Source organism: Cynocephalus volans, chromosome 9 (assembly GCF_027409185.1).
Source record: "Cynocephalus volans isolate mCynVol1 chromosome 9, mCynVol1.pri, whole genome shotgun sequence".
Lineage (NCBI taxonomy): Eukaryota > Metazoa > Chordata > Mammalia > Dermoptera > Cynocephalidae > Cynocephalus > Cynocephalus volans.
In genome coordinates, this window is record NC_084468.1 from 43,535,953 (window position 1) to 43,589,629 (window position 53,677).

A 53,677-nucleotide genomic window follows, 5' to 3' on the forward strand; every position below is an offset into this window, starting at 1 on the left:
ATAGTAACTCACATCCTGTAATGTTATGAGTAACAATTATATAATGTTAGTAGCTAAATAGCAATGAAGTGCAATGGAGAGCAAGGTAATTAAAAGTTCATATGAGCATTCTATTTGATTTATGATATTTCAGAATGAAATTAAAAGCACCCTCACAGTTAAACTGCTATAGGAATGATAATTCAAACTACACTTACAAGGTATACCATTTTACATTCCCACCAGCACTGTATGAGCATTCCAACATCTTCACATCCTTGCCAACACTTGTTTTTGTCTTTTGTTTTTTAGAAATTTTTTATTGAATCAAAATTGATTATACATATTTTTGGCGTTCAACATTGAGATATGTTGATCAAATCAATATTACCAGCATATATATTGTTACGAATCGTAATTATTCTTTATGCCCCTTGTCCAATCTTTCCCCATCACCCTCTCCCTAAACCCCCCCATTACCCTAGATTTCTTCTCTCCTTCTGCAAGAATAATGGTTACTCTGTTGATCTGTTGCCTAGATGATCTGTCCAATGCTGAGAGGTGTGATCAGGTCCCCCAATATTATCATGGAGCAGATACTTCTTCTGTCACTCTGAAATGGGCTTTGTGGAGAGAGATATCCTCTTCTTTTCTTTATCTCTGCTGGTGACTCTCCTTCTGTCAATGCACTCCAGTGGCTGGTGGACCATCTACGTGGTGGTGGTGGTGGTGTCTAGCCACTTTTGCCACAGTCATGGTTATTGTGGTGGCTGTAGTGGGCCACCCACATGGAGGAGATGTTTTTGGCATGCTCCTTGGTGCTGGTGGTGTGCCTGTTTGTCTAGAGTGTCTGATCCCCGATCCATGCCTCAGGTCCCTGAGTGGGTCCCAAGGCACTGGCATGCTGTGCCTGGTTATGGGAGGGGGGTCCAGTCCCCTTGTCCATGCCCTGGGTCCCCGGGCAGGCCCCAAGGTGCTGGTGTGGTGTGACTGGATGTGGGAGTAGGGTCCAGTCCCTGGCTCCATACCTCAGGCTCCTGGGTGAGTCCCAAGGTGCTGGTGGTGTGAGTGGTTGTGGCTGAGGGGCCTGCCCCTGGCTCCATACCTCATATCCCCTGGTGGGCCCCAAGGCATTGGTGGTGTGCCTGAGCTGGAACTAATTTTTGTCCTTTGCTTACTTCTAACAGGGGGGAGCTTCCTGTGGGAACCAGTACTTGAGCTGTGTGGTTGAGCTAAATTGCTGCTTTGCTGCTGTTTCCCTAGGGAAGGCTTTTTGTGTAGCTCAGGGTTTAATGGTTGACCTTGTAGGTACTTCCAGCTCTCCAGAGACCCAGTGCACCTGGTTTGTATAGAAACTCTAATCTGGGCCAGAGTTTTTTCATCAAACTGCACCCCATGCAAGGCTGCATTCCTGACCAGTCTCCTCTGAGTGGTCCTGTGCTGACTGGGGGGTAGATCGGCTGCCCTTGCTGTGTCCTGGTGTTCTCCTGGTGAGCGCATCTTTCCCACCGCCCGTGCTCCAGACACTGCCCATGGGACAGGCCCTGTGCCAGTCCCTTGCATTGACTCACTGGCCTCTGAATGGCTCCCCTTTTTCAGCTGTTCTGGCTCCTTGCTCCTGCATGGGTCCATGGGAACCCTGTTAGTGGTCTTGCTGTCCTGGGGCCACCAAAGTCCTCTTCTCCCCTTCCACCTCCAAGTAACTCCACCTAAAGGACACAGCTGTGGCTTCTTCTGGCTCCTGCTCCATGTGCTCCAGCATTAAAGTGGCTGCAGCTGAAAAGCTCCGAGCAGTTTTTTCTTTCTCTCATTGTGGTTTCTCCTGCCTTCATGAGCTCCATAGGTTTTTCCTTCTCTTCTCCTGAGCTCCAGTGGCCCCAGCTTGGCTAATGTTACATTTTTATAGCTGCAAATTTGTTGATTTGTGGGAGAGACTGATGCTGTGGACCATCCATTCTGCCATCTTGACCAGAACCTGTCAACACTTGTTATTATCTGACTTTTTGATTATGGCCATCTAGTTAGCATAAAGTGGTTTATTGCGGTTTTGATTTCCTATTGAAATGATGTTTAACATCTTTTCCTGTGCTTATTGGCCATGTACATATCTTGTTGGGAGAAAGGTCTTTCAAATCCTTTGCCCATCTTTAAATTGGTTTATTTTTCTTTTTATTATTGAGTTGTATTAGTTTTAAATATATATATAAACTCTGGATACCAGTCCCTTACTAGATGTATAATTTTTTTTAATGGAGATGTAATTCACGTGCCATCAAACTCACCCTTTTAATATGTATAATTGAATGGCTTTAGTATATTTGGAGTTATGCATCTATGATCACAATGTAATTCCAGGACATTTCATTACCCACAAAAAGACAATCATTACCCATTAAGCAGTCACCTCCCATTCTCCACTCCCCTCAGCCCCCGGTAACCACCAATGCTCTTTCTGTCTTTATGGATTTATGTATTCTGGATGTTTTACATAGATGGAATCATAGAATATATGACTTTTGTGTTTGGCTTCTTTCACTTAGCATAGTGTTTTCAAGATTCATCCATGCTGTAACACGTGCCAGTACTTCATTCCTTTTTTTTTTTTTTTTTTTAAAGATGACCAGTAAGGGTATCTTAACCCTTGACTTGGTGTTGTCAGCACCACGCTCTCCCAAGTAAGCCACGGGCTGGCAGTATACTTCATTCCTTTTCATGGCTGAATAATATTCTGTTTGTATGGATAAACCACATTTTATTTATCCAGTCATTAGTTCCGAGAAGGATTTTGAGGCACACTCTGAGAGCAGCAGGGCAGAAAGCTGTGGCTGTGGATGTCAGCCAGGGTGCTGGGTGAGAGAGAGTTGCTGTGCTTCCCCAGTACCAGAAATTTTCCATTCTGCTAGTAGAAGAGTGGTTCATTCACAACTACTGCCCATTGTGATTCAAGATGTCTAACAGGTTGATAAAACTGTATACTTAAGGAAAAATGGTACTTAATAGCTAGAATGTTTTCTAAGAGGTTATCAGATATGGGCAGGATCCTGAGAAGAAATCTTCTGATCCCCACTCATTTTTTTTTGCTAAAAAAGCCATCAATGCTGCCAATAGCCTTTCTAAAATTACATTATTTCTTTTCACAAAACAGTACGGGGACTTCTGAACACTGGGCAACATTTTCAATAGACCAAAGGAGAATGCGGAGAAAGCCCTACTGCAAGCAGAGATGGAAGCAGATGTGCTGGGACAGATGTACAATTTTTCTCCCATTCTGTGCATTGTCTTTTCACTTTCTTGATAGAGTCCTTTGAAGCAAAGAGCTTTTAATCTTAACGAAGTCCAACAGATCCAACTTTATTCTTTTACATATAGATAGTTGATAGTTGTCTTAGAATTATTTGTTGAAAAGAGTCTTCTTCCCCTCGTGTACTAGTCTTGGCAAGTTTGTGAAAATCATTTGACCCTAAATCAGAGGGTTTGTTTCTGGACTCTCAATTCTATTCCATTGAGCTGTATGTCTATCTTTGCGACTGAAAGTAACAGTAATTAAGTAATTAGGAACTCTGTTCAAAACTGCTATGAACTTATAGCAATAATTGCTTTTAAGTGATTCTCATATTTTTTAGGCACTCATTGTTTGTTTAATTTCAGAGCACACTTTCCAGAAGTGATAAATGATAAGCTCTTCTAAAAAAAAAAATTAAAGTGAATGAAATTGCTTTGAGGAAGTTCTAAAAAGGCTCAAGACATCCTGGGGTATGACATTATTTGAGCAAGAAGTAACTAGCCTAGTTCACTCACTACATTCATAAGAACGCCTCCCTCCCACCTTCCACTTGGGGACGGGCACTCTCAAATGTCATTACTCATAAAGTTAGGGAGGGCAGAGTTTCCATTCGCATAAGGCGTTTTCTACCCCCCCCCCCGCCCAGCAATGTTGCCGTAGAATATTCTGCAGCCTCTAGAAATTTTGGCTACCCTTCCAGAACGCAATGAACAAAACGCGTTTTTACTATCAGAGCTGAGAAAGGGTAGCCCAGTCCAGTGACCCTCGCCCGAGGCGCAGGTCTCCAAACTGTCGCCCTGGTCCCAGAATGCCAATGGGGTCGAGGTCGCACCGCGAGGCTGCATAAGGCGCCCAAAGCTCCGGAGCCCGTGTCGCCGGCGCTCTCCCCAGCTCAGGCTGCCCCGTGTGGGTCTGCAGCCTCCCCCACCCCCTTCTCCTCGCGACGCACCCCCGTGGGCCTCGTTTCAACGAGGCGCCACCGGTCCGGAGTTGCACTTGTCCCCTTCTTCCTGGGGGCTGGCAGGGCTCCATCCCCCGGGCTGCTCTGCGAAAAGGCCAGGCAACCTGGTTTGGACCCGACGGCGGGGTCCGCGCCCCCGGCCTCCCGCGCCGGAGCGCGTGTCCCCTGCAGTCGCGTCGGCGGAGGCGGCCGGCTCGGGCTGCGGCCGAAGCTGCGCTGCGCAGGCGGCGCGGGGACGCGAGGCGCCCGCGGCGGCGCAGCGCGCACAGGTGGCGCCCGTCCCGGGTAGGCTGGGCTGGGTGTGGTGCGGAACCGGGCGGCCCGGCAGGCGCCACCCAGCCGGGGCTCGGCACGTGGGCCAGCGGGCTGGCGGCGGATTCGGCAAGGGGACGTGGGGCGCCGACGCAGGCCCGGGAAGACGCGGTGGCTCCGGCGCGCGTGGCTTTCCTAGAAAGTGCCGCTCCACGCCGCGGCGATGCCCTCCCTGTGGAGAGAAATCCTCCTGGAGACCCTCCTGGGTAAGCTGAGGCCGCCCTTGCCGCTCCCCGTGCCCTGCACGGAGCCGCCGCGCTCGGCCCGGTTGGCTGAGATCCGGGAGGCAGAAAAGCGCGCTCCGTGCCCAGAATGGAGATGCTTATCGTCCCCTAGAAACTTTTGCTACGGAAGGGAATAGAAGGACAGACCTACACTGAAGTTTCGAAGCCCAAGGTTCGACGAGGCGCTCGCGGGAGACGCTGCCTCCCGAGCTCCCACGCTGTCCTGAGTTTGCTCCCAACGGGTGCACAATCTCAGGCTGTCAGCCTTGAACCCGCCCCGATCCCTCCCTGCACACCCCCCTCCCCAGTGACCTTAAAGTTTAACTCAATACAATTGAGCACTGAACTTTAACTTTCGGAGAGAAAAGGGCACCCGTTTTCCCCGGAGGCTGTAGGTGAGCGCCAGTAGGTAGCTGCTGTCCTTGGCCCAGCACAAGTGGCCTTGGTGGCGGCTGCACACTTGAGCCTTGGAGGAAAGGGTTCGGACTCGAGTCTCGTGTGCTCACTTAGCAGCTTTGCAAGAAGTCCCAAGGACAATTTCTTGGTGTAATTCTGTCGGAGCTGTATGATTAAAATCAGAGGTCCCACACAAACGTGTGGGAAATTTCAAGAATCCCTCGGTTCGTTATGAAACAAGTATTCCTCCGGCCTGGGAGGGGCGCCTTCCGGAGAACTTGATTTTATGGGAGCCGGTAATTCTCAGGAGGGCCGCAGACTCTTTTTCTGACTCAGTTTGTACCTTATAAGTTGGGAGATGTAAAGCCACTGACATTCAGTAAGTACCTCGGGTGCTAGGTACTGCGCGGTACTTGATATCACTGAATCCTCCTAACAACTCTGTGAGGTGGTTAGAAGTCCTATTTTGCTGATTAAGAAAAGGAAGTCGAGAAGCAACTTAAGCAACTTGCGGGAAAGTTACCACACATAGTGGTTAGACCGGCTACGTTTGGAGCTAGGCTGCCTGGATTTAAGTTCACTCTACCTTTTGCTACTGTGTGATCTTAGACAATTATTTAACTCCGTGATTCTCAGGATTTTGTTTGTTGTTTTGTTCTTGTTTACTTTGTTTGCTTTTGCATTTGCAAGAGGGTAGTAGAAATAGTATCCACCTTATAGGACATGGGGTTGTATGAAGAATAGGAGAGCTGACCCACGCTAATAATTAGCACAGAGCCTAGCACATGGTAAGTGGCCATTAGCATTAATTATCATTATTACACAAGATGACACAGGCAGTTGTTGGCAGAGGTGCAACTGACTTCAAATTTGGGTATGCCACTATCCTGCACTGCCTTCTAAAAGTTGGGCTTAGAATGGTCTGTTCACAAGAAAATGATTGCTTAATCAAAGTGCTTTCGGATGTAGTCTGGGGTGGAGGAGAGAATCCTGCTGTTTGTTGCTCTTTTTGATTTTCATGGTATTTCTCATTATTAGGGGTTAATTTAGATAATGAAATTTTGTCAGTCAGGGTCCTGACAGGAAGCCAAATTCAACTCAGGTGGCCCAAGTGAATAGGACTTAATTAATAGAGGGATTACCTGCAGGGATAGGGACGTGGTTAAAGGAACAAACACGGGATGCTGGGATGCCAGGGGACTTGGAACAGCAGGAGGCAGGGGCAGGGAGGAATTCTGTTACTGGAACCCAGTTAAGGCCAAGAGTTATGAAAGAGGGCGGGCAGCAGGAGTGGGTGTGGTGGAGGGGCAGGGCTATTGTTAGGAACAAGGCCAAAGTCACACTTTCTCTCTCTTAACATTTTTTTGTAGGATATGTTTCTTGGTCTCTCTACCATGGCCTGGGACCGATGATCTATTACTTTCCTCTGCAAACACTAGAACTCACTGGGCTTGAAAGTTTTAGTATAGCGTTTCTTTCTCCGATATTCCTAACAATTACTCCTTTCTGGAAACTGGCTAACAAGAAGTGGATGTTAACCCTGCTGCGGATAATTACTGTTGGTAAGATTTTTAAGTGTTTCTGTAAGTTTTGTGTTTTTTGGGTTTTTTTAGTTAAGAATCACATGAAATTATGTAGCATGTTCTCTGAATGCTAAATGATCGAATTAAAAAAATCAAAGATTTCTTTTCTCCTTGCTGCTACCTTAGAAGAGTTTTAGTAAAATTGGAAGAGTAGACTGAGTCCGTGTTTTACATTTCTAATGTTTCTGCCAGACTGGAAAGTCCTAAAATCAATGAAATGAGGAGGGGAACGATACCTTGGAGAATAGGTCAACTCTTCAATATATTGTGTCTTCTTTCCAATTATAACACAAGACTTAGAAGCCATTCAAAAAAGATTGTTGAAAATACTGCATAAGAAATACGAAAATTATGCATGACAAACACCACAGTAAGAGTCAAACAACAAAGCAGAAAAAATATTTGCAACTTTCTTAGTCAAAGGGCTAATTTCCCTGATGTACAGTTTCTACAAACCAATAATACAAAGGACTTCAAAAAGTTCATGGAAAAATGGAATTAAATGATAAAAATAAAAAATATAAACTTTATTTATATAAGCTCCATCAAGGTCAAGACACTTTTGTAAGTGATGATACCGTTTAGTCTATCCCTAAGGAACTGAGTGTCCTGGGAATTTAACTATGTCAATGCAGTCTGTTTTACATAATTAACTTAAGAAAATTGGGTACCTTTTAAAGATTTCTTAAGATTAGAAAACAAAAAGAAATTAGAAGGAGACAAATCAGGACTGTAAGATGCATGTCTCATGATTTCCCATAGAAACTCTCCCAAAATTGCCCTTGTTTGATGAGAGGGGTGAGCAGGAGCATTGTCATGGTGGAGAACTCTCTGGTGAAGACTTCCTGGTGTTTTTCTGCTAAAGCTTTGGCTAACTTTCTCCAGACACTCTCATAATAAGCAGATGTTATTGTACTTTGGCCCTCCAGAAAGTTAATGAGCAAAAAGCCTTGAGCATCCCCAAACTGTTGCTATGACCTTTGCTGTTGACCAGTCTGCTTTTGCTTTGACTGGATCACTTCCACCTCTTGGTAGCCATGGCTTTGATCGTGTTTTGTCTTCAGGATCATACTGGTAAAGCCACGTTTTATGAAACAGTATGTTTCATCTCCTGTTACAATTCTTCAAAAACATCCTTCAAGATCTTGATCCCACTTGCTTAAAATTTCCATTGGAAGCTCTGCTCTTGTCTGTAGCTGATCTGAGTGCAACAGTTTTGGAACCCATTGAGTGGAAAATTTGCTCAACTGTAATTTTTCAGTCAGATCGTGCAAGCTGAACCAGTTGAGATGTCTGTGGTGTTGGCTATTGCTTCTGTTGTTAATCGTTGGGCCTCTTTAATCAGGGCACAGACAAGATTAACTTTTTCCTTGCAAATTGATGTGGATGGTCTGCTGCTGCAGGCTTCACCTTCAACATTGTCTCATCCCTTCTTAAAATGAGTTATCCATTTGTAAACTGCTGATTTCTTTGGGGCATTGTACCTATAAAGTTTTCATAAAGCATCAGCAATTTCACCATTCTTCCACCCAGGCTTTACCATAAATTTAATGTTTATTCTTGTTTCAATTTTAGCAGAATTCATGTTCTTATATGGGCTTTTTTCAAAGATGTCTTATCCTCCTTAGTGCCTCAAACTAGATCCTGTTCAGACATGTTATAACATCTTGGTACAAGTTTATTTTGGTGCAAAATTTTCTGTAATCCATACATAGAAGACGAGCCCTTCACGAAATGTTGTCCCAAGGCATTGAAAGACTATCAAATGATCATAAAATTTTCATCTCCAGAAATAATAGAAATGAAGCTGTCTACCCTGAACTGAGTAGATAGTAACTGACTTCAACTGCCGTTGGCTTACAGTATCCTTGTATGAATCACTGTGGCCTGAGTTTTGCAAGATTCATTTTTCTCTTCACGCTCCAGGTTGGCTTCTGGGAGAGTGATCTCAGCATTGCCACTTTTTCGTTGCCTTTGCTCAGTGCTGCCTCTGTGGGCTGTACTTACAGAGCCACCAGTTGAGCAGTTCCTGGGACAATTTTTCGTGACTGAAGTCCAGTTTTGGCCCAGTAACTTCTGGTGGCTACAAGGGCTGTGATATTAATTAAGTTGGGGTGGGTGTGGTATTTGAATCCAGGACTTCCTGTTGCTTCCTTTTACCTCTTTCCTCCAGGAGAACCTATCACCTTTAGCATAGGTAGAATTATAGTGGGGAAAGTAGAGTAGGCAGGGAACATCATCAGAGTTGAGGATGAAGAGGCCAGTCCTGCCAGACACTCTTCCAGGTGACCACTGAGCTTTGCTGATGCTAAACAAAGGCTGAAGTAAGCCATGATTTACCTTAAAATCCCCCTCAAATGCTTCTTAAGAACTTGACCCAACTTTATTTTTAAAGATTCCTAAGGTGTTCTTACATCACCATTGAGGTCTGAGTGTTATAGGCTCTCTCACCTCTGGCACCTCTGAGATTTTAGGTTAATTACTATGTAATTAACATAGTAATTACACAGTTATTAACTATGAAACTAGTTCATACTTCAATTGATTTAAGTTATATTTGACCATAAATATTTTGGCCCAGTAGGATGCCTATAATAAAAAGACAGAGAAAAAGAGTTGGCAAGGGTGTGGAGAGATTGGAACCTTCACATGATGCTGGTAGAAATGTAAGAAATGTAAAATGGTACAGCTACTTTGGAAGCAGTTTGGCAGTTCCTCAAAATATTAAACAAAGTTATCATATGAGCCAACAACTCCACTCCTTGATATATACCCAAGAAAAATGAAAACGTATGTTTACACAGAAACCTATATACAAATGTTCGTAGCGGCATTATTCATAAGAGTCAAAAAGTGGAAAAAACCTAAATGCCTATCAGCTGATGAATGGATAAACAAAATGCAGTATACCTATCAATGGAATTTTATTTAGCCATCAAAAGGAATGAAGTACTGATGCATGCTACAACATTGATCAACCTTGAAAACATTAGGCTAAGGGAAAGAAGCCAGTCATAAAAGGCTATATATTATATGATTCTATTGATATGAAATGCCCAGAACAAGAAAAAGCCATAGAGACAGAAAGTAGATTAGTAATTGCCAGGGGCTTGGGGGTGGGAGAGGGGTGGAGAGGAGGGAATGAGGAGTGACTGCTAATAGGTATGGAGTTTCTTTTGGGGGTGATGAAAATATTCTGGAATTTGATAGTGGTGATAGTTGCACAACCTTGTGAATATACTGAAAACCATTGAGTTATATACTTTGACATTTTGTGGTATGTGAATTATATTTCAATAAAAAGTTTTAAGAGGATATATGTATATATAAAATTATATATTAAGTCTATCTTCCTGAGTATAAAGATGGTATCACACACAACATTCATCAAATGCAGATCACCGAGAAACCAGTGCATGCCTGCCGGAAATGCTCAGCTCTCTTTAATTTGTTTGTAGGCAGCATAGCCTCCTTCCAGGCTCCAAATGCCACACTTCGACTGGTGGTCCTTGCACTTGGTGTGTCTTCCTCTCTGATAGTGCAAGCCGTGACTTGGTGGTCAGGAGGCAGTTTGCAAAGGTATGGTTCATATCTTATGCACCTATAGACAGACAGATATGATCAGCTACCAAAGGGAAACTTGGGGCCAGCAGTTCCAAGTTATAAATTTTACCTTCCATGTGGCCTTGTAGAGTCTCCTTTTTTTTTTTTTTTTTTCCTTTTCACAAAACCAGAACATGAATATTTGCCATCAATCTCAATAATGTTTTGAGAATTAAAGAATTACAAGTTGCCTAGATAATGGGCTATATAAGTCATTTATGTTACTGCAAATTACCAACGAGACCATTTCAGATACTCATTCATTCATTTCATCATGTGAAATTCATGATGAAACAGTACTTTGAATTCTCATAAAAAGTCTTTTAAAAATACTTTTTGCACTTACAGGTACCTCAGAATCTGGGGATTCATTTTAGGACAGATTCTTCTTCTTGTTCTCCGCATATGGTATACTTCACTAAACCCAATCTGGAGTTATCCAGTGTCCAACAGAGTGGTGTTGACATTAAGTGCCATAGCCACGCTGGATCGTATCAGCACAGGTAAGTGTATGCCCAGTGATTTTAGGGATTTTTTTTCTCTTGCAGAGTTTACCTTTCCTACGTGAACGTAGCACATCATGAAAAGATCTATAAAAATAGCTTTTCTGCACTATCTCTCTATTTCAGCTTTTTCTCCCTTTGAAATAGTAACTAGTGCAGCCAGTGGGCTGTTTTCTAAGCAGAAGGCACCTTTTCCTTGCTAGTACAGCAAAATAAATAAACCATCTCTGGCTTGCACCACTATGGCAGTGGGAGACTAGAACCTTGCCTCCTGCTGGCAGGTCATGTTAGCTCTGTCTTCCTCCCCCTTCCTCCACACCAGGCCCTCCAGGATGGGATTGTCCATCTTCCACCTCTACACCGGCCCCAGTACATCTCTAACACTATGGAAAGTTACTGTGATCTACGGCTGGGGGACTACATGGGGTTTTTTTTCCAGGGGTTGGAAGCTCCACATCTGAACCTTGAAAAGAAATGAAATCGCGCACATTCACACCTCCTTCCAAAGTACCTGTCCCTCTAGCTGATTTTGTCTGAGACACACATACCCAACTTGGAGGTTTGTTTTGTCTGCTAACTTGAGACTCTTCTTAAAAAGACGGGAGAAGTGTTACTGGATTCTAATTAACTTGCTCCTAGCTTTTTGTATAACTCGCAGCGAGTCACTGTTCTTTTGTAAAGGCAAGGAGAAATCTCACAGATTCATGGAAGTTTAGAGAGTATTGGCTCACCACGAACAAAGCGCTTGTGTCATTCCCTTCTGGCCTCTATTTTGGCATGAGACAGAGGTAATAAGAATAGGGAGAAATTATGCAAGTACCTTGGTCATGTGGTATTCATGTTAGTTAGAACATTTAGAACTTGGTCTCGCCCGTCCCCTGCAATCTAGTCCCCACTCCGGATCCGCGTGTTCTGCTCAGGCAGCACACCTCGCAGGTACAGCCTGATAAGGATCTGAACTGCAGCGTATTGTTTGCATTTCCTGACTTGAGTTTTCTTCTTTCTCGCCTCTATTTTAAATTTATGTGACCCAGTTGCTTGCTGTCTGTTTCTTCCGTCCTCTGTTTCTGCCCTGTGCCCCCATTTACAAAACTCATACTCTTCACCAGCTTTCTAAGGATATCTGAACATACTGGATGTTTTTTGTAGTTTTATTTGTAGATTCGTTTGGTCCTGGGGAAAACTCACCCTCCATAGTACACTGCAATTGACTCAGCAAATTCAGCTTAGGTACCTCTTTTTCCCAAAGACTCTCTGCTCAACCATCAGGCCCTGGCGTCTCTCCTGTCTCCCTCACCCTCTGCCACCCAGCCTCAGTCCCACCCCCAACCCCAGCTCCATAGCTTTCAGCTCAGCTCCTCCTTCCTCTGATTCCGTTATTGTCAAAATAGCTTTCTTCGCTTCCCCCTTGGGAAATAAGGCTGCCAGCCCCACAGGCAGACCCTATTCCTTCCTTCTCTCCCGCAGAGGGTCTCACAGTGTCGCAAAGCATCTGCCCAACCGGCTCTTTCTGTTCCTGCAAAGAAAGTCTGCTGGCATTTTCTCTGGTTGTTACATTTTTGTGCATGAAGTCATTGATATGATGAATTGAGACCTCTTGGCTAAACAGTACCATGAAGTATAATACAGTTAAGGAGCCACACTACCTAAGCTCAAATCCCATTTTCTTAGTTTCTCTTTACTAGCTGTGTGATCTCAGACAAGTTATTGATCTCTCTGGGCCAGTTTTCTAATCTGCACAGTGAGATTAGTAATAGAGCCTACCTCCTAAAGTTGTTGTGAAGATGAAATGAGTTAATATAAAGGGCTCGGGAGAGGGGTTGGTGTGCAGTAACTGCTCAGTCAATACAGTATTATCTCTCTGGGCACACAGAGCATTAGACGGGAGCTGTTGGGAGGAAGCAGCCTGGGGTACTAGGAATGTTCCACTCAACTTGGATTACATTTGTCCCCTGAACATATCATTTATTTTTTCTGCATATATTTTAGCCCTTAGTGTTAACTTCACATGAAGTAAATAACTCTGTTTTTTCACTTATCAAATTCCAAAATGCCTGTTCTTCCTTAAACCATTCCTTATCTGACCTGCCTGAAATCATCTCTCAGCACATTCTGCTTTGTATCATAGTTGCACGTCTCCTCTCCCCTTCTAAAGTAAGCTCCTTGAAGCCAGCTATCATTTCTTACTTGCTAAAAGTCTGGTAAATATAGAGGGCAGATTTCCATGTAACTGACCCTTTTCCATTTTTTATTATTCTAGATGGTGACTGCAGTAAACCTGAGGGAAAGAAGACTGGCGAGACAGCTCAGGGGATGGCCTCCAGACCTAACTGGCTGTTGGCAGGGGCTGCCTTTGGTAGCCTCATGTTCCTCACCCACTGGATTTTTGGAGAGGTCTCTCTTGTTTCCCGATGGGCAGTGAGTGGGCATCCCCACCCAGGGCCAGATCCTAACCCATTTGGGTGAGTTTGGGATCAGAATCAATCAAGAAGTTGGCTATGATGGTTGGAGGAAGACATACCTCCTTTGTTGGACAGCTGGATCTATGCTGCCCACATATTTCATATCCAGTCTTTCTAGATATCAGAAACATTGCATGAAATTATTGTGTACCTGGAGGTGAAGGAGCCTGAAGGGTATTTGCCCCTGTGCTGAAGGATGGCTGAAAAGTAGGTGAGGGAGGACCGAGGGCTGTGCATAGCTAAGTAAGAGGTTCCTGGAGCTTCTAGAGCTCCTGCATTTGTACTCAGAGGAATCCCCACATAGATGAGCATTTTCAATAGCAGGGAGGGTACAGCATTCCATGGCCATTTTCTCTCGATCCTACTGTTACAGTTATGGGAATTTAGTAGGAAGAGACCACAACGCCCTAAGGAGAGAGACCAGGTTGGCAGGCTGGGGCACAGATCTCTAGTCTCTGCAAAGGAGAGAAGCCCCAGGAGATCTCTGTGTCCCCTGGAACTTTGGGACTTGGTCCAACCATGAGGCACACAGGAAGTTAGCACTGTTTTTTAAAAATTTAATTTAATTTTATCAATATACATGTAGTTGATTTTCATGTCCCTTTACTGAATCCTCTCTCCTGCCTCCCTCTCCCCTCTTCATAAACATCATATTTGTTTGCTTGTCTTAACAAGTTCAAGGAATTGTGATTGTTGTTTCTTCTTCCCTGCCTCCCCCCATTTGTTTGTGCATTTATTTATTTATTTTTAGCTCCCACAAATAAGTGAGAACATGTGGTATTTCTCTTTCTGTGCCTGACTTATTTCACTTAATATAATTTTTTCTAAGTCCCTCCAAGTTGCTGTGAATGGTAGTATTTCATTCTTTTTTATAGCAGAGTAGTATTCCATTGTGTAGATATACCATAGTTTCCTTATCCACTCATCTGATGATGGACATTTGGGCTGGTTCCAACTCTTAGCTATTGTAAATAGTGCTGCAGTAAACATTGGTGTACAGGTATCCCTTCAACATGATGATTTCCATTCCTCTGGGTATATTCCCAGCAGTAGAATAGCTGGGTCATATGGTAGATCTATCTGTAATTGTTTGAGGAACCTCCAAACCATTTTCCATAAAGGCTGCACCATTTTGCAGTCCCACCAAGAGTGTAGGAGGGTTCCTTTTTTTTTTTTTTAAAGGATGACCAGTAAGGGGATCTTAACCCTTGACTTGGTGTTATCAACAGCACACTCTCCCAAGTGAGCCAACTGGCCATCCCTATATAGGGATCTGAACCAGTGGCCTTGGTGTTGTCAGCACCACACTCTTCCAAGTGAGCCACAGGCCGGCCCTAGGAGAGTTCCTTTTTCTCCACAACTTCGTCAGCATTTGTCATTCTTGGTCTTTTGGATTTTATCCATCCTAACTGGAGTGAGATGGTATCTCAGTGTGGTTAGTCTGTATTTGTCTATGTGCTTGGTCCTCATTAACCCTCTCTCTGCTCTTCCTGATCTCTCTTTTCTCCTGTGGCCATGTCCATACCTTCATGCAAAAGACTGGAGGAACCTTTAAAAGGGCTGCCTCATGTATCTTTTCTCTCTGGTAGTGATGAAATGCTCACAATTGGGGACATGCAGCTGCCTGCTGGATCTTTCCCCAGTAGGCATCTGGGCATATCCCACAGGCTTCTGAACCTCAGCTTATCCAAGTCTGGACTCAGTATTTCCCAGTCCCCAAAACATGTTCTCCTCCCTCATGCCCTGGTCTACTCCTTCTACCTGCCCCATCATCTAAACCTGAAGCCAGGAGTTATCCTAGAGTTCTGTGTCTTCCTCATTTTCTCTAACTCATGTCTACTGCTTCTCTCCAGTCCTCCCTTCCTGTCTACCCCCACCCACATCTGCCTGAGTTGGAGTCCTCACCATTTTTCATCTGAGCTATTGCTGTTGTCTCCTAACTGTGCCTGTTTAGTGTAGTTTTCTCCACGCTGCTGCAGAATGATCTGTCTAAAATGCAAATCTGATTCCATTGCTCCTTTGCTTAAAGCCTTTCAGCAGTTTTTTCTCCATACCAAGGGAAAATACCATCTCCCACCCCACCCCATATGAGACAGGATCTGGCCCCCTTACTTACCTTTCCAAATGTTCTCTGATCTTATCCCTGTGCTTCCCCTGGCTGAACCCACTTGCAGTTCTCTGGAAGTGCCAGACTGTTCCAGTGCTCCATTGCGTGAACATGCTGTTCCCTCTGCCTGGGCTTCCCTTTCTGCCTTGACATCCTGGCAAGCTCTTATCCATTCTTCAAAATCCAGCTCAAACATCTCTGTGAAGTCTTTTCTGATTTTGGAAGAGCAAAAGGAGAACTGGGCCAGGAACCTGAGGCTGGGCTTGAGGCTGGAGCCCTGGTGGCTGACAGCAGCTCACCATTCAGCTTTGGGTCACTCACGCTACATCCCTGGCCTTGTTCTCACCTGTAAAGTGAGGGCTTTGTTTTCTGACATTCTCTAATTCTCCATGTTGGAGTGAGTCAGGAAAGATAGAGCTGCAGCTCACGAGACCAGCACTTCCCAAACCCTGTTCTGTGGAACACTGATTGTCTTGAGATGTTAACGGTTACTCTGAGGGGGAAGAAAAAGGCTTCTAGATTAAATAGGTTTAGGAAATACTGCATTTCATATCCCTTTCATATTCACATTTGCGATTCACAATGCTCATTAGCATACTAGAGACTCTTGGAGGTTTCCCAAACTTATTTGAACAAGGCATTCTTCTTTAGAACACCTATTAACATCTCATAAAATAAGTGTTTCTCAGAACCTTGTTTGAGAAATATTGTGTTAGACCATCATTGCCCACCACCATCACAATAGGAATTGCTTTCCAAAATTCATTAATTCCACTTAAGGACATGGGTCGTAGATAAGTTTTGATAGGAGAAAGAGGGGAAAGAGAGGTTCTCAGGGTGCTGAAGGGCCCTTGGGTAACCAAAGGAGCAGAGCAGAGCATAGACCCTAGGAGGGCAAGGGTGGAGGGCAGATAGGGTCTTAGTCACAGGTTCCAGCTTCCCATCGGCCCACCCCAGCACTAGCAACCCCATTACTCTTACTTTTCTGTAGCACTTGCCACCTTCTGACACTTCTGCATTGTTTATTGATGGTGTTTATTGTATGTTTCCCACACTACAATGGAAGGGCTATGGTATCTTCATTCATTGATGTATCCCAAGCACCTAGAACAGAGCTTCGCACATAGTAGGCACTCATAAATATTTGTTGTTGAATTGAGGATAGAAAAACATCAACACCATCCTCCATAGTCTTTTCTCACATCTGGTCTTCCATGTTCCCAGGATAATCCTTAACCTCAGGAGGTTGGGGCAGGCAGTATAGTGGCCAAGAGCCTCCTGCCAGAGCCTGAGGACCATTGGCGGATTCTCAGTCCCATGTGGGCTATTGTGTGTGACTCCAGACAGGTTATGTAAGTGCTCTTTCTCCCAGTATTTTCCTCTGCAAAATGGGGATAATAATAGCATTGACTTTGCAGACCCACGAGGATTAAGTGAATCATAGTACAGGTAACAATCTTAAAACAGTGCCTCGTATGCAGTATATGCTATGTTTTTTAGCTTAATTTATATTACAGCAACTTAATTGAGTGTTGTATTGTAGCTATTATTACTGCTGAATTTCCCCCTAAAATCTAGTTAAATTCTCTTTTTCCTCCTCCTACAAGTTTTTGCTACAATAGCAAAAGAATGAAATAGTTTGTAGTTGTTTCTAAAAACACACAATTGTCAATTATTTATCAAACTGACACTGGTCTCAGGAAGGCAGAGGCTATATATAAAAGCAGTATTGACGTAGAGAAAAGAAAGAAAAAAGGCAAAATAAATAGAAACTGTTTCCAATAATTTTTTTCTTTTTGTCTTTGGCAGAGACATGACCAATATGCACTATAAGTTAATAACATGAAAAAACTCAATCACTATGTTTCTGTTGACATGAAAGACTGCTCATATCATTTATCAAAGTTTTCATTACTTCAGTGTTCTGAATGGGTAGGATATTGGTTCTCAATGGGCTCTCATTATCTCATAGGTTGTTTCACACTTATATTATCTCTTGGATGTACCTAGAGGTAGGAGGTATACTTCTATTTTATATTCAGGACAATGAAATATTAATAACGTCAAGTATATGGCATGTCATTTTTTACAGAGGTGCAGTTCTGTTGGGCTTGGCAAGTGGATTGATGCTTTCAGCTTGTTCATGGTTTCATGGGACTAGCTTCCTCTGGTGGGTTACAGGTATGTGCAATTTGCCTGTGTGCCATCACTGAGCTTGGTTATCCAGTTTACTTGCAAGCATGTGCAAATAGACTGGAAGTAGATGCTGCCATACAGACATGTGCTGTGGCCAGACAGACTGTTACAACTATAACCCAGATGCCACTAAAGTCACCGGTGACCACCTGCTCCAGGTTCCTGCTTCCTCCTATTTCAGTCTTCCTCCTCCTGTGGCTGGCATCTCATTCCCCTGGACTACACTGCCATAATATACCTCTTCTCAAAAATACTTATACAATGCACAGGTGTAAGTGGCAGATTTTACTGAGGATACAGAAGGTTACACTTTGCCATGTTGCTAGTTGCTAGACCTTTCTGTCTTCAAGATTCCTTGCTTTTCCATTTTTCAGAAATGCCTTCCTTTGGGATTCCATAAGGAAGCTCATTTTCCCTTTCTCTTTTACATGTAACACTTTAGCTCCCCATCCTTCTATCTAGCTTTGGAGTCTATGTTTGCTGGGTCAAAGACTGAACCATCTGTTCTTGGTCACACCCTTTAGGGTCCCAGAAATACTGGTGAAGGCTGTTGTGTTTCAGGCTGCCCTTTTTGAGCATGAGGGAGCATTGTACGTATCTCCTGTGACCTAACTATGCCACTCCTCCTTCCCCTTAAAACTCAGAAATGTTTATAGTCAGTTTTGCTGACTATAAGAAAAAAATCCCCCACTCTGTTACAGAGCAAGTGCTATCTTTGGTTTCTGTGAGGAGAGATGTCCTCATACATATTAATTAAGAAGGCGATCCAGAGTGTCGTGCTAGATGCTGCGTATGGGTTGTGAGACTGTGTATCAGTAATAGATGTGGGACGAATAGCACAAGTAAATTCCTGCACACCATCAGCTCTGTCACCCTTGCATGGACATGCATGTGTGATCCAAACAGCCTGCTAAATTAGTGAGGGTGGCCAGGGCCTCTTCCTTCTGGAGCTGTGTGAGCTAACCGTTGCAGCCATGTTGAGCTGTTTTTACTTGCTTGTGTATTTTCCAGTAGGCATTCCCTCTGGAGTCTGTGTGCATATAGAAGTTTTTTCTCATCAGAGAACTGCTTCAGGAGATTCCTGAGGGAAAGGGTCAGATAACTTTGTGGATGCAAAGTTTGCAATGAGCACATGCGAGTATAGCTTCTTAATCTGTATGCAATTTGGAACAGGAAAATGAAATGCACTGAAAGTTTGTTCAGCATTTATATCATACCTTTTCTAATAGAATATAAGCAAAATGCTTATTGGGCAGGTAATTAACAGCTTCATTTTATACATGGGAAAACTGAGGAAGACAAAAACACAGGCCGTTAAAGAACAGAAAAGCTGTGAACTTGTAGTCGTATATTTATTTCCCCTGATAAGTAAGGTCATATCCTTGAAAGTCAAACCTAATCTAGTATTGCGGTCTCTCTGAAGTATTAAATAGTGGTTTCAAAGACTCTAAGGGCAAGCAGATTTAAGGCTTTTAATAGGCAATTTGCAGTAGAGGAAAGCAGGGCCATAATTCGTGAGCTTTCTGATCTCCTGCTCACCTGAAATAAGTTGGAGCTCACACTTAATTATCTGGAGATGGTTCCCACTTTTCATTGTGATTCATCTCTGGACACCACATGATAAAGCGGAGTGTAGCAAAAGGAATCATGTTTTCCCACTGCACAGTTGAAGCTTACAGTCCCAACTGGGGACTCAGCATAAAGTTAATTATGGCAGGGACAGAAGAATTTCATAAAAGAAAAGATACAGGAGCTTTAAATCTTGATAGCAATTAAATTAGTAAAATCAGAGTTCTAGTGAAAGAAAAGGCATAGATGTAGTGAACTCATTGATAGGACTCCAGTGTACTATACAGTGTGCAAATAATGTTATCATGTGAAAAACTCGATCTACTGAAAACTAACATGTCGGTTATTATAAATGTTATTGAAATGCTATTAATTCTGCTTGATGTCTTAGATGTTGTAAAAATCTGGGGAGATTATTTGGAAGGGCTCAGTCTCCAACAAAAACAGTTAAGGTACAGTTAAGTGAAAAAGGCAAAGTGACTAACAGTTTGTGTCATATGCTACTACTTGTGTGCAAAAAGGAGAGCAACACACACATGTATTTCTTGGTATGCATAGAAAAGCTCTGGAAGGATGTACTAGCAAATGCTAACATTGGTTGCCTTCATTAACGGGAACTAGGAAGGTGGCAGGATCGGAAGTTCCCTCTTGTACCATTTCAATTTTGGGTTTTGAATTTATAACCTACTTAGAAATAAAATTTTAGTGTATTTAAAAATAAAGAACCTATTTGAAAATAGAAACTAAATTAAAAATAAAAGCAACAGCAGTCAAAGGAAATTTAAAGCTATGTTTACTTTCTCTCCAGATAATTAATTCTCTGTAGTAAGACAAAGGCAACAAAATCATTCTAACAACTTTAGATTAGCATGTCAAATTAGGACTCATTCTTTGAAAAATAGTGCTGTAAGCCAGTAATAATCACTAATAATTATTACTAATAATTAAATAAGTGTAACTTAAAATGCCATACAATTTTCATCATTAATTTGGTAAAGATTTTTAGAAAAATAATTTGGGGAGGATTTGAAAGATGTCGAGACTTTTGGCAAGTTTTCTGCAGGAAGTAAAGACTGGTATAACCTTCCAGGAAAGCAGCTGGACACAAATGATGACTTTAAAATGCTTATACCTCTTGACACAGTAGTTATACTGCTAGGAATCTGTTTTAAGGAAATAATTGGAGATGTGGTAAGAGATTTATTGATAAAGATGTGTATCACACTGTTATTTTAAAAGCTTGATATTGGAAGCTTCATAAAGGGTCAACAAGAAGAAAATAGTTGCTTATATTATATATTTATCCAGTGAAGTATTATATATACATAAAAATGTTTTAGAAAAAAATTAACATGAGAAAATATTCTTGATATATTTTTTTTTTTCGTGACCGGCGCTCAGCCAGGGAGTGCACCGGTCATTCCTATATAGGATCCGAACCCGCGGCGGGAGCGTCGCCGCGCTGCTAGCGCAGCACGCTACCGAGTGCGCCACGGGCTCAGCCCAGAAAATATTCTTGATATAATGTCACATAAAAACCTGTAGATAATCCTCAAGATGGGGTACAGTTCCATTTATGTCAAAATACTTCTATATGTACATGAGAAAAGACTTCAGAGAAATATACAGAAGTGTTGATCTTAGGTAATCCATAATTGCCTCTTTATGGTTCTGTATTTTTAAAATTGTGCAGCGAATAGACATTACAGTTGTTTTATTTCAAAATGAAAAATTACCATGGTAGGATCTAAGTATTTGAAGTTCTCACTGTGGAGTTAAACTCTGTGGGTTGTAGAGGACCTGGAATCAGTTCTCATGTCTAGCTGAGTGATGTTCATTTGTAAGTGGGGAGGAAGAGACAGTTGCCTGGCATTGCCCCGTGATGGTGCAGGTGGAACTTGTTAATGGATATGAGTCAAGGGGTGTTAAGAAGCCAGCTGGAACCATTTTCTGCTCCCGCTCCTTTTCTGGAGTTCTTGCCCCAAGCAGCGAAGAATCTGCTGTAGATACTCTTCCTTGAAGGGTGGGTTCCATTTGTACAACATGGACTGAAATGTTTCAAAAATGTTGTATTATCTATGGACAGATGTTATATTGATGGTTCCAAGATAGGGTGGACCCTGAAGTGCTGTTTCGAAGCTGATTTCACAGGAATTGAGAGAAAGGTTACATGACCTCAGTGTTGACTCAACAAACTAACATTTTACTAAGTGCCTGCTGTGGACCGGGCAGAAGGCACAGCTCCCAACACCTGGAACCGCAGGATTGCTAAACCAGCGAGCCTACTAACTACCTCAGCCATGTCTTCCTTTGGGGCTGTGTGGTCGGGAAAGTCAACATACATATTGTAGGACAAGGGGAAGCATTTAGATGGGCAGAAATTCCTTTAGAAAGTCCCTTAACAAAAACGTTCTAGAAACCACACTGACTCTGTTTTCTAATGTTCTGTATCTGGCTGGTTAAATTTAACAGACGTATTTTTGATATTATAGATTATTTCAGTTTTTACTGTAAAACTGCCTTCTTCCCTACCCCCTCCCCTCCTGAGAAATAGCACTGGACCGAGATTTATTAGACTCCAATTGTACCTCCAGCTGTGCCAGTAACTGGCTGTGTGTCCTTGAGCAAATCCCATTAACCTTGCTAGACCTTAGTGTTCTCATCTGTCTGGAGATTGGACAGTATACTGCTAAGGCCGCTTTTGGCCTTAAGTGGCTATAAATTGCTATAATAAAGCTTCTTGTAAGATTTACTGCTTTCCTGTCATGTTTGTTCTTTGTTTTTGATATTCTTCTTCCTCTCTCACAAACAGGAGCGACTTCAGCTGCAGGTCTCCTTTACCTGCCCACATGGGCAGCTGCTGTTTCTGGCTGTGTGCTCGCTGGCTTCACTACGTCCATGTGGCCTCAAGTGATTGGACACCTCATTAGCTCAGGGACAAGCCCTGGGAAAACCATGACCGTTGCCATGATATTTTATCTTCTAGAAATATTTTTCTGTGCCTGGTGCACGGCTTTTAAGTTTGTCCCAGGAGGTGTCTACGCTAGAGAAAGATCTGATGTGCTTTTGGGTGAGTACATTTAAAAGGTCTGGATTAAAGTAACTGTTCAAAAATATCCTTGAAGAATGATAACTAGGATTTAGCACTTTACACGACTGGTGGAAATAAATAGGATGATATTGCTTTCTTAGTAAAATAGACTCAATCAAAACAAAACAAAAACTAGAAAAAAACTGGAAGGATATCTAAATGATAAATTAAAAACAAATTTCTTAATTCATCTGTGCATTTCAATAATGTTTAATACTACAAAGGCCTTTTAAATGAATTAGTTGTGAAAATAGTTTAATCCATAATATTTTTACCAATAAAATATATGTATTATATATATGTATCTTTGTGTAAATGATAAATTCCAAAGTAGAGTAAACATATTTTCCATTTCAGTGCTTATGAACTCACCTACAAAAATTAAAATTTCATAAACTTAGCTCAGTTTAATATTTTAAAAATTGCCTTCTGGCAATAAGGAAATTATTGATGTATACCAGACATCAAAAATCAAATGTTGCCAATCATTTAGTTTAAATAAAACATGTTGTTGGGAAAATAGAATAGTTTGGTCAGGGTCCTTGCCTCGGTCCCGTTGGGTGTGGTTTTAGCACATCCATTGTAAGTAAATTGTGTGTGTTATGGAGTTATTGCACATGCTTACCAAAGTATCTTTAGTTTTTTGCCATTCTTGAGAGGGAGAGGGGTGGGGGAGAGGGGAGGGGGAGGGGGAGGGGGAGGGGGCATCTGCCTCAAGTGTCTGCTGGGCACAGCCATGCTTTCCAACCTATGGCTCCAGGTACCTAGTTCATAGGCCTGAGTGAAGGGGTCTGGTGACCCAGCCTGGTGTGCGAAGGGTTTGTGACCCAGTCTGTGAATGGGCTTGAGAGGTCTGGGAGCTCCAGACTCAGCCCTAGCTCAACCATCGGCTCAGTCGGTGCAGGATTACAGGCAGGTAAAAGAGCCCGACAACTGGTATGTTTGCCTAGCTTTACCATGGGCGTCATGAACAGGATAGAGAGCTAGACAATTGGCGCTGTGAGGATTCCAGGCCTTAGCCTACCCAGACACATGTCAAATACTTTCACAATAAAATCTTTGAAAAACAAGGAGACAAAACATGCTAATAGAGGACCCAGTTCTTTGTTTGTGCATTCATTTTCCCATTTGATTATTTATCCTGCCCGCCTGGAGTTTTAGTCAAATGTGGGAAACACCATGCATAAAATGGGACAAATTCTTATGAAATTACAATTGGGAATGACTGCTACACAGGAGAGGTGTAGGCTTCCACTCGGGTCTGTTGCAGTTGCCTTGGGCCTCTATATGCATCTGACTCCTCTGTACATGAACTTTTCTACCCCATGAGCTGGACATCTGTTAGGACAGGCTGGTTTGGAAGATATATTTTTAAATTACATAAAATATTTCAGAAAAATCTTTTGAGCATTTGATATTTCTGCTTAGTAGTCAAGCTTTCATCTAAATAGAGAAATACATTGCTGCATTTCCTCTGCTATAATCTTGGCTTTGCAGACTTTATATTTCTTCTGGTTTCCTCTAGGTGTGCGTATTCGGTCCTGCTCTATTTTCCTGTCCAGTGCCCTGCTCTTCTCTTATTCTAGCTTGCGTAGGGGTCTGCCATGTGAAGAAAATGAACGAAAGTAAGAACCGTTCTTTACATGTTTCCTTAGAATGTTATTATGAATGATGAGCTTTTTGGGTTCCTTCTCACTACTTGTAGGATTGCAGAAACAGTGCATTACTACAGCTTCATGCAACTAAGAACTTATTTTTTAGTAAGAGTGCGCATTATATAGACGAGGCCACAAAAACCAAGGAACGTTGATAATGTTCAAAGTAGCTTTTAATACAACTGATTTGAAAAGAATCTGTATTATATCAGAAATTAGTTGTAAACTTATTTTCTAGGTTTCTCCTGAAAATGGGACATTTAAGTTTTGTTGCTAGCCTTTCACCTAAGCTTAACTTTTACTTGACATTTCCTAATTTACATATCATGTCATATCTCTGTCTCTGTTCTTATTATGCATGATTTTAGAAATACATAAACTTTACCTGTAAGCTACTTTGTAGGGCATCCCAATTGATTTTATTTTTTAAAATTTCTTATTTTTATTTATTTTATTATTTTTTTACAATGGAACCAATTTCTCGCTAGGGCATCCCAATTTAGCTCAGCTTTATTGACTGGCCTGCGGGCACACTGTGAGTTCTGGCATGCATTCTCTGCGAGGACACTGTGCCCAGAGTTTCCCCATTCCAGGCCAGAATTGTTGCCACAAGCACTGTCATATTAAGAACTTCCATATACTCCATTGTATTCTTCAACTTGGTGCATGTGAGGGCCCTGCTGTGGAGAAGATTAAGTTGCTCTGGCAGCTCAGAAGGTTCCTTTCTCTTGTGCTCCACGGTCCCCTGCCCGATCAACAGTCAGTGATGAACACCGTCAGCAACCTAACAACTAGCAAACACTCAGGACATTCAAAGAAATTCCTGGTCAGGAAAAGGCGGGGGTCCGCTGATTTAGAGTATGATTCTGAGAACCCTACCTGATTTCTTATGATCGCCCCAGTTAGTGAAAGCACTGTTAGCAGTAATTGCTCAGGTGCTGAGATAAATTAACTCAGTAACTGAATTTTCAGGGCATGGTCATTTAAAAGTAATCTTGGCTCCTGGAATTTATCATTGGAAGGATTTTTGGATTAAACTGTGATATATTCTTTCTTTCTCTTTTAACAGGGACAATGATGGTAATTATTGGGCTAAATATGCTATTTGGTCCTAAGAAAAACTTTGACTTTCTTCTTCAAACAAAAAACAGTCCTAAGGTGCTTTTCAGAAAGAGTGAAACATACATGAAACTTTGTAAGTATAGTTTTCTTTTCTTTTTTAAAAACATTTATTATATAAATTTTTAAACATATGAAATTAAACAGTATAATGAATCCTCACATTCCCTTTGTTATCAAATTAGGCTCTTGGGTCCCAAAGTCATAGAAATGAACGATGCACCCAGCAGTAAAGCACTTTATTAAAAGAGAAGATAGATTTATGCATAAGGGGGATAGCTATAGGAAAGCTAGCACCCCGAGAGGAACTGTTCAGGGTCTTTTCAGGGCAAGGGGTTAAGGGATGCAGGCCAGCATCACCATCCTGCACCTCTGGAGGTGGTCCATACTGTCCTTCCTGGTTGTGGCATGGGCACATGCTTAGTTAGGGCTTTGGGCCTTGTGCCTGCTCAGTAGCTCTAAGATGGTGGTGGTGTTCATTATCCTCACCTGAGGAGGGTCATTGTAGTGGTCACCTTGAAGCTTTGTGCACTTGTGGGAATTCCTAAAGGCATCTTAAGGTTAATCTGTAACTTAATTTTTCCAATTACAGTAAACAAACCTTGGAGAGGGGTTTTGCAACTCAGTGAATATCTGTTCCCCTATTATCTCAGTTTATTTTATCAGGGCGGGCCATGGGGTAATCACGTTCCCTGGCAGCTTTCGTGAAGGAGGAGTGGAAAGGTAACAAAGTGTCCTCTGCAGGGAAAATGGAGTCAGTTTGGTTCACAGGCCTCACCTTCACCCAGTTTCAACAATTGTCAACATTTTGCCAATATTGCTAATAGCTATCTACCCTCCTTTTTTTTGTTTGTTTGTTTGTTAGGCACTTTAAAGCAAATCCCTTGAATGTTATTTCAACCATAAATGCTCTGGATTAGTTTTATTTCACTTCTAACATCGATAAGATGATTTAACAGATAGGATTTCCAAAATGTTCTAATAGTTGAGACTATTTACTCCATTTCTTTTGTTCTCCTTTTTTGGAAGATTAAATATGTTAATGTCTAGAATGTTGATGAACTAGTAACTCAAACATGAAATTATTCAGTATCTGACTCAATTAAAATGGACTGGATTAAATAAAAATATTTATTGAATGTATGCAAAGTGCAGATAGTATATTAGGTAGTTGTTATGTAGGATAGAAAGACATGTAAGCAATGGTCTCCGCCATCAAGAACTCAATACTTTAATAAAGGAGACAAAATATTATAGTGTAAAGAGAGAGAAAGCAGTTAAGAAGTTGTATAAATTTCCAAAGTATTTCTAAAGGAAATGCCACAAAGCAGTAAAACCATTATGTAAAAATCTTCATATATGTTCATCCTAATTTGAAATGATCATATTTAAATTTAGGGGAAATGAATTTTTTGTGTGTGTTCTTATGTTTTGGTACATACCTTGAAATGAGAATCTAGCAGTTTTTGTTTTTAATCTTGACAGTCTTTGTCTTTTATTTTATTTTATTTTTGGTTAAGAACCATAATTCTTTAATTCATTCATTAAATTGAGACATTTGGAACAGTTTAATTATAGAGTTCTTCAGACCGTTATGTGGTTTTTAAAAAATAAACTTTATATTTTAGAGCAGTTTTAGGTTCACAGAAAAATTGAGTGGAAGGTACAGAGATTTCCCATATAATCACCTCCACTATCAAAATCACTCACCAGAGTAATACATTTTTTTTTATGATCATTGAACCTCGTGAATGAGTCAGTATACATCGCTATCACCCGAAGTCCTTAGTTTACATTAGGGTTCACTCTTGGTGTTGTACATTCTATGGGTTTTGACAAATGTAAAATGACATGTATCCATCATTACAGTATCATACAGAATAATTTCACTGCCCTAATGTAGAGCTCGGGCTAATGTTGGAATCCTGCTAATGTCGCCTATTGTCGAGCTCTTTTATCTGCCCATAATCCCGCACCGACTGGGCCAATTGTCGAGCTAGGGCTGGGTCTGGTGCTTACAGACCCCTCAAGCCTGTTGTCCAGACTGGGTCACACAAACCCTTCATACGCCAGGCTGGGTCACCAGACCCCTCACACGCAGGTCTATGAGCTAGGTAACCAGCCAAAAAGGTCCTTGGAGCCATAGGTCCAAGAGCTTGTTGGTGCGCAACAGATGCCTGAGAGAGTCCACACCAGCCAGGTTATTTACACACACACAACTTATTTACAAAGAATGTGCTGCACCACCCCCAACTGGATTGAGGCAAGGGACCCTGATTAAACTATTCTATTTTCCCAACACCTAAACATCCCATGTGCTCCACCTATTCATCCCTCCCTCCTCCAAATGTCTGTCAACCACTGATCTTTTTACTGTTTCCATCATCTTGCCTTTTCCAGAATGTCAGTTTTTATCTTTTAACTTGAGAGATTAATCTATTTTTATAGCCATTTCTGATGTATTATAATTTTTTCCATCATCTTTGCTTTTTCATTTTCTACTTCCTCTAGGTATATTTTTTTCTTCTTGATTTCTTCTGCATTGATCAAGTTTTCTTTTTCTTTTTTTCTTATGTCCCTCCTCCCTACACCTTTTTCTAGTTTGGAAATTATACTTTCAATTCCTATTCTTTTAGTAGTTGCTTATTCTTCTCTCAGCACACTGAAGATAATATTCATCTGGCTTTTGGCTTTTATTTTTGCTGTTGAAAAGTCAGCTGTCAGTGTAATCATTGCTCCTTTGAAGGTAATCTTTCTTTTCTCTCTGGCACTTTTAATGATTTTTCTCTGTTTTAGTGTTCTGCAGTTTCACTATGATATATGTGGGTGTGGATTTTTCTTTCCCATCTTGCTTGGGAGTCTTTGGACTTTATGAACCTTAACAGTCATGTCTTTTATCAGTTCTGGAAAATTCTCAGCATCATTTCTGCAAATATTTCTTCTTTCCCATTTTTTCTCTTTGTTCCTTTTTGACAAATTAAATATGTGTTGGGCCTTCTTATTCTGTTGTCTATGTCTCTTACCCTCTTTCATATTTTCTACCTCTGTTTTTTGTGTTGCCCCTTGTACTAATTCTCCATTTACTTTGTCTGCTCTGCTGTTTATCTTGTCCATTGAGTTTCTAATTTCAATTATTATAATTATTATTTTTATTTCTAGAAGTCTATTTGATTTCTTTACAGATTTTTCTGATCACTGATTTTAGTTGTATGTTCCTTAGTCATACTTTTGAATACCCTCTTTTATGTTCCTGAGCATGTTACACATATTTATTTTATATTCTGATTCTGAAAGTTCCAATTCTGAAGCCTTTGTGGGCTTGATTCTGTAGGTGTTTTTTCCTGCCAGTTCCTGTTTATGAACACTTGTTTTCTTATATATTTTATGATTTATTTTGACTTTAGGCTCAGGGTCCTTGGAACATTTTTAGGGAAGATTCTTTGAAATCTGGGTTTAAGGTAGGGGTTATGTATACATGTCTGTTGGGAAAATAGAATAATTTGGTCAGGCCCCCTCGCCTCAGGTCTGGGTGGGTGTGGTGCAGCACATTCTTTGTAAACAAATTATGTGTGTGGGTGGAGTTAGTGCGCATGCACACCAATGTATCTTTTTAGTTTTGTTGCTTAGTGTGTGTCAGAGAGTTGTGTGGAGCAGCAGCCCTGAAGGCCCTGAATGGCTGGCTGGCAGAGAGCTTGCATCTAAAAATAGAGCATGTTTACTTTGCTGGCAGCTGCTCAGTTTTTCTTTGGACTTTGCTGGTAGCAGTTGAGTTTCTGAGTTTCTCTTTGGACTGCCTAGCTCCTAGATGTGTGTGTGCTGAATAAAGACTACTCTTTCTTCTACCAAGGCTCTAAGGACCTTTCTTCCGGTTACCTAGCTCATAGACCTGTATGTGAAGGGTCTGTGACCCAGTCTGGATAATGGGCTTGAGGGGTCTGTGAGCTCCAGACCCAGCCCTAGCTCTACAATGTCACACATGAAAATTAATCCAAGAATTAGAATTTCCTCTGTATACAAAATCTAATAGATTAAAATTTGGATTTGATCTATTGGCAAAGGCCAAAATAATTTTATAAAAATTATTATTATTATTATTGACAATTTTAAAAAATTGAAACATAATTGATTATACATATTTGTGGGGTACAGACTTGAATATCAATACCTGTGTACAATATGTGGTGATCAGATCAGGATAATTAGTATACTGGTGTTTACAAATGTCATCAACCTTTGTGATCCTTAACCAATTTCTTGATAACCTCCCCTCCCCCTTTCCCACCTCTAAGAACCACAGTTCTTTTCCCTTTTTTTCGAAAGTTCAACACATTATTGTGATTGCTGTTTCTTTATAAAAATTACTTTAAAAAAAACAAATTTAGTTTCTTTTAAACAATTATTTCTTCTTTCTGTTTAGTTTTGTGGCTGCTTGTTGGTGTGGGGTTGTTGGGATTAGGACTACGACATAAAACCTATGAGAGGAAATTAGGCAAAGGGGTAAGTAATTAAAAATTTTGAAATAGAATTTTATGTGATATATGTGTATACATAAAATTTTATACTTTACCATTTTGACTGAATGCTAGACCTGGATCTGATGACTTCAGGGCCCTGGATCCCATCTCCTTAACCCTTAGGGCACAGGCTGATAATATAGTGGGATTATTTTATGAAGTTGGGTTCTTGAGATGGGATAGATCTATATATTAGCAGCAAATTGCTCATGATTTTGTTGTATAGAGCTATTTTTTTCATTCGTGACTTGACATATCTAAACTATGAAATAAGGAACTCTTTTATAATGGACTTCCATGTACTCTATGGTAGATATTGCTGAAGACAGCAATGTGAGTTTCTTTGATTTAAGAAAAATATTACAGAATTCTTGACTTTGCAGATTATGGGTAGCTTCTGTATTGATGAGTCGTGGAATTTTTCTTGTCTCTTTGTCTCTCGCTATTACAGTTTTAAATGTTTTAGTGTCCCCTTCTCTTCTAGAAAGGTGGGCACAGCAAGAGTATGTCATTGCAATGCTGTGCTTTCTACACGCTCTGAAAAAAAGTTCAGTGTGTTTCATAATGCAGTCAGAGTTACGGTTTTGGCTAAAATAGAATTTGAGGGTTAACTCTGAATTCTAGCAATCTGTAGTACCTGGAAAATTTTTCATATTAAATAAAAAGCTATACTGCTGATGGAGACCATGTTTCTCTGGTTCATCTGTGTGCACCCAGCTCCTTACAGAGTGCTCGGCACATATTCAGAACTCCGTAACTATTTCTTAATAAGTAGATAATAGTAGACCATCATTATGTGGTCTCTTACTTGTGCTCCTTAATTGTTAGTCACTGTTATTGCAACATAATGTCCATCAGAAGAGGATACCTAATCTCAGCCAGGAGTTCTTTTTTAAAGGAGTTATTAGAATTGGATTTAATACTTGTTTGTTCATCCCTTCGTTCATTCATTGACTTAACAAATGTTTACTGAATGTCTGTTTATGTGCCTGGTGCTGGGGACACAGAGGTTAACAAGTTGGACAAGATCCCTGTCCTCCCAGAGTTTGCATTATTGTAGGGGAGAAGATGGTATTCAGAGGAGCAAATACAGAAAGACGTTCATTTGAGATCAGGCTATGAAAGAAATAGGACTATTGTATAGAGAATAACTTGTTAGAGAAGACTGCTCTGAAGAGGTTACATCTGAGATGAGACTTGAAAGTTGAGAAAAAGCAGTTGTTCAGAGAGCTAGGATTCAGGCTGAGGGAGAACTAAGCTTGGTGTGTCTGAGGAGCATCAGGGTGACCAGCGTGGCAGGAGCCCCTTGAAGAGTGGCAGGAGATGAAGTTGGAGAGGCTGGGGAGGGCCACATCTCAGAGGGCCCCAGACCATAGTGAGGAGTTCTGATGTTATTTTCCTTGCAATAGAAGCCACTGGAATGTGTTATGCAGGAGAGTGAAGAAAAATGACATACGTCAATTGGCTGTTCTGTGAAGAATGGATTGTAGGGGATTAGAGTGGATGCAAGGAGATACATTCTAAGGCATTTTCATTTGTCCAGAAGAGAGACGATGGTGCTTTTGACTGCTGTGGTGGCAGTGCAGTTGGAGAGATGTGGATAGACTTAGAATATATTTTGAAAGTAGAACTGATAGGATTGGCTGACAGGTTGGATGTTGCTGGGTGAAGAGAAGGAAAGAATCAAGGATGATTTCTATGTTTTTTTTTGAGCAACTGGATGGAAGGAGGTAGCATTAACTGAGATGAAAAGAATGAAGGAACAACAGGATTTGGGTGAAGGAATCCAGAATAAATTACAGATGTATAGTTGTGTGAAAAGGGAGAACTTGATGAATATAATCATGCTCCTTGAAATCTTTGTTGATGGTTCCATTTTCTTTTAATGACATTCACTAAACTGGGTAAGCTTGAGTAAAGATGAAACACCCAGCTCCCTGCTGGTACAACATGCACACTGACCTGTGTATGCAAAGTAGTGGTCCTCCCATGCAAAGACGTTGCTGCTAATCTTTCTTCTAACTGAACTTGTACAATCCAGTTTGAGTTGTGTTTTCAACCTGAAAGTGGTCATGGATTTGCTCTAATCCAGCCATTCTCTTTCACTGGAGCCCTGTTGTAGATCAGCAGGTATTCATTGGAAATGGATGCTTACGGTTGTGCAGTGCATTCTCTGACTGGCTCATGGACCCAAAAGATGAGCTCTTCAAGGGGGCTGTGCTCCTCCACCTTGGCCTTGCCAGGACAGTAGGGGTGTAACAACATTCATAACTAGGTGAGAATAGGCTGACCACTTTATAAATATGTTAAAGGTCTTTATGTATCCCTCTGTATATGATTCTTTACACCTGCAAGAGTAACCACTATCCTGTGTATGGTGTTTTTTAAAAACTAATGTTCCTGCGTTTCTTTATATTGTTACTACATGTGGTCACTAGACAATATTTTCTATGCTTTTAACTTTATCTAAATGACATCTGACATATATATTTTGCAACCTATTTTTTCAACTTAAAAACATCTTTTGAGATTCATCCACATGGAAATTTGTAGCCCTGATTCATTTATTAGGGCTGTGTAGTGTTCCACTGTCTGTATGTAACACCATTTTCCTATTGATGGACAGCTGGGTTGTTCCTAATTTTTTGCTATTATAAGCAATGCTTATTATAAATACTCATTTTTGAAACATTTCTCCTAACTTCCAAGCTTAAAGTAGATATTCACAGAAGATTGATTATGAGACTACCATATGGCAAATATCTACTTATTTTTATGAATTAAAAGTGGGCAACTGTTTAAGGAAATTATTTTGCCAAAATGTGAATTTTGAAACTGAGTCACCAAAATGGCCATTGTTCACAGTCATCCTAAATTACTATTAAAACAATTCCTCAGGCACCAGCCAGAGAGGTCTCTGCCGCCATCTGGCCTTTCAGGTTTGGATACGACAATGAAGGATGGTCTAGTCTAGAAAGATCAGCTCAACTGCTCCATCAGACACGTAAGTCTTGCTGGAGTGAGTTCCAGGTTTTGAGAAACTACTACTGGTACTTTTATTTTCAGCAAGGCCATAAGTGATAGGAGGAGGCTTTACTTTGGTGGGCAGCTGCGGGAGGACCAAGCTTCTGTAATCACATCTGTCTTTGCTGGAGAGCAATTAATTCAGCTGATTCTAAACAGCACCTCATACTGGGTAACTGCAGGGGATTCTTGTCACACTGCTGTTTTTGCAGATGCCCCTGCTGGTAGCTCCTGTCGCTTGGGGACCCACTGTTGGGGACCAGGAAACTACTGGGTTAAAAGGCAGAATGAGTCAGAACAAGGCTTATTTGTGAAGCAAATTGCTTTCAAGAGCCTGCGGGCCAATTTTATTTGCTTCCATGCTCTGGGGCACTCATCTTTATGAAGCATCCTTTAAAATAAGTGGGAGTTCGACTCAGATCAACTACATGGAGTATGGAGCAGGAGAAGTAAAGGGCTAAAATGTTCTGGTTATTCTTAATACTAAGCATGCCTCCTGAGAAACTTCTTAGTATCTGTCTGAACATAATGCCACTGGGAAGTTTCTTAGGCCCTTATTGAGTCCTGATTATAGTCCTCCAAGGTGTATCTGGCCAAAGTGGCCAACATCTAAAAAAGCTAATAAACTTACTTCTGTGCCAATAATGTGGAGCTATTTGCCCTGGAATAAAATGCTATTGTGTGTCATCCTATTGTTTCTGAACATAAATTGGGTATTTGAGAAAGGCATTAAGATTATTTGAAATTTGGGGAAAGACATTAAGAATATTTGAAAATTTAGAAAAGTTATGTTTTTATCCTTCCCAGTATTTCCTCAAGGAGCTCCATGTTTTAATTACATTCTAAACATGAGAAAATGTTGTTATAGCTCAGATTTAAACCACTTCCCTTTAGTGTCTCATTAAGAATTACTTTGTTTTTGGGCTTATGAGTAAAGGAAAACAGGTTAAGGATCGAGAATTGCTTTCTGTATTGCTGCAGTTAATTCCAGTGTGCTTTTTTTTTTTTTCCTGGACAGGTGCAGATTTCATAACAATTTTAGAGAGCGATGCTTCTAAGCCCTATATGGGGAACAATGACTTAACCATGTGGCTAGGGGAGAAGCTGGGTTTCTATACAGACTTTGGTCCAAGCACAAGGGATCACACTTGGGGGTGAGTCTACCTTGGGAACTAATCCTGAACATAGTCCTGAAAGACTAGGCAGCATAGGCTGGGAGTGGAGAGTTGAGGTTGTCCTGTCTTTGCTCTGTGAATATGCACCAGTGATGCTTCTTAGGGGATGTGTAGGTGCTGAAGATATGTATATTTCCTAATTTTAAAATGTTTTCCCTGTTTCTGGATATTTCCAGTTCTTCATCTTATAAACCATTCAGTGTAGGAGCTGAGGTTACAGCACCAAACAGGTCTAACCTGGATACTGACCTCAAGGGGCTTATTTTCTAGTGTGAAGAGACAAAGAAATTAATAAGACAATTTGAGATGGTGGTAAGTGCTATGTAGAAAACAAGGTACTGAGAGAGCGAGAGCGAGTGAGACTGGGTGGGCAGTGGCCCTGGGGGATGCTCCCATGGACAGGGTAGTCAGGAAGGTCTGTCTGAAGACATCATGATAAGTAGGACCCAGGATGACCCTTGGGAGGAGCTGAGGGAACACCAGGGGAAAGACTTGAGGTAGGATCAAGCTTGTTGTGCCTGGAGCATAGGAGACCAAGGAGGAACTGGTAAGAAATGAAGTCAAGATGGGGAGCCTGACTGTACAGGGCCCCATGTTACTCAGTTATGATGGGAAGACACTGGAGGATCCGATACAGGGGAGTGATCTGATTTGATTTACATTTTAAAAGATCATTCTGGCCATTCAAGAGTGGGAGCCGGGAGACAGGTATTGAGGTAGGTGCAATAGCACAGGCAAGAGATGACAGTGGGAACGGTGGAGACGGAGAAGAGGGCAAATTCAGGAACTAGTTTGGAATAGAGCTGACACGGCTTAGATGTCAGGGGTGGAGAAGTGAAGGATCAAGTTCAATGTCTAGGTTTTTGACCTGTGGACCCGATAAGGAGATGATGCCATTTAATGGGATGGGAACCACCAGGAGAGCAGCAGGTTTGTACTAAATTTGAGATGCCCCTGGACAATCAAGTGACGTCCAGCAGGCTTTGTGGATAGCCTGGAGGGCTGAGTAGGACTGCAGATATACCTTTGGGTGTACCTTCGGGTGTCATCACTGTAGGAGCCTGTCTGAAGGACTCCACAAGGGCAAAAGAGAGATAGCATGTGTAGCTAGGCAAGAGAAACCAGCTGAGGACTGAGCTCTGCTCATGCTTTTCATATGCACCTCTTTGACTTAGAGTGAGGTGGAATGCCCTTTCATATGTTTATTGGACAGTTTTTCATTTCTAATTTTGTAAATTGTTACTTTGTGTCCTCACAGGCAGGATTGTACATTCCTATATGTGTGGATTAATATTAGACTAGTTTATGCAAATGTGTTGTCAGAGTAACTATGCAAGTAAAATGGATTTTGTGTATTCCTAATGCTGCCCTTTTCATGTCTCTATAGCACTTATTAAAACCGAGTTGGTGGCGCTGTGCTTAGTGACACAGTGAGACATGCTAAATAGCAGAGATATACTAAACCGACAAGTAGACTGCCATATAAGTCTCCGCCACGTGACTGCTCTGAATGCCCCTCGGTGGGATGCTTGTGGTGTCACACATCTCTTTTTAATGTGTCTGCTTAGTCCCATCTGCATGATATGGGGAACTGGCAATGAAGCACATGTTTCTTTTCATTCCAACACAGGATCATGGTTTTGTCAAGATACCCAATTGTGAAGTCGGAACATCACCTTCTCCCGTCACCAGAGGGCGAGATCGCACCAGCCATAACACTGACTGTTAACATCTCGGACAAACTGGTGGATTTTGTTGTGACACACTTTGGGAATCACGAGTGGGTTTCTTTGGTCTATCTGATATTACACAAATGTCAAGAAATATTACTAACACATTACTTTGATTTCTATGAAGTAACCTTTCTTAGATTTTTTCTTTTTTTTACCTTCCAAAGTATTCCCCCCTGTGTTGCTAACTGCAAATATCAGACATAGAAACATTTGAGGTGCAGGCAGTCTTCAGTGATGGCATAATGATGGGCAGTGTTACCCCACAATTACTGAATTGTACAGTGATTCTCTGTGCAGGTGCTGTACTAAGTGCATTACTGTGTTTAATCTTCACTCTGTATAAGGTGAGTACTATGATAGCCTCATTCTACAGATAAAGAAACTAGGCTGAGAGTGGTTACATGACTTGTCTGACCAGGATCACACGACTAAGAAGTAGGCAGATCCAAAACAGAGCCTGCAAGTTCTTGGAATCACATGGAAAACCAGACTACAGAAATATGAATTCCCATTTCCTACAGGATTGCTGCTACAAATGGAAGTACTGTTGGGATTTGAGGGTACTAAATGACATTCCTTCTGCTCATGTTTTCACATACAACTGATAGGTAGGCAGAGGAATCTGGCAGATGGAGATCAAAGTATCACTTCGAATACTGATAAGCCTATTTGGACAACATGGCTAAAGTGCTCATATGGGCTTGCTAATATATTCCCTAACAATACACAAAACTGACTACCCCAAACAGTGGGCTTACCCAGCAGGTTCTCCCCTTGGTGGAAAGAATAGGACAAAAAACACCCTGTCTGCAAACTAGCAGATTCCAAGGAGAGGGAGAGGAAAGATTTAAGAAAAGCATATCCAGTTAATTCTCCCAAATTTAATTAATTTGAAAAGTCCTCCCAAAAAGTGATAGGTGGGGAGAGAGGCCAGTGATAGTTTATTAAGAAAGTCCCTCCACAAGGAAACGAAGAATGGGGAATGAGTTTTATCCTCAAAGAATACCATTCACAACCAGGCAAAATGTATATTAAATACATATATAATATATTATCTCATTGCATTGTAAAAGGAAAAAATATATAATTTATACTCTATTGTGCTAAACCATAATAATTTAAAAAGGAATGTAAAGAGCCATGTCTATAATGTGGGCATACAGGTCCTGACCACATTAGTGATACAAGAGGCCACAGAACTTTCAAATGACATACAAAATATTAGAAAAACAATATTGCTGTACTGTGAGTTTTATCTAAAAATAACTAATGTGTCTGCTACCCTTCCTGGTTACCTCACTTTTTCTCACAGTATTATTTTGATCTATGAAAGCATATTTGAATATTTTCTGAAATTAGTCAGAGCATAATATAAACAAATGATCCAAATATAATATGAGCCATTCACTCAGACTCTTATTTGCCTCCTTAGAAATAAGAAGGGTGTTTGGAGGATGAATGATATGGATAGTCCATATCTGTTTAAAAAGCTGTTTGAAGAATTGCCTTCTGTTTCTCCCAGTAATTTTCTTGTACAGGTTGAACACCCCTAGTCCAAAATCTGAAATCTGAAATGCTCTAGAGTCTGAAACTTTCTGAGCGCCAAAATGACACTCAAAGGAATTGCTCATTGGAGCATTTCAGATTTTGGATTAGGGATTCTTAACCTGTAGGTTTTCAGCAAATATTCCAAAACCAAAAAGTCCAAAATCTGATTCACTTCTGGTCCCAAGCATTTTGGTTAGGGGATACTCAACCTATAGCAAGTATAGGCATTCAAAAATCATTCTACTTTGACTACATTCGACTTCACGTTGCACTCAAATTCAGTTTATCTTTAAAGAATAGATACTTTCCTGTTTAAAGGTTGCAAGGTCTCAACCTAAGAAATGATTGAATCTACTCTTTCCTTTTTTTTCCTCTGCCCCCTTTAACTCCCTCCTATCTCTACCGAAATGTAAAGAATAGACTTGAAAGGAGAAGGAAAACTAAAAGACAGCCCTGGGAATGTACTTGGGAAAGAGGGAGGAAGAATTGCCTTTCCTAACTTTCTGTTAACGACATACTTAAAGCTCTCTGTTTAAGGCCATATCCTTTACTTGCTTTCTTACTCATTTGATTTAATAATAATGACAAAAATGTAGCGGTAGCAATATAGCTAACACTTATTGAAGATATGTAACTCTAGGGAGAGAAGCAGTGCAGTTGAATGGCTGATAGCATGGGATTCCAGAAGCTGGCATCAGACAGTCTGGTTTGAATCCTAATTCAGTCACTAGCTGTGTATCCTTCACCAAGTTATTTAACTACCTTGACACTTAGTTCCTTATCTGTAAGTCAGGGGCAGTGGTCCTACCTACTTCATAGGGTTCTTGTGAGAATTAAATGAGATACATTATCTTGTGCAATGTACATGAATATGTTTGTGCTCAATTAATACTGGCCATTACTAACCAAATCAGACAACTCTAAATGTAAGGTATATTGGGCAGTTTAGAATTCATTCACTGAACATGAGTCAAGCATCTGTCAAGTCCCAGGCACAGTGCTAGATACAATCTTTACCCTTAGGGGCCACCATTCTGGTGTCACTCCTCAGAAGCATTGCCTGTGAACACTGTAGCTCCCATGTGACATAGGAAAGTTAACACTTCAAATAATTTGTGAAGCCATCATTACATATGTTTGTTTGCCTTTATTTTCTGCCATACTAGATACAAAAAATCTTACTGTGAATAAATATTTAGAGGTTTCATTTTCCAGTGATTATGGCATACAAATGTGAAATCCTATTAGGAATGAATTACAGAATGCTTGTGCATGTTATTAGCTGATTCAACAAGATTTTTTAAATTACAGGCTACACAAATATCTCTTTTACAACCAATAAATAGGAAATAGCAGTATTTCTTAAACATCATAACAAAAATCAGTGCTATTTTAGGGAACTGAGTCACCAGTTAGTCACCATTGTTTTTTTAAATCTATAACATGCAACACATACAAAGAGGAAAGAACACAGAACCTATAGTCTGGAGACTTGTGTTCCAGTTTTGGTTCTGGGCAAGAAAATGGTGGTGAGTCCCAGTTCTCTTGTCTCTGAAAATGGGATAAAGTTCTCTTTTCCAGCTCATATTATAGGGTTATTGGGCTGATCAAACATTAACAGGTAAGAAAACATAAAACGTGCACACTTTCTCTCTTTTTCCCTTTCCTCATATAAATACATATACTTTTTATTTTTATTACTATCACTAGATAAGGTTTATCTCCTGAGAAAATGTAAAACCAAAGTTACAGATGATTTTCCAGTAATATATTGCTAAAATATATTTGAATGAAAATACTATCTGTGGTGCAGTGGCTTTGGAATTTTCTAGACATGGATTTGAACTCTAGTTGCATGTCAGAAGGAACGGAATTCACTGCAGACCTAATGAAAGGACGACTTATCAAGGTATCGGAAGAGTCCAAGGAACAAATAAGACATGGTGAGGCTCTCAGACACTAGGAACAGCCGGGAGTCGTTACCAGCCATAGGGCTGAAGGAACAGGCAGAGGACATAGTGTTCTCAGAGCCATGTGAGATCTGGAAGTAGGAAGAGGGGCCAGTTGGCAAGAAGAATGCAGCTACTGTGGAGGAGCTGGGGAAGAAAAACCCCAACTTCACTCTCCTCCCACCTTTTCATCTGCTGGTTCCTTCAATTGGCCAAACCTAACTGGAAATCAGCAGACTGGGGGAGCCCAGGAGATGACATCTGCAGGGGTCAGCCTCCCAGGGCATAGAGAAAGGCAGAGAATGGATCTGGGCAGAGGGATACAGAATGACCACAGGCATGTTACTTAACCTCATTTAAAAACTGAGCTACCAGGGCCGGTCTGTGGCTCACTCGGGAGAGTGTGGTGCTGATAACACCAAGGCCACGGGTTCGGATCCTATATAAGGATGGCCGGTTAGCTCACTTGGGAGAGCGTGGTGCTGACAACACCAAGTCAAGGGTTAAGATCCCCTTACCAGGCATCTTTATATAGGAAAACAAAAACAAACAAACAAAAAAACCCAGCTACCACCTGCCTTCAGTTATTATGAGAATTCAGCAAAAAAGGTGCTTAACAAACAGTCATTCTTTTTGCCCTTCTATTTCTTGAGACATTTTTTAACAGCACTCAGCTATCTACACATCTGAAGGTACTTCAAAAAATTCGTGGAAACGTAGAATTAAAAGACTGAATATTTCCATGCACTTTTTGAAGTACCCTTGTATTTATCTAACTTAGTTCTGTCTTCAGATCCTATGTCACTGAGGTTTCTCTAATCTTCTCAGTCCTCGGTGATCTCCCTCCATCTTCCTTTGCCATTTTTCCCCTTAACACTCATTTATTAGCTATCTTTCTATGTAAATGCCTTTGTTAGTCTAGGATCCATTCCTTGCTCTTATTCTCAGCTATGCATTGTGGGGAACCACATTTCCCAAAGTCCCTTGCCTTCTGGCCTCTGGGTAGGTTTACCAGTGGGAGGTATGAGTGCAACATTGGAAGGCGAGGAGTAAAGAAGCCAGGATGTTTCTCGTCCTCTCTGCTTTCCCTGGTGTCTGGCAGCAGCTGCGTCTCTTCTGTGGCTCCAGCTCCTTCCTGGATGGTCCCAGCTCCTTCTGGGCAGCCTCGTCCATAGCTCCATCTCCCACCAGTCCAGTGATGCCTTCTGGACTCTGGGAATGTCACCTCTTCTTGTCCCTCTAGTCCTAGAGGTGGTACTGCTTTCTCATTGCTGCTAAACTCTAGGTGCCTCACTAACCCCTGTTTGGCCTCCCATCACCTAGGTAACCATTTTCCTGGCTGGATCATGAAAAAATATGATGTTCTATTTTTCCCCAACAGACTGACTTTAAACCCACCCCCCGCCAAAGCTCGATGTACCTGCCTAATTATCTCAGTTGCATGTCTATAGTGCTTAGCATGATAAAAGCACCATGTTTGGCTAGTATTTGAGTAGGAGAGCCAAGCAGACTTTCAGAAAGTGTTCAAAGGAGCTGAGTAGGTTACATAAGCCTGGTGTGCTCTGTGAATGTCAGGATTCTTCTTATCATTCCTGGCTCTTTTTTGTGTGTGTGTCTACGAGTTCTTTAGCTGTAACACTAATGACCAGGTCTTACATTATTGATATAATTTCTTCTGATGAAAAGTTGAGCAAATGCTGTATTTAGAATAGATGTTTAAACCAGCTCAGCTCCAAACTATTTGCAGAGAAAGATCATGTTGTTCTTAGTCAAAAGTTTGTCAGCCTATTCAGTTGAAGCCTTATATCAATGTCTTGTTCATTTGTATAATGTTAAGATATTTGCTTAAGTAGGAATTATTCTGGGTTTGTACACTGAAAATATTCTTTAGGAACTAGGTACCTATGACTTTTTAAAAATTGTTTTGTAAATACAAAAAAGAGGTACATTTTTGCATTTTTTTTTTTTTTTAGAGATGACCTTGACAGGAAACTGCAGGCTATTGCTGTTTCAAAACTACTGAAAAATAGCTCTAATCAGGTGATATTTCTGGGATATATCACTTCAGCACCTGGTTCAAGAGATTATCTACAGCTCACTGGACATGGCAATGTGAAGGTAACACAATCTTAACAGGATTTATGATTTATTTAGTAAAATGATTATTTTTCTTTCATATTAAAAAAACCCAACCCAACCCAACAATTTAATATGTATTCTGGTTATCTACTGTTGCATAGAAAACCACCACAAAATATACTGGCTTAACACGACAGCAATCATCTGCTTGCTCACAAATGGGCAATTTGGACAGTGCTTAGTGGGGATAGTTCATCTCTGCTCCACACAGGGTCAAACTAGGTGGCTCAACTGGGGACTGGAGGATCTACTTTGTAGATGACTCACAGCTGGCAAGTTGGTGCCTTGGACTTGAGACCCTGGTTCTTCTCCATGGGCTACTTGGGCTTCCTCCATGCATGGTGACTGGATTCCAAGAGTGAGTGTCCCAAGAGAACCAGGAAAAGCCTGTATTGCCTTGTATGACCTAGACTTGTAAGTCTTACAGTGTCACTTCTGCCAACATTACAAGTCTGATCACATTCAACTGGAAGAAACGTAAACCCACCTGGCAATGGGAAAAATATCAAAGTCACATTATAAGAATACCTTATGGGGAGTGAGATATTATTGTAGCCATATTTAGAAAATTCGATCTGCCACATTATGAAAGTTATTTATGATGTTGAGAGTAAAGGATAAAATGAAATGCCACACAGAGAGAATGGCTGATCAGCCAGACAGAGCCTCACCAAATGATACTGAATTAGTCTTCACCTTTTCAGGTCTGAAACACTTGAATTTGTCAGTACACCCAGATATAATCATGCTCTAGGGAACTGACACAAAAATCAGATCCTCAAGAGACTGATATACACACTAGAATGTTAAATGCACTAATTAATAATGAGAAATATAATCGTTATATTTAGTTAAGCCCTATGTAGATTTCTTGGTGCTTTGCCTTTTGTTTTTGACTTCGTGTCTTGACTTCATGTCTCCAGAGAAAAAGACTCTTCATCTTTTTTCTTTTAGTGTTTTAACTCTTCTTAGTGTGTAACATTATTACCAAATGTTTGAAAAGACAGATGAGAGAGAGCATGGCATAAGGGTTTTCTGCATGTGACAGAAAACACAAGTGACAGTGGCTTAAATAAGAGAGAAGTGTATTTCTTTATGTAACAATATTAAGTGTATTTCTTAATTCACCTGGGCAGGTGGATCAGCACTGGTACAGCACTCCATGCTGTGGTGTCTGGAATCTGTACTCATCTATCTTGTGGCTCCACTTGACAAGGCCTCCATTCCCAAGTTGGCAGCATCCATGTTCCAGTTAGCAGGATAGAGGAAGAGATAGGGAAGGAGCCAAAAGCATAAGAGGCTATCTCTAAAAGAAAGTTTCAGGAAACTGACCTCCAACACCTCTACTTACATTTCATTGACTATAATTTAGCCATATGGTCATCATACCTTGCTGTACAGAAAGTTGAGTGGTGCAATGTGTGACCTTGATGGCCATATATCCAGGTAAAAATGCTATAATTTTGGAAGAGAGGCAGGGCAGATATTGGGGAGATGAGTTAGATTCTGCATTTGTGCATAAGGCAGAAAGTAGAGTGGTGATGGATTCTCGAGTTTTGACTCTTGTCAGAGTGTTTACGATGGGCACATTTATTGCTATACAAAATACATAAGGAAGAAAAGTTTTGCAAAGAAGATGATGAGTTCAGCTTTGCACTGAGTTTGAGGTATCTGTGGGACATTAATGGCGATATCTAATAAGCAGGTGGATATACGGATCTGGAATGCAGAAGGGTAATCAGGACTAGAAATATAGATTAAGGAGTTACCATAATACGGGGTTACTTCAGAAAGTTCATGGAAACAATTAAAAGGTAATATGCATCTTTCCATGGACTTTTTGAAGTACCCTCATTTAGGTGGTTGTTGAAACCATAGAAGTAGATGATATTGCTCATGGAGTTAGAGAAGTGCAAGAGGAAGACCAAAGAAAGCTCCTGATAAAGCCACATTGACTGTGGGTACCATGAGGGTGGGGGGTGAGGGAAGAGAAGGCAGATTGTCTCCAACAAGAGATGAAGGAGAGTTGAGAAGAGTGAAAGGAAAACCTGAGAATGCTGCCTCACAGAGGCTGCATCAGTTATCTAACACTGTGTAACAAACCACCTCAAAACGTAGTGGCTCAAAACAGTAACACTTAATATTCTCATGATTCTGTGGGTTGACTGGGTGGTTTTCTGTTTGTGCCTGGGTTCACTGCTGCAGTGAGCTGCTGGCTCAGCTGTGACTGGAGGGCAAGCTGGCCCCACTCACGAGTCTCAGGCCTTGCTGTGGGGCCTCTCTCTCTACATGGTCTCTCTTCTTTTACTAGCCTGGCTGGTGCTGCACTTACCAGCTGTGTGATCTTGGTGCAAGTTACTCAACCCTTCTGGGCCTCAATTTCCACATCTGTAAGGTGGTGATAGTAATAGCTGTTGTGTCATAGGTTTGTGATTAGGATGAAATATAAGATAATGTCTGAAAATAGGACAGATGAATTTTAGTGGCTTACAGGAGTGTTAGGCATCTATACCTCATAATAATTTATTGTATGTTTTCAAATGGCTAGAAGAGAGGAGCTCAAATACTCTCATCACAAAGAAATGATAAATTTTGTTGATGATGAATATGCTAATTTCCCTGATTTGATCATCACACATTATATAAGTGTATTGAAATACAACTCTGTACCCCATGAACATGTACAATGTGTAAATTAATAAATATATAACTTTTTTAAAAAAGAAAAAAAAAGATGTCTGTACTGTCCTCAGCCTTACATACATGTATTATGTGTGTCTGGCTGTGTATATAAAATCAAATAAGATAAATGTGTAAATCTATGAAGTATATTCTATGAAGTACAAATGAATGTTAGGCAAGATGATATTTGGTAAGTCTAAGGAAACATTGCATTCTTACATTGTGCATGTGTATGTGTGCGTGTGTGTGTGTGTGTGTGTACATAAGGGACATACATGGTGTTAGGGAAGAGGAATTTTATTTGATTTTTATTTAATTCTCTCTTGGTTTCCACTATTATGGTCAAAAGCTATGTCAAGATGGGCAGTGGATTCTAATACTGCTTTTTCTATCAGGAAGTTTATTAATGTGGAGAGGAGTTTAAATAATAAATGCTTGGATGAACAGATTTTTCTCTTTAAGAAATGTGTATTTAAATTCTGCAGTATTACAATTTGATGGCATCTTTTAAAAATCTAATAAAATGATAGTTGAACAGATTCATAACTTATTCCCAGTATATACAGCTAAATGAGTACATTTTTATCTCTTCCCAAGGCAAAGCAGAATGGTGCTTCTTTTATTTATTTGCTTTTTTATCACTAAAATTTTAAATTTAATTTTAAAAATGTATTACAATCATTCTCATGCATACAAAATGTGTGTGTATGTGTGTGATATAAATAATAATAAAGATTAATTCACAGGAGTCCATGTGTCCACCACCAAGCTTAAGAAAGAAAATTAAGAAATAGATAAGTCGTGGTGTATTTTTAGTGATTTAAAAATATTTCTAATTTAATTTTAATAATAAAACTCAGCAATGGTAAAATGTCAGGTATATTTTTATTTATAGAATATTTAAAAATAAGAAAATGGAGTTTTACTTAAGTTTAAAAGCTCTATATTTTTAGTTTGCTCAGTACATTATAGAAAAAAATATGTTTCTGTTCTCCTTCTCCAGGGAGAATAACGCTGGTCTTAATCTTTCAACATCAAAAAGACTCATAATTGCTACCGAAATGTGTTTATTTCTGTGATTGAATTTTACAAACACAGATTGAGCACCTGCTGAACGCCAGGCTTCGTGCTAAGAACCAGGCAGCCAAAATTGACTCAGAGCCCCTCTGCTCAGAGGGGGGAGGGTGGAGGTAGAGAAACAAATAGCTGCGTCACGGGGGCGTGGCTGGTGTGGCAAATAAAGTACAGGTACCGTGATCGATGACGGACGAGGATGAGGTCGATTCTGCTTGGGATGGGAGTCTGGGAAAGCTGTGGGAAGCCAGGGAAGCCAGAGACTATATTGTAATTGCTGATTTACCTGTCCAATGCCCCCCACCGCTCTGGCTACTTTCATCTTTGTATTCCCACTATCTGGTACCGGAGCTAGATGGGTACAGAGTAGGTGTTCAAGAAATATCTGTAGAATGAACAAATAATTTGGACCTTAAAGGATCAGTAGCAACCAGGAAGAGAAAATAGCATGCACAAAGGCATATTTATCACTGTGGCTCACACGTTTTTTGTGGGTATTCAGAATAGATCACTGTTTTTTATGCTTTAAACAGTCTCCTCTCTGCTCTTTGTTAGGATATCGACAGCACAGATCATGACAGATGGTGTGAATACATTATGTATCGTGGCCTGATCAGGTGAGCACAGGGGTTTGGGTCTTTTTTTAAAAAATCTATTATTGATTTACTTACTAGGAAAACCTTTATGGAAGCAATTTTTGTTACTTTTTGTAAACATTGATTTGGCTAGCTATGCCATGTAACATTTTTTTCAAAGCATGGCCTCTTGATTTAAGGTATAAATAGCTAAGCAAATTAAGCTAATTATATAACGAGAATACTTTGTAAGCTATTAAGCAGGATAAGTACTTAACTGTCAACACATGTTGGGGAAGGCACCATTTTTTACTGTATGGCATGGTGGAAACAGCATGACCATGGAATGAGAAAGTCCTGGGCTTGATTTCCAGCTTTGCTAGCCTCTAATTAATAATCTTGGGTAAGTTAAGTAACTTGTTGGAGCTGCTACTATACTGAAGTGAGATCTCTAGATAAATTATAAATTAAATTAAAAAAATATCATCCTATATAAAAATGTTATCCAAGTATATCATATATGTATATATATGAAATACTTGGTTATTTGGATATATATATATGATCTAAAATAATACAGCCAAAAGATCTCAAAATTAAAATATGCAACTGTACATTTATACAGATTTGAAGGCAGTATTTCCTTAAATAAAGCAATGAGCAGTTTAATATCAAAAAATAAAAAAATAGAGGGACTAATCATTCTTTCATTCATTTATTCAACAAGTATTTATTAAATACCTATTAGATGCCAGGTGTTGTTCTAGGCAGAGAGGATACAATAGGAACAGAACAAAATCCTTGACTATCATAGAACTTACATTCAGTGGATGGAGACAAAATAAGCAAATAAGAAATGATACACTATGGCAAGTGGAGACGTGTAGGATGAAAAAAAGAATGAAGCCAGGTAAGAAGGATGGGAGTGCCAGGGGTGGTTACATAGGGTGGGCAGAGTGTGATGGGGTGACACTTGGGCAATGGCCTGAAGGGAACGATGGAGTCCACTTGCGCATGTCCTGGGGAAGGGCACTCCGGGCAGAGAGAAGAGCAGGTGCAAAAGCTTGAGGGGAGTATGCTGGATACTTTTTGGTAAGTGAGGAGGCCAGCATGGCTGGAGCAGAGTGAGATGGGAGGGGACGTGAGAGAGCTAAGCAGGGCCGATCATGCAGACAATGGGCTGAATTCACAGGTGTCTCCACTTACAGGGTACAGGGTTCTTCAGTGGAGGGAACATGCTGGAGACCGCCAATGAAACTCATGGGGGCTCCTGCTGTTAGTACAGAACCTGTTTGGAGATATTTGACCTGAGGCCTCTAACTTCCCTCCTGGGGACAGTGCAGGATCCTTGGTGTGGGATTCTAGGACAGACCTCTCTGGGCCTTAGTCTTTCTTCCTTAAAGAGCAGTTCATCACCCTGAGGCATCTTGGCATTGCCTGCCTGAAGATAGGGGCTGATGTTGAACTGATGACCTTTAGATAACCTTATATTCTGAGATCTGCGTTGTATTAGTCAGTTTCTGCTGCTTATAACAAAATACATGGAACTAGGTAATTTATGAAGAAAATGAAGTTTATTGCTACAGTTCTGGAGGCTGGGAAGTCCAAAGCCCAGGGAACACATCTGGTAAGGGTCTTGGTGGTGGTGACAGTGACCCAGGGATCTTGCTTGGCAGAAATGGCGGAGCAGAGAGAGAGAGAGAGAGAGAGAGAGAGAGAGAGAGCTCCTTGTGCCCTCTTCTTTTAAAGCCCTCAGAACCATGCCCCGACCACCATTATTAATTCACTCACTATGGCATGGTCCTACAATCTGATCACCTCTCCATGGCCCACCTTTCAATTACCATAATAGGATTTCCCACCCTTTCAACACTGCCACAGTGGGGGTCAGGTTTTGGGGGGACACTCAATGCAAGGCATGTGGTCTACATGTATGAAAGGAAATGTTTGCCTTGTAGGGATGATAGAATCACAGAGTCAATTCCTCTCCCCACAGGGATATGGCTTGTTCAGTTATCAGTTATAATCCAGAGAAAGCAAACTGTTAGGCTCTCCTGCTCTATATCCCATTTGTCATGCAACAAGTATTGATGGAGCATAGTGGATGCCAGGCACCAAGGGAAAAATAGTGTACAAAATAGAGGAGGCTCCCTGGTGGAGGGAAGATGGACTACAAGCATCATAAGTAATTGTATGATATTGTATATTAGAAAGTGAAGAGGGTGGTGGGAAAAAACTGAGCAGGGAAGGAGCATCCAGAATATGGAAGTCGGGGTGTAGTAGTAAGTAGGGGATTGGGTAGGTCTTACTGAGAAGAGGGCATTTGTGCCAAGATTTGAAGGGTTGGGCTGTGTGTGCTGTCTGGGAGAAGACCCTTCCAGATAGAAGGACCAGCTAGTGCAAAAGCCTTAAGGCAGGAGTACCAGATGTGTTTGAGGAAAAGTGAGGCTAGTGGGGCTGGAGTATGTGTGAGGGGGTTTTGTTGAGGTAGGTGGGTCAGGGTAGTGAAGGTAAGAGGAGAGCCTCTGGGCAGGAGGAAAGGGAGCAGATCTTATAAGACTCTGTGGACCCTTGATATAAGGACTTTGCGAATTACTTAGTAAAATGACAATCTTTATTGTTTCTTGGACAACTCTTTGGGTTCATATGCTTACTGAAGTGGGCCAAGGAGGTCCTTGAGATGCTAAGATTGTTCTGGTTACACCACTAATTCAGAAACCCTAAAAGGCCTGACACATGCCCAAATGGCTGCAGGACAGAGAGCTTGATTATTGTTTTGGTGTTTGCAAACGGTTAAGGTAGGAGAGAGCATGCTGAAGGATTAGTTTAGTATTTTATATCTCAGATTGAAAACGCTGTTTCTGTTTAAATATTTGTCAAAGTGGTTGTTTTAACGGGGATATCAGAATTTCTAGAAAACAGTTTTTGATATAGACTGAGAGTGAAGTAGGTATGATTCCACATTGTAAAAATTGTTGGTCACCAAGGAATAGTGTATTTATAGTAACCAGTGCCCATAATAGCTAATTGCTGGGCTCTGAGACCTTTATAACTTCTCCTTAGAAGAGTGGGATGGCAGAGTTTATATATATACATATATATAAATTTTGATATATTCAAGAACATATGTATGTTCATTCATGAATATGTATACATATATATGTGTATCTATATATAAAAAACTGTTAAAGATCATGTCTTAGTCTGCTTCAGCTGCCTTAACAAAATACCACACATAGACTGGGTGGCTTAAATAACCAAAATTTATTTTCTCACAATTCTGGAGACTGTGAGTCCAAGATCAAGGTACCAGCAGGCTTCGTGTCTGGTAAGGACTCCCTTTGGGTTGCTGATGGCTGCCTTCTTGCCATGTGTTCATGTGCCTTTCCTTAGTGCATGCCTGCAGAGAGAGAACAAGCTCTCTGGTGTCTCTTCGTATATGGACACTAATCTTATGGTATTGGGGCCCCACCTTATGACCTCATTTAACCTTAATTACTTCCTTAGAGGCCCTGTATTGCTAGGCTAATTGAATCCTGCTGACGTAGCCAATTGTCTAGGGCTAGGGCTAGGGCTAGGGCCCACAAATCCTTTAAACCCATTGTATAGACTGGGTCACAGAGCCCTCACACACAGGTCCACGAGGCAGGTAATTGGGAAGGATCCCAGGAGCAGCTGGCAGATGACATGGGCTGAGTCATCAGCTTCCACAGCAGCAGCAGCTTGCAGCAGCCTCCAGCAGATCCAGTGGTGGCCTCCCTGTGGCCCCCCTGGGGGCCTCCCAGGGGTGAGTGAAGCACTGTGGATCAGAGCCGTTTGTCCTTTATACTCAAGTCCAATAACCCAGGATATCTAGGTGCAAATCAGACAACCCAGGAACACCTAGGTGCCCACATGCATCTACACCAGACAATAGCCAAGGAACACCTGGGCACATGTGCATATCTACATCAAATGCTCAGCAAGATTCTGAACATCTGAGGGGCCCTGACCATTTATCTTCACTTTCCCTAGAGGCCCCATCTCCAAATACAGCTACACTGGGTGTCAGGGCTTCAAGATTTGAATTTGGGGGGAACACAAACATTTGGTTCATAATAGAGAGCAAGGTAATTTTAAGGATACCCAAATTAATGAATTTAGGAACTACTGTTTTTTCAGTTTCTGTCTACAAAACCAGTTCTATAAGCTTTACCTTGATCAGCTAATTCAATGTCCTGCACTTAGCAGTTGCTTAATAAATACTTTTTTTGGACAAAAATGGGAGATTCCCTGTTTTAGTGGAAGATTTGGATTGTCAGGTTCCTTATCTTCAAGGACTTTTGGAGTGTACATGACGGAGGTAACACGAAGCAGATTAGAACTTTGATCTCAGAGATTTGGGAAATTCCTAACCTAGATTTACTAAAGACTGACCTAGAATTACAAGGAACTGCACGGATTTGGGACCTGAGCTTAGGCACGTGCATTAAGTTGTGTGGCAGCTCAGACTCACAGCTGACGCTCAGTCGCAGCTCTGCTCTTGTGCTTCCTGGTGGGCAGACTTGCTGCCTTTGCCTGCCCTGGCTGTGGGTTTCTGTTTTTTGTATAGTTACAGGCTTTGTTTTAAGTGCTCCTCCTACTACCCCTCTGGTCCAACACCCCATCATTTTTTTACTTAAATTATTGCAATGGCCTCCTAACTGGTCTCCCTGCTTCGACCCTTTCCCTGAAGTCTATTTTCTACACAGTAGCCATTGCAGACCTCTGCCCCAATCCTCTCTAATGGGTGCACATCTGACTCTCATCTCCCTTACAGTGGTCTGCAAGGAAGACTTTGCATCATCTGTCCCCCCCCAAGATCATCTCCTACCATGTTCCCCCTTATACATTCCACTCCAGTCACGGGGGATTTGGTCCCCCCAAACACCAAGCACATTTCTATCTCAGGACCTTTGCATTTGCTGTTCCCTTTTCCTAAAACATCCTTCCTCCAGGATCTGTATGGCTTGCTCCCTCACTTCATTCAATTTTGCTCCAATGTCACTTTATCAGAGAGGTATGCCCTGACCATCTGCTATAAAATAGCAACCTCTGCCACCCAGCACACCCTTTCCTCTTTACTCTGCTTTTCTCCCACATAGTACTTATCTGTCCCTTCCTGATAGATTTTTTTTGGGACGGGTGAGGCAGGGAGCAGCTGGTCAGTACATCAGTCAGAATCCTTGACCTAGGTATTCCAACACCATGCTCTAACCAACTGAGCTAACTGGCCAGCCCTACTTCCTGATAGATTTTTATACACACATTTTAAAAACATGATCTGGAGTATTTATTATTTTGTCTTTAGTTTGTCCTCCCCAACTAGAATGCAAGCTCCATGAGGACAAAGACTTCCATTTGTTCACTATTCATCACCAGTACCTGGAACAGTGCCTGCATGTAGTAGTGACTTGATATACATTTACTTCATTGAATAAGTGAATGACTAAACCCAACATAATTCTTTTTTTTTTTTTTTTGGAAGAGGCATAATATAAATAAAATAAGATGAATTCTCTGCTGCTTATGGTTCCCCCATTTTTCCATCTAAGCTTCTCAATAAGAACTATTTGGGTAACATCTATAAAAATGCTTTGAATTTCCTGGAGAACTGAAAGCTCTAAGCCAAAACAGGATGTGGAATTTTTTCAGACATACAAAATCTTTGATTTTAGACTTGTAAATGATGCTGAACATATGCACGTGGTATTTCGATTTTTTTTTTTTTTGTATTTGTATTTTTAAGGGTAAGGAAGAATTTAGGCATACACTCCTGTCATTCTGAAGAATTCTTTTATTAACTCAAGACATAATTGTGTGGGAGGCAATTGTATACACAGAATATTAGTGTAAAAGCAGTAAAATAAGGTTGATAAGTATATTTAGTTAATTAAATCTATGTGCATATTCATTATTCATTTCAATCATAAAAGCAATATTTTTATTAAAATTTAGAGTAATGGGCCAGCCCGTGGCTCACTGGGGAGAGTGTGACCAAGGCCAGGGGTTCGGATCCTATATAGGGATGGCCGGTTCGCTCACTGGTTGAGCGTGGTGCTGACAACACCAAGCCAAGGGTTAAGATCCCCTTACCGGTCATCTTTAAAAAATAAATTAATTAATTAATTTAATTAATAAATAAAATTTAGAGTAACAAATCAAGTGAATTCTAGTTGTGAAATACAGAGTAGAGTTGGAAATGGGAAATTGGTTTAATAATGAAGGTGCTACTAGATCTCATCAGATTTCTAATGCTGTTATTATTACTACTATATGATTGCTACTAGATCTCATCAGATTTCTCTATATATACAAACCCATTTCTATTTCTGCTACAGGATGGGTTATGCAAGAATCTCCCATGCTGAACTGAGTGATTCTGAAATTCAGATGGCTAAATTTAGGATCCCTGATGACCCCATTAATTATAGAGACAACCAGAAAGTGGTCATAGACCCCAGAGAAGTTCCCAGGAAAATTCACTTCAATCCCAGGTGAGCGAGTTCCTTTATTTTGTAGACTAGAGTTATGAGCTACTGCCTCCCCTCAAGGGGCACTAAATATTACCTCAAAATGACCTAGGAATTATATTCGGTTCTAGAGGTTTGGTCCAGGTAAGGGAGCCCATGGTAAAGATCGGGCTGATGTTAAGGTCCCTACTTTCTGGGATAGAGAAGCAAGTTGTAGTCCCAACCTCAGGTGAAAAATATCACCCATCATCATCATCATCATGATCATCCACCAACACTATTGTTAATATTTGAGTGGCACTATGTACCGGAGCCTGTCCTGGATGCTTTGTGTGATATCTCAGTTAATCCTCATTGGGTTAGTGTTCTTGTTGTCCCCTTTTTATAGATAAGGAAACTCAGGCTGAGGAACATGAAGTAACTTCACTAGTGATGGAGGTACTAAGTGGAAGGAAGCCTGTTAGCATCATTGGCTTGCTGTGATTCTCAGCCCTGGCTGCACATTAGGTTCACCTGGAGAGCTTTCAAAGCCGTTGCCTGGGCCCGACCCCAGATCAATTCATCAGGACCTCCTGGTGTGCAATCTGGGCTTTGGGCATTAAAAAATTCTTCCATTATTCTAATGTACAGTTAGGATTGAGACTATGAACAGTGAATAGTTCATTTACATTGCAGATACCGTACCATGTGAAATATATTGGGTTTTAATAGAGGTTATCTGAGAAATCTGTTTGCAGCAAAACATGATTTGGAGTATGTACTCTCTTTCCCCCCATGACTGGATAATGAGAGGAAACTTACACATAAAAACCAAATACAGAACATGTCCTATACATTTATAGTAGATATAAATGTATATAATGTAAATAGATTTTATATATCCACAGATGTAACGTGAATAACATTTCAGGTTTCATGACCCCTTTGCCTATGAAATGGATATTAATCAAAGCCAGGACTCGGGAGAAAACCCAGATATATTTTTCAGCAATGTTATCAGGCAATAATTCTTAAGTAGTTGTGCTTTTGGAATGATACATAATCATGGAAAGAGGACTTCAGAGGTTAAAATTTTTGTCTGCCTTCCTATACACATGAATCCTTTTTTATTTCTTCATTTGCTATTTTATAAATTGATGACATCAATCCTGGTTTTATGATAGATAAGTAAAACCACAATAGATGGCAGTTGAAATTTTACATAAGAATGTATACTTTTCTGAATGGTTTTTACATGTCAATTACCTTTTTTTTTAGATTTGGATCCTACAAAGAAGGACACAATTATGAAAACAACCATCATTTTCATATGAATACTCCCAAATACTTTTTATGAAATATTTAAAATAAGAAGTAATTGACTGGGGAAGTCTACGAAAAAAAGAGTGTGTAAGATAAAAAGAAGAGATTAATGAAAGTGGGAAAATACACACGAAGAACCTTGGTTTTTATAAAGCATGGTATCTATGCAGTGGAAATAAAAGCATTTTCCAAATTGTTTTTCTTAAATTTTTGATAAAAAGTAGAACACGAGGTAATGTAAGAGAGTTTTACTGTTAGAGATTAAATAATAAAAAATGTCTTTTTAATGCTTAAAAATGGGAAATTATTGATGAGCTGGAAAGACTATTTACAAAACTCAAGCAGCCTTAAAGTCTTTTGGGGACGAAGTAGGGACAAAGTGTTGACAGTTTAAGTCTAACTGTTGGAAGAATAATGTGTATGTGACT

General features: G+C 40.8%; 1 protein-coding gene across 2 annotated transcripts; it reads left to right on the plus strand.

The window, feature by feature from the left end:
- Window positions 1-4,617: 4,617 nt before the first annotated feature.
- Window positions 4,618-53,413, plus strand: CWH43 (cell wall biogenesis 43 C-terminal homolog). 2 transcript variants are annotated; one of them, XM_063108390.1, is made up of 16 exons: window positions 4,618-4,741; window positions 6,526-6,717; window positions 10,197-10,317; window positions 10,690-10,844; window positions 13,105-13,306; window positions 17,506-17,594; window positions 21,991-22,248; window positions 24,994-25,119; window positions 29,461-29,540; window positions 32,456-32,561; window positions 33,600-33,735; window positions 35,387-35,536; window positions 40,960-41,104; window positions 45,437-45,498; window positions 51,816-51,971; window positions 53,205-53,413. In XM_063108390.1, the coding sequence occupies exons 1-16, from the start codon at window positions 4,699-4,701 to the stop codon at window positions 53,281-53,283; spliced, it is 2,100 nt and encodes a 699-aa protein (XP_062964460.1). In that variant the 5' UTR covers window positions 4,618-4,698; the 3' UTR covers window positions 53,284-53,413. The 2 variants fall into 2 exon arrangements, with proteins under 2 accessions (XP_062964460.1, XP_062964461.1); XM_063108391.1 differs by lacking the exon at window positions 51,816-51,971.
- Window positions 53,414-53,677: the final 264 nt, after the last annotated feature.

Excerpts from the sequence above, each read along its gene's own strand:
- CWH43 (XM_063108390.1), top strand. The coding sequence starts at position 4,699 with ATGCCCTCCCTGTGGAGAGAAATCCTCCTGGAGACCCTCCTGG. Across the intron at positions 6,718-10,196 it reads GCTGCGGATAATTACTGTTG|GCAGCATAGCCTCCTTCCAG; the intron begins GTAAGATTTTTA and ends ATTTGTTTGTAG. Across the intron at positions 10,845-13,104 it reads GCTGGATCGTATCAGCACAG|ATGGTGACTGCAGTAAACCT; the intron begins GTAAGTGTATGC and ends TTATTATTCTAG.